Genomic DNA, 72,089 nt, shown 5'->3' with positions numbered 1-72,089 from the left:
ATCAAAATAATGTGAAGGGTATATTAACTCTAATTATTATTCTTGCATGATATAATCACATGAATGATATAATATACTATCCATTTTAATACCTTCTCGTAAGGAATATATCCTAGTGGGTATTAACTTTAGTGATCTTTTTGGAATATAGCCTTAAAACAATAAGTTTCCCTATAGATGAGTCAATAATAATTCCATCATTGCATGTTTCAAAATGTAATCAATTTGCATGGTACTTCAATATGGACTAGGTTCCATCACTAGAGAGGATACTCCCTGTAAAAATTTTCTCCTAGTAAACCAATCTATCGTTTTTCTACTTGCATTCAAGGTGCCCACTACAATCCCCAAAATTAAGTAGCTCTCCTATGCTATCTTGATTTTTACTTTAGATATTAGTACTTAACAAGTACTATAGTGAATCACATATAAGCTAAATACAAAGATGGGTAGTTGAGCTTGAGTAACTGTGAGGGAACCTTATTGATTCATGTGATTTCTTACTTAGCTCTAGTGCTTCTTCTGAGAGCCATTTCAAACACACAAACTCTTCTAAATTGCACTCCTCACTTAGCTCCTTACTTGATCCATGTTTGTAGAGCTCACAAACTTGTATGATCTTCAAAGTGAGCTTCAATAGGGCCAAGAAAAGTAATGGGCTAGGTAAAGGGAACTTGGTGGATGGGTATGAGTGGGGTAAAAATTAAGATATCACTTCTTGTTAAAGGTATGAATTCTTTTATGTAGGAACTTGCTGGATGGGTACAAGTGGGGTAAAAATCAAGATAACACTTCTTGTTAAAGGTTTGAATTCTTTGATGTAGGATATTTTAGGGCTTATGGATTGTGCGATGAATTTGATCTTTCTTCAATTTTCTGTATGTGGAAGTTCTCATTGAATCTTTGAACAATAGGGTGAGGGTGGAAGCTTTGTAGAATTAGAGACCAAAAGTGGGTTATAGAGAGATACTATATTGGGAAAAAGTATGTGCAGTAGAGAGATGATGGATTGACTAGGAAGATTTGCAAGGGTGATTGAGATGAGGATGAGATAGGGTTTGATAAAGCTTTCCAATCCTTGCAAATTGTTGATGATCTCTCGCCCATCAATCCCTTCTCTAGCTCCTCTCTCTCTCTCTCTCTCTCAACATAATCCTTAAAAAAGATGAAAGAACAAACATCAAGCATGATGCTTTTCAAAACATTATATTAGGTAGCCCTTTCTTACAACTTAGTCTTTTAAGTTTTAATTTAAGCATTCTACCTCATGGTGTCTTCCTTGACTTGAAGGAACTCTCCCTCTTTATACCATCTCAACTTATCAAGCTCCTACTCCCACTTGATCAATCTCTCTCTCAATATATATATATATATATATATATATATATATATATATATATATATATATATATATATATATATATATATATATATATATATATATATATAATGTCCCCCCCCGTGACCCCTATGCTCCCTCGGGCCTCCTCCATAGGAACTTCCCCCCCTTAAATTCAAAAAAAAAAGTTATTATGAGTTCAAAATTTTTTAACTCCCCCTCTCTCTCCTCGCCGATAGCACGTCAAGGATAGAGAGAGAGGGAGTGGTGGTGATGGGGGGGCATGCAGCCCCCAAGTGGGAGGGTTCGCTATGCCACCAACCTCCTCCCTCAAACTAGCAGGTGTCGTCCCCTGGTCGTGACAAACAAGCGCCCCCCCTCCTCGTCGCCAGGAAAGCTTCCCCCCCCCCCCCGCCCCCCCCGTGAATAGAGTGTAGAAAGAGAGAGAGAGAGAGGGAGAGAGAGCATGCAGAGGCGGCAAGTTAGGCAGCGCCTCCAGGAGCAGTTTGAGATGGTCGGTGCTACTTGTAATAATTACTGCGATAGTTGTCTTAATCGTAACATTATGAGAGAGAGAGAGAGAGAGAGAGAGAGAGAGAGAGAGAGAGAGAGAGAGAGAGAGAGAGAGACAGAAGGAGAAGAGGGAGAGAGAGAAGGAGAATAAGAGGAAGAGAAGAAGAGAAGGAGAGAAAGAAGGGAGAAGGAGAAGAAGACGAGGGAAAGGGAGAGAGGGATAGAGAGAAGGAGAAGAGGGAGAAGAGGAGGGAGAAGAGAAGAAGAGGAAGAAGGAGAAAGAAGGAGGAGAAGGGAAGAAGAAGAGGGAGAGGAAGAGGGAGACGGAGAGAGAGAAGGAGAAGAGGGAGAAGAGAAGGAGAAGAGGAGGGAGAAGAGAAAAAGAGAAAGGGAGAGGAAGAAGGAGGAGAAGAGAAGGAGAAGAGGGAGAAGAGGAGGGAGAAGAGAAGTAGAGGAAGGGAGAGAAAGAAGGAGGAGAAGAGAAGAAGAAGAGGAAGAGAGAGAGAGAGAAGCAGCAATTGTTACCTCAATCAGCAAGGGTGTGGTGCGTTAAGAAGTGGGGAAGAGAGAAGGAAAGGGGTGTCCCTCTTCCACTCTAGCACCTTGTACGCAACGGAGGAAGAGAGAGACAAGCCAAAGATGAAGGGTCGTGTTTAATAAAGTGTGTAAGGGACTCTGAAAAGGTTGTAAAAGTGTTTTGATACATCCAAGTTAAATTCTGGTTGTGCATGCAATGGGATTGCGATGCCTTGAAGCAAGTGGTTGTGCATTCCATTGTTTGTTAATGTGGTTTTGGATGTTAACCCAAGTGGGGTGTGATTGATGATTGCATGGCTGGGTCTAAGATGATTGATTGCCATGGAAACCAAAGGGATGTTTTCCCTAGTAATTGTTTTTAAGCTGGATGCTTCAGTTGTGGTTGATTTCCTAAAGGGATAATTAAGGAAGGATGGTGCTAGCTACCCCCCGTGATCCGCCAAACCCTAACCAAGGGGGTTGTGAATATGCGCCATGAAAGTGGACCGAACCCACCGTGAGAGGTCTCTCCGTGGAAATTACTTGGCGTAGGAGGACTCTTGGGTGCAAAGAATAGATCATCTTGTCTTCTTGCTATTTGTTTTGGCAAGGTGGTTGATGTCTTTGAAGGTGAAAATGACAAGGAGATGAGATGAGTTTGAAATATAATTTTATTAAATTCCTACATTTTCTTTTACACCTAATTATTTTTTTGTATTAATATCAAGATACTTGGAAAATCCTCCCTTCTCATGCACTAATTCTCATGCCTATACACACAATTGCACTTTCCTTTTTTTAAAAATCATGATGATAATTCCAAAGCACTAGAGAGATCTCCAATCGTAGGTGGCAAAAATATACTACATCTCATAGAAAATATGAGAAAGAAAAATGAACTTATTCTTTATTGAAATAATTATCTCTCTCTCTCTCTCTGTCTCTCTCTCTCTCTCTCTCTCTCTCTCTCTCCTTCCTCCTCCAAGAGTAAATATCATGCATCTCAGTGATGGCTAAGTTCATGCAATTCTTTGATGAGACTAATGTGGATTTTGTATGAGAATAGGTCTATAGAAGATAATTAGGTCCTTGTGAGTATTAGACTACATGTATGCTTTCTACTACAAGTACAATACGTGAAAGGGTCAGCAAGGGTCTCATTGAAGGAGACAGAATGGTTGTGCCATTCTATTTATGTCCTCCATGTTATTTGTCTATGATACCTCCATCTTCTTAACCAATGCTTCCACCACAATCAACTTTTCCTCTTCTTAGTAACCCTACCTTGCTAGTGCCACCTACTAATTCTTCCACCTCACTCCTTGGTTGATACTTCCACTACACTTTACTCTCTTTCTACTCAATCAACCTATCCTATTGCTTCCACCTATTAATGTTGCAATCTTTCTTGCCTAAACTTGCCTATGTGCAAAGAAGAATATTAAGGAAGAAGTCATATATTTTCTCTAATTCCTCCTATGCTCATCTCACCTCAAACTTGATTCAAGGAAAACTGCATTTTTGAGGGCGAGGGGGGGGGGTGGTTGTTCCCTTGAGTTTTTGTTTAGAACACATAGCTAAAGTAGGGTGGTGCTACGAGGGGCCAAAAGGGAGGTCACTAGCATACTCCTAGCATAGTAGGAGGTAATGAAAAGAGCCTAGTATTAGTGCATTCCTACTTGGTTGTTAATTTCAGAGCCTGAATCCCGATAGTACTTGATGGTGTTTGAGCACTTAGCTAGGTTAAAGAAGGCATCTAGAGCTTCACAATGCAAGTGCACATGAAGTTGCAAGAATAGATGCTGACAAATACTTATAGATGTTGTTTTGGAAGATCCTTTTTGAATGTGAGGCTGATCCATTATATTTTAATGCAGCACTCATAATTAGCTAAGGATCTTACCTTCCAAGTATTACCACTGAAGGCAGGAAGATTCTTAAGACTCATTGTATATTCACTAGATTGTAATGTGGGACTTTAGCTTTTGAATAACTCATGAAAATACTTCATTGGTTATATTTATAGTTTTAAATGAAGTGACTAAGGCTTTTCATTATAACAATATTATGAGATCAGCCATCTTTTTTTATTTAATTGATTTTGTAAGGTCAAGGCCAATGATGTCATAATATGGTCTGCATATTTGCTTATAAGGATTTACAAACATTTAGGAGAAATGTCAATAAATCCAATGGTGTACGAAAAATAATGGCTATTAATGAAAATGTGTGTAACTCTCTAAAAATTGATCAATTCACTGCAAAATGTAATATAGGATACAGAGATGGTAGTTCTACCATTGCCATTAAAAGGAGGGGTGGCATATGCACAAACACCAATACACACATACATGTGCATACTCACATAACTATAGGCGTATACATATACATGTATACCCAAATTTACACATATGTATACATAAGACACACATATGTGCACACACACAAACACATTGGTGCTTCCCTCAAATCACAAGTATACAAACCTATATACACATATACACACAAAACACACATGTATACACACTCAAACACATATACTAATATATTCACAAATATGCACATATATATGTGCACAAACTAGTATAAGTGTGTGTGTGCACATCCATAAGTATTAAATTGAAATAGATGAGACAACACACTAATAAGTGTTTACAAATTGAACTAGGTGGGATAATGAATTTTATGCTACGTATTAAATTTATATAGATGAGACAACACACTAATAAGTGCATGGCAAATTGAAGTAGATACGATAATGAATTTTATGCTTATCACCACTCCCATAGGTATCATAGATTGTTGTTCTGTGGGGTGGGAGTTGCATAGATGGGCACTATATGGTGGGTGGGGAGGTTACATTTTTCATGGATCTAACCAATCTCCATTCTAGTTTTGACATGGATATCAAATTCCTATGGGGCTCAAAAAGAACAATAAATACTTTTATTTCTAAGACCAATCTTAGATTGTGTTAGTTTGCTTTCTATGGGGCTAAAAAAGAACAATCATTATTGTTATTTATAAGACCAATCTTACATTGTGTTAGTTTTCTTTCTATTTAGGGGGGGCAGAAGGGCCAACAAGTACCCTTCTCAAAAACTTTGAAAATAATCATGGAAGACTAGTAATCCAAACATAAAGAAATTCCAACATAATCACATCCATCCATGAGCGTGCATACTCACTCACACATACACGAATACACAAAAAGAGAAACCAACACAATCACAACCACACATGAGCAATCACACACACACACACACACACACACAAACCAAGAAAAGTTATCCACACATTGAATTCTACATCCTCATGTAGTCTCCATAGCGCATGATCTTAAGAGTATGCACTTACAAGTATATAGAATATGTAAGTTTTGATTTATTTAGGGTGCTAGACAGTAATGAGTCTTTTAAATCTAGCAACACCCTTCTCTTTAAAAAAATGATATGCATGCATATATACATACATATATATACATAAGCACACATACACAAATACAAAGGTAGTTGAAAAGTGGCATGTTGATTCAATTGTTTGATACACAGACCAAAAGTTTGAATTTGGTTATATATAAGGAGAGGAAAATAGGGTTTGTGAGTTGATGAAATGGGTGGAATGGTTGGTCTCATTAGTTAGTAGGGAAAGTATAGCAGCTAGTAGACTAGTATGAGGTATTATTATAGGGGTGGAAAGGATCAATGTGTAGTCTCACGAAATTATGAATTTGAGTATGCATGAGGAAAATTAGTCTTGGAGCATGGAGAAAATCCATATGAAGAAGATTGTGATCAGTGGAATGATAGTCTAAGAAACATGGCAACACAAATTAACTATAATAGATGCAAAGATATGGATTTGATCGTCTTATTGATTAATGGAGGGAATGAATGTCTCTATGGTCAATTTAGGAGTGATAGAGTGTATGATAATGAAGGGACACCATGAATTATGTAGGCTAATAAGGAGAAGTATGGCATGTAATATTCTTGGAATGGTAAGGCTACTTAAAATGGGTTGATCAAATATTGCAGATCGCTCATCAATTGAAACCTAGATTGAGATTCTTAAATTTTTTATGTGACAAGAAGATGATACATATAGTAACTTGGGATGCAACATTAGTATGTTGTCAGTGATTTGTGAGATTTCTCAGCATTAATGGTGGTGATGCTTTCACTAGCCAATTGAACCTGTTAGTCCACCAAGAGCATTACGAATCGAAGTTTGTTCATTTTATGGATCTATGCTATTGACATAGTTGCATAAATTGTGTCATGATAACACCATATCTACATGGGTGTGCTACACAAGGTAGTAATTGGACTAATTGAGACATTGGATTTGAGCACAGTGCTTGGAGGCCATAGCAAGAACTTGCACCATTAGTATTTGGATGAGTAAAGGGGTAAGATTTGTCACCATGATATCATGACTTGCGTAGAAAGAGTCCTAAATGGGCAAAATTATTGCAGGCTATTATGTCGAACTAATGCTAATGCCAAATTGATCCAACTTGTGTAGAAATAGCTTTAATGGCCAAAACTATTGTAGGCTATTATATCGGACTAATGCTAGTGCCAAACTGATCTGAAATGCAAACCAATGGTGTGGTACTAGATTGTTGTAAATTATATTATACACACACACGTGTGCATGCACAGAGAGAGAGAGAGAGAGAGAGAGAGAGAGAGAGAGAGAGATTTATGTAATGGGCCGAGAGAAAAGAAGACTAAGTACATCTTGCCTCATACACATATACACACCATGAGAGAGAGAGAGAGAGAGAGAAGGGAATAAAGATTTTTGTGGTAGAAACTATCCCAAGCTACCTCTTGAAGAGGCATATCCCACAATCAAGTGTTTTAATCCACAAAATTTGAAAATAGTTGCACAACTATTCCACCACCATAAAGGCAATAAAAATTGTAGTGCAAGGGTTTCTTTTTATTTAGACTACCTATTCCACCACCATAAAGACGAGCTGAATAGTAGTGCAACGATTCCTTTGTATTTAGACCACCCATGCTGCTGAACATTGATATATTAATTCAAATACCTGATTGTTTTTATGTACATGTTTCTCTTAGTGATGATTTGATCTCATGGGAATTGTATATTTGTTATTTTCATGAGAGAGAGTGAGTGAGACTGATTGGCTATATAAGCTTGGAAGTAATTCATTGCTTGTGGAACTAATTAATAATGTACATCCTACAGAGATCAACAGCATAATGGAGGCCTATGTTATATGATACGAAGATTTCTACTCTATACAATAGCGCATGACCATCACTGATCAAGCTTAGGAAATTACAACTTGATGTGATCTAAGTTGCTTGGGCCTTCCCAATTCTGAAGAGATTGTTAGGCTATAGGGCCTTCCCATATTGAATAGAGTACTTGGAAGTGCTGGCTTGGACAACTTTCCCATACATCATGGGGAAGTTGGACATTGTTCTCTTAATTTTAAGAGGAAGGTCCTAGTTATGATTTTGCTAATTTCCTAATGAGTAGTAAATAAAATTGAGAGAGAGAGGTCGTAATGTTGACTTGGTTGTATTAGTCACATCAAGTTTCTTGAGCAACTGTGGAGCAAAAACTTGCCATCATTTGTGGGGCAATCGCCCTTCATCACCTTGAAGAGGGAAGCAACAACTTCATTCTCTTAGTTAGCTAGTCTTGAACAACCTCATGCAAACATCAACCAAAGAGATCTCATTCACGAGCTTGATGAGTCTCTACACCAGCCCTTCTCAATCAAAAGGATCCATCATCTCATGATTAGTCTATTAGTGGAGTCATATGGCAACACTGGGAGGATAAGGGATGCCACTTGTGGCTCAGATAAGGTATACATTGCTTCATGTTTGGAACGAGGACATCCATGGGAGGTGATTTGCTTGTCCACTAATGGCATCTATGTATGATTATAATTGAGAGATCCACCCAAGCTAAAACCATTCCTACATATAAAATATTTTTATCTTTAAAAACAACCAATCTTTACTACTTTATAATGGAAATATAATACATTTAAACCTTTTGATTTTGTTTCCCAAAGGAAAGGTAAGTACCTAAGTTCCTTGAGGAGGGGGGAGGGGAGGAGGGGAAGAGAAAAGGCACACACATGCTATTTGGATTGGAAAGTGTGTGAATGATCACATCTCATCATACTAGCCACATGAAACTTGGGAGGAGTGGAGTGACAGTTGCATACTATGATGCGTGACAATTGACACTTCACATTCCCAACCATATCAATAGCAATCTTTCCATATCCTCCCAATCTTTTGTGGCCTATAGAATACAATGCAGTAATATAACAAAATAAAATAAGACTAGGGCTCAAACACATCACCAGAAAGAAGTCAAAATATGAGGACATCAACACACATCTCCAAAGGCTTGACTAATTGGTGTCCTATGAAAGGATAAATACATAAGGCTACATGCATCACTAGCTTGCTTAGTACTCAAGAGCATGCATAGCCTTGAGGAATTAGTGACTTGCGGAAGGGAAAAATACATAAGGCCACATGCATCATCGGCCTACTTAGTGCTCAAGGGTGTATGTGTGCATGCGCGGGGGAGAGAGAGAGAGAGAGAGAGAGAGAGAGAGAGAGAGAGAGAGAGAGAGAGAGAGGAAATGCTTGGACATAAGAAATTATTTTTTGACAAGAGCTTGCATAGGAAACCATGTTCCAGAAGTACCAATTCCTTTCATGGAGCACTTGCCCTATTAACACCTGCTAGAAAATGAGGATTTAGTAATGGATCATTACTAGGATGATTAGAGACAACATATGGTAGAACTATGGTATGAGACATAGATAGTTAGATTTCTCATACACAACAATGTCATATGCTCAAATGAGTAATTCAATGAAGTACTTAATCGGAGAGAGTAATGCAAGAGGAGACAAAAAGAGGCTTGTTGTAGTTGTGTGTGATTAGTACTCTTCTTTATCATTGTCTTTTGAAGCTTTTTGCAAATAGTTGTGCCTTCTTGAGACTTCCAAGAACTCATTCAAGAGCTTATTATTGTTCTCCATCTTCTTCTTATGCGACTACGACATGCAAGGCATAAGGGCTTAGTGGAGGACTAGTCCGGCATGCTGCTTTGTCTTCTTTAGCTATGGTGGAGGAGCTTAGCATCATGATGTGCTATTGCTACTACTATACTGCTTCTTCTTCATCATCTTCTTCTTTGTCTTCTTCTTTCACTTTTAATATTCTTCTTCTTCTTCTTTGGCTATGGAAATGGTGAAGAGTTTGGCATGCTGCTTTGTTTTCTTTAACTTCTTCAGCTATGGTGGACTCATAGAGCCTCAGAGCCAAGGCAATCCTTGCGATATGCAATTTGAATATTGCAAAGAACATATCATCAGTGTCAACATTGACGATGGCCTGCATAGAATCTAAGAACTTCAATTCTTAAATAGAAAGCTAGCCCACCCATTTTCCCATGGTCACTGAAAGATAGAAGGAAATGTTGTATTTTTGTGGACATGCTTCACCACTTATGACCTGAACCATCTCTTCACCATCTTGTGGATGGCACTATGCTAATTCTCTAAGATGCCATTATATACTAACACCCAATCATCCTTCTTCATAGCTCTAGGCCATAGACGATGCCTGCTATCAAGTCTGTCTTTATTCCTCAGTCTAGCTGCCTTCAATATCTTCAGTGCACAATTGCATAGCTTTTATCTTCATTCTAGCTGTGTGATGTAAAGAGCTAGAAGTTCCCCTCGAGACAAATCCTCTTGCCAAGGTAACATACTCTAGGTCAAGATATAAGTCTCAATGGGCATAATTGGTTTCTATTGTCCATACATCAGTTTTGTTGGCATAAATCTTGTAGTCACATTTTGAGTCATATGATCAACCCACAATGCAAAAGGTAGCAACCTTGGCCAATATCCCGTCCACCGCAAGCTCTAGCTAATGCCTTCACTATAGGCCAATGTCCTCTCTCACTCTTCCCATTTCCTTTTAGATTATGAGCAATGGTCACAAAGCTAGTTTGATACAAAGTTTAGAGAAGAATTCTCTAGCTTCTTCCACATCTAGTCATTGTGATGAATAGTAATTTTCCCAGCACATCCATACTTGCAAAAAATCTCTTCAAGGAGAAACTTGAATATAACACTAGTAGTCTTAGTCCTTAATTCTCTATCCCCTACCTGATTTGTAAGACCTTCTCTAGCTAAAACTCTATATTGCATCTACCAAAGAGTGACTAGCATAGTGATTAGGTCAACTACCCGCCTATAATGCATACTAGTGAGTATGTAGGATATAGCTTGTCCCTATGCCATATTGAAGAATAAATTTGGCCATTTGTGCAAGTCTTCAATGAAATAAGAGATGTCTTTGTGCATGCCCTTCCACAAATACCTCTCCTTGATCTTTTCATATGTTGCCCATACAACCTTGTGTCCTACCCAAAGGGGCTATCATGAAACTCTCTCATAATTTGGGTAGCCTTGTCACAGACTATGCACAAGGGTATACCAGCTCTCTTCTTAGGGATAACTTCTTGGACATTAGCCCAATCAACCTTTAATCTATTTTCCATTGAATTTTCATCTAAGAATCTCTCAAGCTATGCTTAGAGTAGAGGACCTTCTACTTGTATGAAGAGTAGGACTTTCTAAGGAAGTAAAAGCATCTATTAAATTGCACTAAGCTGACCATATTTTTGCTTAAATTCTCTTTGCATCCAATAAAAAATAGACATTTTTTTATTTTCATAACCCATTCCAAGAAAGAGTATTTTATTACACGCGATTCAAATCTTCTAAGAAAAGTTCATCTTTTAAAGCTTTCTTGAAACTTGCCCATGTCTTGCCATGGATTCCATGTAAAGTATGAATTCAATTACGAAGTTCATAAGTAACTACTTTTCTAAAGTGTCATGACATCTCATTTACTACTACTTTTGCAAATTATAATTTCTCCTACATAGACTTGAAGAGAATTTGTAATATCTTTTCCATCAAACCTCTTTATTTTGGTAATAATAACTTGAAGTGCCCTTGAAACAACTTCAGCACATGTTATGTTTCATATGTACACATAACGTTGTGGATTTCATGAGTCATATGAATGTCTATGGTGTTGAACATGTTTTCTCTACTCCTGATAGGTTTTGCTTCATGCTCGCTACTATCACCCATCTTGTTGAATTTTTGCAATCTTTTGCATCAGATTCACCAAAGATGTTAAGGGGAAACGTGTTTGGCTAGATCCCACTTGGGATCCTATGGATGAACAAGATGGAATACAAGATGAAGCAAAGTCAATTTAGACAACATATCTTCGATATATTGTGGAATTGAGAGAACGATATAATCCAAAATAACTCATGTACAGGATTTTGATACAATGTCATTATCCCTCTATCAAAAATTTAAGTCATGAATCCTTCAAGATCTTATCTTGAACAATAAGAGACCCCTTCAATGAATGCTCAAAGCACTGAGCTCTAATTTTCTAAGAAGAACTCCAATATCATACTTTTTAAAGCTACGATTTACAAGAAAATCCATTTTTTTCCTATTTTTAGTGGGTTTTCTCTATTTTCTTTGTATTTTTTGCAATATTAAATAATTGAAAATACAAAATAAGTTGTGGGCTGTGGCCCTTAGGTTCATTTGCAACAAAAACACAAATTTAGTTGGTGTGTCTTATCATATTTTCTATTTATATCTCAAAAACACCCAATTTTTCCATATTTCACGTGTTTAACGGGTTTTGCACTATTAATTTCATCCACAACACTTATGATTTTCTGATTTTCTGATTTCAAATAGTTGGAAGACATTGCAAACAACATTATAATGCATAATGATCCCATGGGAACAAGTATCCATGAAGCAAATTGCATAAAACATTAATTTCCTTTATAAAAATGAGATTACCGTTCTTTGCAGGTTGCGGGTTTTTATTTGTCATATCTCGGGACTGATTTCCAACCACCATTAATGCTCATGATAGTCAACAATCAACAATCTTCCTTCCTCTTGAACCACGGAGCAATCCGGTCTTCATTGGACAAGCATCCATCATCCATTCTTCTTCTTCTTCTTCACCACATGAATCTGCCTTTAGAAGAGAGAGAGGGAGGAGAGAGAAAGACTGAAATCAGAATTCTTCATAGGGACCGCCATTGGAGGAGCAAAGCACGGCGATAGAGTCAGCATCCAGGGGGGAATGAGGGGCAATGATCATTGGCATGGATTGTTTGCAGCAAGCATGTTGCCTCCTCCAAGATTGGGCACAAAAATCGGGCGCATCCTGACATCTCCCTCCCCACGTTTTTTGCTTACTCTCTCTCTCCACATTTTGATGTTTCATAAAATGTTAGGGGGTCCCAAAAGTCATGCCCACTTTGGCCACTCTAATGTCCACCTCTTCGCATCTTGACCGGTTTCTTGGCCATTTTCCCGTTCGGACTCTGAATTGAGCTTTGAAAAATCCTGGGCATCCGGCTCCACATCTCGCATTGGCCAGTAACTGTTGTCAACCTGCACGACAACCTGAAAATTTATGAAAAATCAACAAGTGTCGCTCAGGCGTCTTTAAAGCACTTTGACACTTAAAATCGTCCTAGATCGAGCCGCGGCCTTCGACGTTGAATATTTTTCCCTTGATATTCGTAATTTTTAGCTATTTTTAAGCACTTCTTGACACCAAAATTTCGCTCTCGCACTGGCTCATGCACTAGCCGAACCTCTATCATGCGCTCAACAAGCCCACGGCCTCGCGGCCAGGAGCGTGGATGACACATACATCATCTTCCTAAATATCTTGCGTTTGTATCACGTCTCGTAGTCCAACTCTAACCCAATTAACTCCTCAGAGGGAGTCCCAGCACATTGCCAAAATAGCACAAAGTACAGACATAGGAGGTCCTCCCCCGACTGACTGCCGCTACCTCACTACGACTCTCCTACACCTTCGGGATTGGCCCCTTGATGCGTCGCTAAACATATACAACACATACAAACACAAACTTCTCTCTTTTATGATTCGCATATTTCCAAGAGATATACCATGCTTCCTCACTTTACTTTCCCTTAGACCCAACGCCTAGCCTACAGCTTGGGCAACCTTACTCACTCAACGTTGGTCATATTCCTCTAGAAAGCAATTGCCATGCATCCAGGAGGTATTGTCTGATACCTTTTATCATTTCATGCTTCATGAAAATTGTGAATGTCCATGTGCTCAAACAATTAAGAAAATCCGCATTTATGAATATGTGGAAAACATTTCTTTCAATGATTTTGACTATTACTCGTATGCGGCGTTACATGAACCTAGCACCGACAATCCCTCGTGCTACTAGATCCTTAACTTTTAATTATCGACCAACCTAAATGGTATTCATAAAACCAACAATCTTTTCATCATTTCATTGAGCATTTGAACACCTTTTATACACTCTATCCCCTCACCCGTTTAGGTTGTGCATTATTGATCGGTTTAGGGTAATATTTCCATGTTTTTATTGTATGAGAAGCAATAAAAACTCACTAAAACATAAAGGTAGAGCTGAACTGAGGCAAAACCTCATACTTCAGACCCCCCATACATCCACAAACATGAATCTTATTTTTCCTCAATTTTCGGCACTCAAAATCCATTTTTTCCCTATTTTTAGTGGGTTTTCTCTATTTTCTTTGTATTTTTTGCAATATTAAATAACTGAAAATACAAAATAAGTTGTAGGTTGTGGCCCTTAGGCTCGTTTGCAGCAAAAACACAAATTTAATTGGTGTGTCTTATCATATTTTCTATTTATATCTCAAAAACACCCAATTTTCCCATATTTCACGTGTTTTAGGGGTTTTGCACTATTAATTTCATCCACAACACTTATGATTTTTTGATTTTCTGATTTCAAACAGTTGGAAGACATTGCAAACAACATTATAATGCATAATCATCCCATGGGAACAAGTATCCATGAAGCAAATTGCATAAAACATCAAATTCCTTTGTAAAAATGAGATTATCGTTCTTTGCGAGTTGTGGGTTTTTATTTGTCATATCTCGGGACTGATGTCCAGCCACCATTAATGCTCATGACAGTCCACAATCAGCAATCTTCCTTCCTCTTGAACCACGGAGCAATCCGGTCTTCATTGGACAAGCATCCATCATCCATTCTTTTTCTTCTTCTTCACCACAAGAATCTGCCTTTAGAAGAGAGAGAGGGAGGAGAGAGAAAGACTGAAATCAGAATTCTTCATAGAGACCGCCATTGGAGGAGTGAAGCACGGCGATAGAGTCAGCATCCAGGGGGGAATGAGGGGCAATGATCATTGGCATGGGTTGTTTGCAGTAGGCATGTTGCCTCCTCCAAGATTGGGCGCAAAAATCGGGTGCATCCTAACATCTCCCTCCCCACGTTTTTTGCTTACTCTCTCTCTCCACGTTTTGATGTTTCATAAAATGTTCGGGGCTCTCAAAAGTCATGGCCACTTTGGCGACTCTAATGTCCACCTCTTCGCACCTTGACCGGTTTCTTGGCCATTTCCCCGTCCGAACTCTGAATTGAGCTATGAAAAATCCTGGGCGTCCGGCTCGACATCCCGCATTGGCCAGTAACTCTTGTCAATCAGCATGACAGTCAGAAAAATTATGAAAAATCAACAAGTGTCGCTCAGGCGTCTTTAAAGCACTTTGACGTTTAAAATCTTCCTAGATCGAGCCGCCACCTTCGATGTTGAATATTTTTCCCTTGATATTCGTAATTTTTAGCTATTTTCAAGCACTTCTTGGCACCAAAATTCCGCTCTCGCACTGGCTCATGCACTAGCCGGACCTCTATCATGTGCTCAACAACCCCACGGGCTGGCGGCCAAGAGCGCGGATGACACATACATCATCTTCCTAAGTATCTTGCGTTTGTATCACGTCTCGTAGTCCAACTCTAACCCAATTAACACTCCTCAGAGGGAGTCCCAACACATTTTATTCTTGACATCTCCCTCCCCATGTTTTTTGCTTACTCTCTCTCTCCAATTTTTGATGTTTCATAAAATGTTGGGGCTCCCAAAAGTCATGTCCACTTTGGTGACTCTAATGTCCACCTCTTCGCATCTTGACCTGTTTCTTGGCTATTTCCCCGTCGGACTCTGAATTGAGCTCTGAAAAATCGTGGGCGTCCGGCTCGACATCCCAAATTGGCTAGTAGCTCTTGTCAACCCGCACAACAGTCTTAAAAATTATGAAAAATCAACAAGTGTCGCTTAGGAGCCTTTAAAGCTTTTTTATGCTTAAAATCGTCCTAGATCGAGCTGCCGCCTTCGATGTTGAATATTTTTCCCTTGATATTCGTAATTTTTAGCTATTTTCAAGCACTTCTTGGCACCAAAATTCCGCTCTCATTCGATGATACCTTAGTCTATTCCAAACAGGAAGAAGATCATGGACCCCAGCTTCGCATTGTCCTTGAAACAATGAGGGCACACAAGCTTTATGCCAAGATGAAGAAGTGTGCATTCTTCAAACGTCAGATTGAATATTTGGGATTCATCGTCAGCAGAAGGAATCTCAGTGGATTCGGCCAAAGTCAGAGATGTTTTGGAGTGGCCAATAGCAACAACTGTCAAAGAAATATGCAGTTTTGTTGGATTGATAGGATGGTACAGGGTCTTTATAAAAAACTATGCTTTGATTGTAGTGCCTCCTCTGACGGATCTATTGAAGAAGCAAACATCGATTGTATTGTCAATTGCTGAAGAATCTAGCTTTGATAGACTAAAGTAAAGCTTGGTATCAGCATCTATCCTGAAACTTCTAGACCTTAGCAAGAGGTTCGAAGTAATAACTGATGCTAGCACAATTGCCTTAGGATGCGTGCTTACGCAAGAGGGTCATCCTGTAGCATACTCTTCAAGAAAGCTGAAGAGCCATGAGAAGAATTATGCTACCCACGATTTGGAGTTGTTAGCTGTCATCCATGCTCTCAAGCTTTGGAGACACTACTTACTAGATAACAAGTTTACCCTAATGACGGATCATAAAAGTCTCAAGTGGATCTTTATCCAGAATGAGCTCAACATGAGGCAACGTCAATGGATTGAAGTGCTGGAGGAATATGACTTTGAAATCAAATATCGGCCTAGAAAGGAGAATATAGTCGCCGATGTACTCAGTCGCAAGGCATTCCTAAATTCTCTAATCTTGCAAGATCCATCAACAGCTAGATCTCTAGCCACAAAGGGTATCCATGCCAAACAACCCAATACTTGAGCTAGCTAGAGAAGAAGCATGCCATGATATTATGTATACTGGCAAGCCAGTCGTTCAAGCAAAATATACTTTTGGAAGCTCGTGATTCCCTTTCTCAGGACATCTTGGCTATGCTAGGACCCTCAATTGATAGAACTATATTATGTATACTGGCAAGCCAGTTGTTCAAGCAAAATATACTTTTGGAAGCTCGTGATTCCCTTTCTCAGGACATCTTGGCTATGCCAGGACCCTCAATACTGTCAGAAAAGAGCTACTATTGGGAGAGGCTTAAAGGTGATGTTCTCAAATATGTCACTGAGTGTTTGTCTTGTCAACGTATTAAGGCTGAACATGTTAAAATGCCAAGAAAGTTGCAAGCACTTGACATTACCCAAATGAAATGGGAATTCATCAGTATGGACTTTGTTGTTGGCCTACCCCAAGTTCAAGGAGGATACAACTCCATTATGGTTGTGGTTGATATCCTCACCGAGGTTGCACATCTTATTCATGTTAAGACAAACTATAAAGCCTCAGACTTTGCAAGGTTGTTCATCAAGGAGATATCATTAGTGATCGTGATTCTCTCTTCACATCACACTTTTGGAGAGCTATCTTTGAAGCCATTGGGACTCAACTCTATTTTAGTATAGCTTACCATCCCCAACCAATGGCCAAACGGAGTGAGTCAACCAAGTCATTGAGGACATGCTAAGGGCACACTACTGCCGTGAACCAAAAATCTGGATTCAATACTTGCCACTGGTTGAGTTTGCCTACAATGTCTCCTACCAACAAAGCATTTAGATGATCCATTTTCAAGCATTGTATGGGCATGATCGTCGAAGTCCTTTAAACTTCTGGGATCCAACCCTAAGGGTTGAAGCTTCAAGGCAGATGCTAGAAGATATGGATGACCAAATGAAGTCAATAAGACAGGACATCTAAGCCGCCAAGGATAGACAGAAGGCATATGCGGATTTGAAACGTCAAGATAGAACCTTCGTTGAAGGAGACACGGTCTTCATTCACGTATGCCCAAAGAAGAGTTCCCTATCCTTAGGTGAATACAAGAAGCTAAGTCTAAGGTATTGTGGACCCTACAAGATTCTCAAGTGCTTAGGGCCTAGTGCTTACAAACTTCAACTCCCTGAGAACCTAAAGGTTCATAATGTATTCCATATCAGCCTACTAAAGTAGTATGTACCTAATCCTAGTCACGTACTTGATGATCAACAAGTTGTAATGCCTAGCCAAGGAGTCCTTGAGCTACGGCCTGTTAGATGTTAGGGAGAGACAATTGAGATCCAGAACCTTGAGAGGATTTCTCGTCCAGTGGAAATATTATCCTGAGGAGGATGCCACTTGGATGGATGAAAGTGCTCTCAACCAACAATACCCCAGTTCTTCTCGAGATGAGGACATCTTGATTCTTCTAAGGGGGAGAGAATGTAATATTTCCGCTCAAAATATTAAAGGGCTTTGATCACCGCACACCCGTGTAAAAGCTGTGCAAAGTCATCTCCCACGTCGGCTAATGACGATGGCTAAGTGGTTACCCCGCGCAAGTGATAAAAATCCCCATCCGCGATGTGCAATGAAGGCCAGGGCACGAAGACCGCAAGCCCCGAAAGAGCACCCCTCTTGGATAAAGGAAAAATGGATAATGATGAAAATTTAGGCAAATTTTTTTACTAATTATCCCTTTCCCTAGCCGATGCATGACTAGAGAAGAGGGTGTGTGGAGGTGGGAGTTAAAGGTAGTGTGGTGTGTGGGAAGCATGAGGAGGGAGAGGCATGCATTAGCCAGGTGGTGGCTACCATCTCCCCCCCTTAGGCTATATGACCCCCCCCTGTGGCACAAGGAAAAGGAGGATCAGAGAGAAGAAACAAGAGGCCATCGTGCTGCCTGGAAATGCCGCCGCCTTGAGGACACTGCCACCATACGCTGCCAATTGCCACCGATTGTAGCGCTGCTGCCGCCTCTCCTTTACCATCACCATCATCATTATCACCTCTCTCTTCGTCATCGACATCTCTTCCACTAAAAGACTTCTTCTCTCTCCACGTAGCTTCTGCCTAGAAGCATAGAAGCTTCTAGAAAGAGGGCTTCTATAAGCCTTGGTCACCCTCACCACTATGGGTTTAGTCAAAAATCACATTCTACAAGGGTCATGTCCCGCACAGAATCGAAAAACCAGGGCAGGAAGGAAGTCGATACGCGGAAGAGTCAAAGAAGAGTTGCTAGACCAGAATTCTATGACTCCCAAGAAGATGCAAGGCACACCCACCCAAGGTTCTTCCCTGAACATATACGTGGACATCCCCATGAGCCCTCAAGCCCAGGTTCCACGATTTTAATTTCACATAAACAAATGCTTTAAGCATGCTTAACTCCATAGGAAGAATGCATTTATGCTTGTCGTTAATTCATGTAGTAAAGATAAAAAGTTCATTTGAGAAATTATCTCCTTGAACGATGGACAAGGGGTGGTGCATATCATGCAATTGGATTGTTTGCATTTCCAAAGTTGTGAACATAAATTACTTGTTCGTCTTACGAGCTAGTTGCATGTTGCCTTTTCATGCATTTCGAAAGTAACAAGCCTAAACGCATATTGCTTAGGGTTAATCGATGAAATTGTTAAGTCCATCTTTTGGCCGTGGAAAGAATAAGCATATGTTGCATTTAGGCAATAGCTTCCCTTTTGTGATTCGCATGTGGAAAAATCGTTAACATCTGTAAGACGTTGTCTGAAAAATTGCATAGCATGGAAATGGAACCATGGACTTGCAAGAAGATGCCTGTGGAATGGATTAAGTCAACACTAGTCTTAGTCATGCATGAACTTCATTAACGATGTTGTATCTAAGGGTTGCATATTACATATTCGTCATGCGTAAATTTCATTTCATTGAAGTTGCATGTGGAAAAGGTTGCATGTCATATCAAAGCATGAAATTCAATTGCATTAAACTAAAGGTTGTAGGCATAGTTCCTTTATGTAAATCCTTGTAGGTTTATGCAAGTTATTCTCCAAATTGTCATTTGTCATGACTTTATTAAGAAAAGATAGGGTTATTGCAAATCTTATGGTGTATAGAGGTAATGAATCATGTAATGTGATGTATTGCAACTATTTACACCTTTAGAACAAGTTTATCATCTCTAGGAAAGGATCGTTCTTGTCACAAGACAAGTAGATCGATTTAGCTAAATCACCTATAATGTTATAACCCTCAAGGGATTCATATAGGCATAACTAGCCGATACGATGAACACCTCAAGTGCTAGCTAGGCTTAGCACGTTAGAAATTCTGCCTAATATCGTACTTGGATGCCAAGTTGAGACCCTCAAACCCAAAGGTCCTACCCACATTCACGGAATGATTGGGTTAATTGGACGCCCGTGCAATAATGATCTAGGGTTTTTACCCTAAGGATCGAATGACATTTGATTGAGTTTGGAAACCCTAGCCCCAAACATTATTGGCCTAGCAAGGTCAGCGTCGGGTTGGGTAAGAAGACACCCCAAACCCTACATCTTGACTAAACATACTCGTTGACAAGAAATGCCGTTGATGGGTGAAATGATCCCATGACTTAGATGCGATGCTTGTGCAATAAGTTGCAACATCAAATGGCTTTGTGGTTTAACCACAAGATAAAATTGCCACTCCTTGGAATAAGGTTGGCAGGTTCTAGCGCAAGTCTAACTTGCAAGAGGATGACTAGACATCTTGTTACATCACCTTTCTTGGGCTGACTTGCCAAGCTAAGGGAATTTATGTATTGCTTAGTTAGCAAAGGATCAATCAAGTTAGAGCGACATGGCCACCAGGATTTACTCTCTTAACTTAAGAAACCTAAGGTGTTGGTTAATTTGGGTTGAAAGGGTATGACCCTAACCCAAGGACAAAAGGGTAAACAAACAGACCCTTGGGGATCTTGCCAAGTCGCAATTGATCCCGGATCGAATGCTGGATGCATTCCGAGAGAAGGATTCACTCCTTAGCAGTTGGCCAAATAAACGACCACTGGATTGATTGTGTTTGTAACACTTTGGGAGCACTATTTGCATTGTTTGCTCAAGGAACTAAAGGATTGACAGATAATTAATGCTTCAGGTTGAAGGCCTAAAGGGAGAGGCAGCATTAGTTACCCCTGACTATCTGCCTGACCCTATCCAAGGGGGTTGTTAGCCGTGCCGGGAACGTGGACCGAACCCGCCACAAGAGGTCTCTTCGTTGGGCGCTGCTTGGAGCAGGAGGACGCTTGGTGCCAGGGGGGCTCTGGTCGTAAATCCCTTGCCTTCTAGGCCCTGAACAAGAGGCCAATGCGATTCGGGATTGGATCTCGAGACCCACATACTAGTCTACGGGCAGAATCTTGGATTAGTAATCCCTGTGGATTGCTGGATTGCCTTCGGGCGGATTATGGATTGCCTTCGGGCAGATTATGGATTAGCCTATGGGTTGGATTATATGATGTATTCCAAAGATAAATAAGATTAATTGTTGAAAAGGAACTTGTTTGACACTATTTTTCTATGTCAATGCTAAGATTACGTGAAGGAACCAGTGACTAAAAGGGTAATTAAGTAAGCTATTTTAGGCATGTCCAACTAAATGTGGTAGGTAATTAGACAACTAAAGCAACCCTGAGGAAAGTGCGATGGATGTGGCCATCGGTCCTGTCCTACAGAAGGGTGGTCCCGATTGGCCGGGAACTTTTCTCAAATGAAATCAACAACAGGGAACTCTTCTCGAAGGAAATGAACAGCAATGAACGTTGACCTAGAGTCTAGGATACTTGAACCCTGATTTATGCTGTTTTAGGGGAACGGAATGGGACTATGTCTTATGGGCAGAGAGGTTGAGGTTTGCATCCCTCTCGTTTCCCATTCTCCTTGAACCAAGTGCAGCATGAATCCGCTTCGACCCTAACGTTTTTGCGTAAAGTAGTTTGCCTGGGGTTTGAGGCCAGCTATTCTCTAGGAACTTGACTATTAGGGAAACCCTGATTCAGGTCGGTCCTAAGTGGGAATGGCTGGAATACTTCTGCTATGTGGCAGACTCAGAAAGACCTAGATCACAAACCCCGTAACATTCCATGGGAGTGCCACGCAAAGCTTTCTAGACCCTCTTTCCGATGGGCTGCTAAGACGTATCCTACGAGCGAACAGGTGGACATGTTACAGCTTTTCTGTGGATGGATGCACTTTACCCTTGTCTTGATGCTGATATTTATGATCCTATTCATGACGGGCCTTATAGTATTGCGCATTTTCAGATGCATGACAAGTTCTTATATGCACTAAGAGGAGAGGCCTATTGCGGTTCTTCTTTTGTGATTATTTTTTGTTTGCAATATCATTCACCATTTGGTTGTAGACAGTGTTAGTGGCATCTTTTCATGTATGTGCAGCTTCTGTGTTGGCATTGTCGTACTTACTTTTGACGCTATGGAACCACTATCATGCAGGATGCTATAGGCTACATTTATCAACGCCACGATTATGATAGTGTATTCTCACCTGAGTGTCATGTTAGTCAGTCAAGGGTGGTTAGAGAGCAACATGAATTTTCCTGATATATCAAGCTATTGTTTACCATTTTAATCCATCATATCCTGATGATCAAGTAAATGTTAGTTGCCCCTATTGGGATTATATCTGTTGGTATATGGAAGTAAATGTTAGCTGCCCCTATTGGGATTATATCTGTTGGTATATGGATGCGACCAAGGGCTACTCTTTAGGATGTTTACTAATGGCACCTATGCCCTATTCTGACGATGCAGCTTGCTGCCTCGCTCCATGATGTGATGGAGGTTTTTAGCGATGCACCTGATACCGGTCTATGACATCTTATGTGTCTACGCTGTGGAGGCTATTCATGAGCATCCTATATCTAATGGTTTAGTTAATAGGCTTGACTTAGATAGTGTGGATGATTTTGGGTTAGGGTAATTGTTTGCAATAGAAGATCTTAGAGAGTTTGAAGATTTTAGTTTAGAACTTATGTTTTCTTAGAGTCTTTTGGGGTTTTTACTTTATTCTACATATTTTTTAATTAAAAAATTACAAAATAGATCATCCTTAAATAGAACTTTTGGTTTCGTGATACCTTTACATTTAAGGTTTTAGCACACTTTAGTTTAGTCAGTCTTCACATGGTTAGGTAGTTAGTTGCATGCACAATTGGGATACTCCTTTAGTGCTAGGAGCTCACTACAAGGAAGTTTGATTAGATGGTCGGTTTATACAAGAATTTCACTCTTAATTGATCTAGCATATTAATGCTTTAGTGGTTAGTGGTTGAGTTCTGTATAGGTTTGATGATTGTTGCAATTTGCGAACTACTACATGTTTATCTTCGCATTATTTTGGAGTTGCAATATCCACATACATAACATGTTGTTCCATATCTAATTTATCTATTTATCTTCATTTGCAATAAGGAAAAGTTCAAAATATCACTTGATTGAAATCATTTAGAGTTTTCCAAACCTAAATACCTACAACAGAAACTCAATTTTTACTACACATAAACCGAGAGATGTATAAACACTTTAGTCTATATGAGAGTCTAATCACATGGGAGGGGACTTAGCACCAAGGAGTGATTGAAAGGGGGTGATGTGTGTGAACGACATGCTGAATTTCATTGTATAGAAGTATGATTAGGAATCGAATAGAGTTTTTCCTATCTTGTTGTCGATTTGCTAGCAATATTTGGGGGTAGCTGAATAACAAGGTTCTCTCCATGAATTTTTGACTAGGAGTAGCGTGGACGAGAGATGCTGAGTTGACAAGTATCTTTGCTTATCATTTGCCCAAAGTGACTAGTATTATGTGCTAGATTAGATTCCTCCAGCGAAGTTGTTGAGCTGAAATATTTGACCGTTCGATTAAGTGATGCAATCTTAACCTTCTAGTTGATCCTTTAAAAAAACACAACTTAAAATCCAATACAAATATTAATAAAAGTTCAGAAGAGTCTGCATACTTATTCTTAGAAAAGCAAGAAAGAAATAAAGAAGAAGAAGAAAAAAACCACCCTAAGTTTGCAAGGTTAACAAAAAAACCACCAAAAGAAGATAATCATTGTCTCTGAGGTCCTAGTAGGTTGTAGGGATTTCCTTGATGGGTGCCATGCGTCCGATGCCTTGCACCTCTTTAGGGTGGGACCTTTTGGAAAGGAGAATAAATGTATATACTCTTTTGGCATTGAACGAAATCCACTAAATTTTTTTCTCTAAAAAACAAACACTCTGGAGAGTTGGAAGTTAGGGACCATTGACTGGTTGTTCTAGTAGAACATGGAGGGTTAGCAACTAAACCATAGGAGTCCTATTTAGTATCGTAATATTAGCTTGCTTTGTTTGGGTTATTTGTTAGGCATGGACCTTATCAATGATGCTATTTCAAAAGCAATATTCCTAGTGGGATAGTAGTGTGGCATCTTCTTGCCTAGAGGGATTATTGTTATTTAGCGGCCCTAGAAAGCTTCCTAGTTGGTCTATTCTATGCACGAGATGAAGCTATGTTATGCACTTAAGTGGGGAGAGTGAGTTAGAGAAATGTTAGTATGCACAAGTTTTTCAATAACGTAATTGAAACATCTGTCTTGATTGCTTAATACTATGACACCAGTACATATTTTCCTATCTTTTCAGTGTCTACTAGTTTTCTATGTGTGGTTTTGCAGTTCTTGTAGCTGTGCTTGTGAGGACACTTTACAATTTAGTATAGGAGAGCATATTTTTCTATTGAGGTTGTGTAACAGTGCTCCTGGTAGATGCGTTCATGATGCTGGATGTTCGTGATGCAATTGTGCTTGTGAGAACACTTCGCAATTAAGTGGGGGAGAATGACAACACCTAGAACCAATGCCTAATATTGCAAATTTTTTTACAAAATTGTACACAATTAGCTCATCGTTATCAACTTTTTACATTAATTTAATGCAGATGCGGTGGTCATTGTTGCTGTTTTTGGAGGACATGTCTCTACAGTCTGGCCGGCAAATGTTGATGCAAGGAAGCTTTTGTATGGGAGAAAGGTGGTGCTATAGGTAAAATCTGATACATTTCCTTAGTGGATCCCAACTATGACCAATCTTAAATTTTTCCATAGGGAATTATTATCACTTAGAGAAGATAAGATCTTGTCTTCTCTCCCATGATTCCTCTATTTCTAATACCAAAATTTATTTTGCTTTAGTGAAAGATGCAGATCTAGGAGCTTTGTGGTGGTTCGACACATCACCTAAGTAGCACTTGCATGCCCTTGTAACCTACAATATAAAGCATAGCTCGTTTTGGGTCAGTTTCAATGTCAATAGATTGCAATGTGCTAGCAATCTTTGAAGCTCTCTAGAGAAGTATGGAGCCACTTGAAGATGTGATGTTACTTGCACTTGTTATGCTATTTTTCTATTCACTGATTGGACTTTAGTTCTTTGGGTCAGAAACTATTCTAGCGAGCATTCTGTAAGATGTAGTACTTGAGAACTTGGACAAGAAATTGACATGGAGGGAAAGATTTAAAATCAAATATGAATAAATGACGATGAACTATCAATCTAAGGTTAATACTATATTTTATGCAGAAAAGATTGTGGGCAATGTTGTATCATTCGATATAAGAACCATAATAATGGTTTTATTAAGGTTTGGAAAGGGGGAGAGGAAAGGGAAATATCAACTTATAATGTTGGAATTATTCATTCCCCAAGTTGTAATGTTACCGGTGAGTATTATCCTTGTTTGACTCAGATGGATCAAAGAAAAATGGATTCAGATGGTGCAAAGGGAGTTCTAGACATGATTGATTGGTCATCTTATGGTATTAAAGATGGACCCGGTGCAAAAGGAGCGTTGAGTCCGTATGTTGGATTTTTCCAAGGATTACTTATTTGGTATAGTTGCAAAGGAAAAGACCTAGAAGACAAGGAATTTGGATTCCTGAATGAGAATAAAATTCTCTAGATTTTTCAACAACCAGAAAACAAAATTGATGAAAACTATTTAGTGCAAATATTTTGGAGCTTGATAAAAGGAAAGGGGAAAGGAAATAAATTACAATAAAATTTGAAAATTAGAAAGAAGGGAGGCCGTTGGTGGACATTGGAAAAAAAGGAGGGGGTCGTGAGCAAGAAAGAGAGGCGTCGATTGATGGAGAAGATGAAGGAGATGCTGCAAGGGATGGCGAGTTGTCTATTTGTTTGAAAATTTTAACAGGAGAATGGGGTCATAAAGATGAAGAGGAGGGCATCATGAAGAACAATAGAGAGAGAGAGAGAGAGAGAGATTCTGATACCCATATCAATTTCCTCATAATTTCTAATCGCCTACTTGAGTGAATTGGAACACCCGGGGTTTCCTTAAAGAAGAGAGCTCCATATACAACCATACCCGCTTCCGCCTTTGAAGCCCGAAGAGGCAATACTATGTCTATTTTGCAAATTCAAAGGCCTGCCACACAACGAGTCATGTCTTGCATGCTTTGATGCAAAACCATTTAGAGGTATAAACCGATATACCTTCATCACTTCAAGACCATGTGTTGTCGCTATTTGAAAGAGCTAAATAGGGCCGGAGATCAAGAATGGTAGAGAGAGGGAGTTATCTGATCATTATCGGGAGAAAGGGTGTTTAGTACGTGTCAGTTAGATGGTTTGATGGATCCTCTCGCTTTTGCATTATTGGTGCTCCCTAAAGGTGTTTAGTACGTGACTCTGAGAGAGAGAGAGAGGCCAGAGAGATCCGAGAGGAGAAACAACGTTTACTTCGTAGCATCGTCTCTCACATTCTGATTTAGCCTCATCGACATGTTGATCCAGGCTTGTAAAGCCTGCAACGCAGACTTCCCTGATGAGGCTGCACAGAAGTCCCATTAGGAGCCAGACGTGTTGAATGAGGTATGAGAAAATCCTACTGTAGGGAATTCTGAGAAAGAGGGAGAGAACGCGAGGACCAGCAGAGTTCGTGTCTCCCTAGACGCTGAGCAGAGTCCAATTAGATCTCTACGGGTCTCTGGAGTGATGCGGTTGGTTGTCGAGAATGCGGATGTCAATCAACGAAGCGAGCCACAGATCCTCATAGCTTTTGTCGATGGCTCAAAAGTCCATATGCACCAAAGGTGATGAAGCATTCAATATAGCGGAGCTTCACATGAAGTAAAGAAATGTACAAATGCTAGCAAAGGAGTAAACCAAATGACATGCATGTTCTTTGGATCTACAGAGGCTTTCAGCACTATTGCATAATGCCTTTTGGTCCAAAGTGAATCACGGCTAATGGATAAAGGAGCTTATTTCCAAAATCAAATAAATGGGGCCTTCAAGCGTGTCTTTCCTTGGCTCACTATCCTTAGTGCCTGAGTCCCACACAAAAGAAGAAGATGGAGATAGAGGAAGTAGAAGAGAAGAAAAAGGAGCAAGGGGAGCTTTGCAAGGCTATAGCATTGTTAACCATGAAAACATTGCTTATCAATTTGAAATTCTTAGGTTGTTGGGAAAACGAAGTTTTGGACAAGTGGTCAAGTGTCACAATCACAAATTCAGGGTAATCCGAACCATAAAATTTGTTCGAAGAAAAAGTTTCATCAACAAGCCCTTATTGAAGTTAAGATACTACGATATCTACGTAACAAGAGTCTTTGAAGTAATATGGAAATCAAATTACAAACTATGAATGTGTGTTGGGATGGGAAGAGTTGATAGATTGATTTCTTTTGCTAGACTGCAGAGACATTGACTTCTAAAGTGCGATTTCGATTCGTATTGTCCAGTAAACCTCTTATCTCATTTAACAAAAATAAATGGTGTGACATGAATATTTTCTCAATTTAGAATTTTTTAAAAATATCTTTAAACTTGATTTTTAACTTTGAATGATTGTTTGTATTTATGTAAGTTTGACTTTATATTTTAAAAATAGAAAAACAGTTAAAAATGCTTTAAATTGGCTTTAAAAGGAAAAATATGAATTTTTAGTTATATAATTATGAGTTATAATATTTTTTCCATGAATTTTATAATGTAAAAGTTTAGTAAAAATTTAGTGATAATATTTGGATATCATTTAACATGTTAGAAATTTAAAAAATTATTAAATTTTAGTAAAAATTCCAATTTTTATTTAAACATTTTACTTTACATAAATAAAAATTATGATCTTTTCATAGAAAAGCTAGAAGTTAAATTTTTTATGCTTTAGTAAATTTTCTAAATAAAAAACCAATTTAATGTTATTTTTAAATGAAAATATCCATATAAACATGGTGTTTTTTATTTGACATAATTAAGAGTATACGTGGTGTGTCAATTTACGACATCGAAAAAAGAGACGTAAGGGTATTTTATGATAGTTATTGAGTTAGAAAATAACTACAATTCTTAACCAAATTATAAACAATATAAGATTAATAGTTTATTTATATGATAGTTTGAGGGGACGTCTTAGTGTCGATATTAATTTTTTACAAGTTATTCATTTTAAAAAAAATACTTAGATGATTGTTAAGATAAAGACTGGAGGGACACTAGGATATTTAATAATTAAGGGAAGAAATGGGATTTAAAATGAACAATGTATGTGTACACATAAGAGTGCGAAAAGAACTTATTTTTATCATGATTGATGTTTAGTAATGAAGAGGAAAGAAGAATGCAAGCTTATTGAATTCTCGATATTAGATTAGTTGGACTACTACAAATGAGTGTCATAATTATTGAGGAAGGCTAGAGTAAGTCATAAAAATTAGTTACCAATATCACTTATTCAATGTAACAACTCGCAAGAGTTGGCTTGACAACCTGGCTAATAGTGGCTTGGAGTCAATTCTGTAATCACATCCATCAACTCCTTCTTGATGTTTGAGACTGAATTGGACAGGCAGTTCTTGAAATTTTCTCATCATGGAGTACTTGTAGTAGAGTCTTCGAGAGCTTCTATAATCACTGTATAGACTGGTTGGGTTTATCCAAAGGGTCCTTTATTCTTATTCTAATTCATAGCTCCGATTGATACTGGGGGTTGTTGGTTTCAGTTGGTAGGGTTCCACTGTTGTTCTTGAGTCGCCATTGAGATAAGTGTTTAAGGCCACACTTATTGTGGTTGAACCATCATTTGAGGTACTATTGTCTCTGTAGTCACTGTGGATTTAGTGCACTGTATTGTGGCACTATTTGCATCTGAGGATAGGGATAGGGAATAGTCCATTGGACTGCATTCGGTGGATATACCATTCCTAGCATGGGAGGAGGTAAGACTCCTCTTCTTGAGAGCATTGATAGCCTTGCTTCAACTTCATCATACAGTCTCGCACGTTCCACACTATAGCTTGTAGATTGACTAATCTTCTTAATTCCACAAACTTACGAACTTCTGGTTGTAGGCCTCTAAGAAAAAATTCCTTTTGGATACCTTCATCCAAGTGATGGTTGGTCCATCTATTCAGTATGGATTCTATTTTAGAGACATATGCTTCCACCCGTTCACCAGAGGACTAACTTAGGTTCATAAACTCCTCTCGCATCCGCTCTTCAAAATCTTCATGTTTGAATTTAGTGAGGAAGGCCAACTTCAAGTTGTACCATGTGCCAAAAGTTCCTATTGCACTTTTCTCGCATACCACAGAAACGCCACGCCTTTGAAAGTGGCGAGTAGCACGGAATATCACCAACCTATGCTCGGGGGCCTTGGCATTGTTAGCTACATACGCTACCATAAACTTTGCTACATGAAGATCAAGTTCTTCATTGTTCTCTCCCTTAAAGATGGGCAACGAGACTACATTCGTTGGCCTGTTAATATTTCCAAGGTGGATCTGACTAGGAAGGGAAACTTGAGTTGCCATCAAGACTTCTATAAAGAGTGCCACTAGCTAGGTCGCCAAAGGAGGCTTCTACTAGTAGCTCATTCTCGGATTGATTTTTACATTTTCTCTTCTCACGTACCTCTAGACTCGTTCTAGTACTTGTCTCTTGATTAATCCAAAACACTCTCAAATATTTTGAAACTAACTAATCAACATACAAATCATATAAAATCACCCAAAAATCCAACAAAAAACATAGTCACATCAATCCTCAACACAAGCAGACTAGGAATTCACATAAAAAGTCTGGTATTCCACACATGGGTGAGCCTTTAGGTCTTGTGCATTCAAATGTATGTGGACCCATGTATTTCTAGTCATTAGGAAGTGAGAAGTACTTTGCCACATTTATTAACAATTATTCACGTAAGGTTTGGGATTATCCCATAAAGCAAAAATATGATGTCTTGGTTGCCTTTTGATGTTGCCTTACTCTCGCAGAGAATCAGCTTGGGCATACTGAAATGCCTAAGGACAGATAATGGGGGTGAGTACATCTCTCACATGCCTTTGAGAAGTTTTGTTACGAGTGGGGTATTAAGTGTCAAATGACTGCCCCTTCCACACCTTCCCATAATTGTATGACTAGCTAAGCGCATGAATATGACTACCTAGGAGAGAGTCCATAGTATGCTTAGCTAGGCAAGCTTATTGTAGAATTTTTGGGCTGTGGCAGTCTCTACTGCCATGTATCTCATTAATAAGTCACCTTGTAGTGGTGTTGACTTCCAGGTTATTGCAAAGGAGATTTGGATAGGAAAACCTCCCTCATATGCTCATTTGTGTGCCTTTGGATGTGATGACTTCTACCATGTGCCCAAGGACTAGTGCAATAAGCTGGATCCAAAAAGTGTCAAATACATTTTCCTTGGCTATAGAGATGTAGGTGAGATGGATTATCATATTTGGGATCTAAAGGCACAAAAAGTCATCCCGTAGCCCCATGATGTAGTTTTTCATGAAGACAAGATGCATAGGCAACCTAAGAAAGTGATTGAGATATGCAGGGTTATCTTTCAGGAGGATCCCCCTTCTTCCACACATCAAGCTAGATAGCCTGCACTAGTAGCAGCACAACCGATGCTCATGGCTAGGATGTTGGATAGGTAGTAGAGCCTGCCTTGAGATGTTCTACTATTGATAGACAACCTCATGACTGTTATACACCCTCTATGGATTATGTCTTAGTTACAGATGTGGGAGAGCCTCTCACCTATAATGAGGCTATATGTATGGGTGATTGTCACTCTCAAGAGAGGGCTATGCAGTCTGAGATTGAATCATTGCATAAGAATCATACATGGAACCTAGTTTCCTTGCTTGGTGGCAAGAAGGCTTTGTCTTGCAAGTGGGTGTACAAGTTGAAAAGTACCCTTGGCAACCCCAAGCGGGCATACAAGGCCAGATTGGTTGCTAAGGGTTTTAAGCATGAACATGGTGTTGACTTTGATGAAGTATTTTCTCATGTGGTCAAGATGAATACCTTATGCTTAGTCTTGGCTTTGGTTGCCTAGATTGACTTGGATCTTTATCAATTGAATGTCAAGACATCTTTCTTACATGGGGACTTTCATGATGAGATATACTTGGAGTAGTAGCCTAAGGGTTTTACAGAGCCTGGTAGGAACAATCAATGTGCAGACTGAGAAAGAGTCTTTATGGTCTAAAGTAGGAACCTAGGAAATGGTACCGCAAGTTTGATGCTTTTATGCTGTCACATGGCTACAGTCATAATGTTATGGATCTATGCTTGTACGCAAAGAAAGCCCATGATGGTTAATTATTGATTTTAGTACTCTATGTGGATGACATGCTTTTGGTAGGGAAAGCTCATGATGAGCTAGATGCTCTTAAGGCTCAGATCAAAAAGAGCTTTGAGATGAAGGATTTGGGAAAGACCTCTCATATACTTGGTATGTCCATTATGCGTGACAGGTCTCAAAGATTATTCTATCTATCATCATAGATTGAGTATGTCCATAAAGTCCTTGAGCGCATCCACATGTAGGATGTGAAGCCTATTAATTGTCCATTACCTTCTCATGTGAAGGTATAACAAGCTAATTTTCCACAAGCAGATAATGAAGATTATCCATCCGCAATGGGCGGTCTTATGTACACCATGATAGCCACTCATCCAGATATTTCTTTCGCAGTTGGTGTTGTGGCACATTATATAGCTACACTTGGAAACAAGCATTAGGATGCCATGAAAGGTATCATGAGGTATTTGAAGGGCACTTCTACTAATATGTGCACTTGTTATCGCAGCCAAGATATAGAAGTCATGGGGTATCCTGACTCTAACTATGTAGAACATGCAGGCATTAGGAAGTCCACATTTAGCTATGTGTTTACTTTTGTTGGAGGTGCTATTTCATGGATGTCTAGGGTGCAAAAATGAACAGCCCTCTCCACTACAAAGGCCGAGTATGTTGCAGCCTGGCATTGAGGCTTGCAAGGGGGCCATCTGGTTAGGTTTTTGGTTGCTGCATGTAGTATGACAGCAGATGCTATCCCTACATTGCATTTGGATTCTTTGAGTACTATCTAGTTAGCCAAGATTCTCTGGTCTTCCATGCAAAGATGAAACACATTGAGGTGAGATGTCACTTCATTCATGAGGTCATTGAGGACAAGACTATTGATCTTGTCAAGATCTTGACTGACCAGAATACTGCACACTTGCTTATGAAAATTCTCTCAGTGGAGCATTTTTCCTTCCTTAGGAAGATGATAGGCATAGGATGAGATGACATCTTTCTTCATCTTGTTGTACCTACGTACACTTGAACTTTTTTTGTACCTTTTTTCCTCCTCCACTGAGTAGGTTTTCTTCAAGTGTAATCCATCAAAATAATGTGAAGGGTATATTAACTCTAATTATTATTTTTACATGATATAATCACATGAATGCAGATAATATACTATCCATTTTAATAGCTTCTCTTAAGGAATATAGCCTAGTGGGTATTAACTCTAGTGATCTTTTTGGAATATAGCCTTAAAACAATGAGTTTCCCTATAGATGACTTAATAATCATTACATTGTTGCATGTTTCAAAATATAATCAATTTGCTTGGTACTTCAATATGGACTAGGTTCCATCACTAGAGAGGATACTCCTCCCTATAAAAATTTCCTCCTAGTATACCAATCTATTGTTTTTCTACTTGCATTCAAGGTACCCACTACAATCCCCAAAATTAAGTAGCTCTTCTATCCTATCTTGATTTTTACATTAGAAATTATTACTTTAACAAGTACTATAGTGAATCACATATAAGCTAAATACAAAGAGGGGCAGCTGAGCTTGACTTAGTGTGAGGGAACCTCATTGATTCATGTGATGTCTTACTTAGCTCTAGTGCTTCTTCTCTTGAGAGCCATTACAAACACACAAACTCTTCTAAATTGCACTCCTCACTTAGCTCCTTACTTGATCCTTGTAGAGCTCACAAACTTGTATGATCTTCAAAGTGAGCTTAAATAGGGCCAAGAAGAGTAATGGGCTAGGTAAAGGGAACTTGGTGGATGGGTATGAGGGGGTAAAAATCAAGATATCACTTCTTGTTAAAGGTATGAATTCTTTTATGTAGGAACTTGCTGGATGGGTACAAGTGGGGTAAAGATCAAGATAACACTTCTTGTTAAAGGTTTGAATTCTTTGATGTAGGATATTTTAGGGCTTATGGATTGTGCAATGAATTTGATCTTTCTTCAATTTGCTATATGTGGAAGTTCTCATTGGATCTTTGAACAATAGGGTGATGGTGGAAGCTTTGTAGAATTAGAGACCAAAAATGGATTATAGAGAGATATTATATTGGGAAAAAGTATGTGGAGTATAGAGATGATGGATTGACTACGAAGATTTGCAAGGGTGATTGAGATGAGGATGAGATAGGGTTTGATATAGTTTTTTGATCCTTGCAAATTGTTGATGATCTCTCACCCATCAATCCCTTCTCTCTCTCTCTCTCTCTCTCTCTCTTTCTCAACATAATCCTTGCAAAAGATGAAAGAACAAACATCCAAGCATGATGCTTTTCAAAACATTATATTAGGTAGCCTTTTCTTAAGACTTAATCTTTTAAGTTTTAGTTTAAGCATTCTACCTCATGGTGTCTTCCTTGACTTGAATGAACTCTCCCTCTTTATACCATCTCAACTTATCAAGCTCCTACTCCCAGTTGATCCATCTCTCTCTCTCTCTCTCTCTCTCTCTCTCTCTCTCTCTCTCTCTCTCTCTCTCTCTCTCTCTCTCAACACGGTGAAAAGGTCTAGTTTTCCTTTCTCTTCTTCTCATCCGTTTTGGTTTGGTTGAGTGGGGTTGAGTTCACTTCACCTTGGCATGGAGATTGATCAATTCTCGTCCTCTTGCTCTCTTCATGAGAAGATGGGGTTAGATAATGGTAAAGAACAGATCATCTTGTCTTCTTACTATTTGTTTTGGCATGGTGGTTGATGTCTTTGAAGGCAAAAATGACAAGGAGATGAGATGAGTTTGAAATAAACTTTTATTAAATTCCTACCTTTTCTTTTACATCTAATTATTTTTTTGTATTAATATCAAGATGCTTGGAAAATCCCCCCTTCTCATGCACTGATTCTCATGCCTATACATAGAATTGCACTTTCTTTTTTAAGAAAATCATGATGATAATTCCAAAGCACTAGAGAGATCTCCAATCGTAGGTTGCAAAAATAAACTACATCTCATAGAAAATATGAGAAAGAAAAATGAAGTTATTCTTTATTGAAATAATTCTCTCTCTCTCTTCCCCCTTCCTCCTCTAAGGCTAAATACCATGCATATAAGTGATGGCTAAGTTCATGCAATTCTTTGATGAGACTAATGTGGAGTTTGTATGAGAATAGGTCTATAGAAGATAATTAGGTCCTTGTGAGTATTACACTACATGTATGCTTTCTACTACAAGTACAATAAGTGAAAAGGTTGGCAAGGGTCTCATTGAAGGAGACAGAATGGTTGTGCCGTTTTATTTATGTCCTCCATGTTATTTGTCAATGATACCTCCATCTTCTTGACTTCCACCACAATCAACTTTCCCTCTTCTTAGTAACCCTACCTTGCTACTGCCACCTAGTGATTCTTCCACCTCACTCCTTGGTTGATGCTTCCACTACACTTTACTCTCTTTCTACTCAACCAACCTATCCTATTGCCTCCACCTACTAATGCTGCAATCTTTCTTGTCTAAACTTGCCTATGTGCAAAGAAGAATATTAAGAAAGAAGTCATATATTTTCTCTAATTCCTCCTATGCTCGTCTCACCTCAAACTTGATTCAAGGAAAACTACCTGGGGGGGGGGTGTTCTCTTGAGTTTTTGTTTAGAACACATAGCTAAAGTAGGGTGGTGGTATGAGGGGCCAAAAGGGAGGTCACTAGCATAGTAGGAGGTAATGAAAAGAGCCTAGTATTAGTGCATTCCTACTTGGTGGTTAACTTCATAGCCTGAATCCCAATAGTACTTGATGGTGAGCACTTAGCCAGGTTAAAGAAGGCATCTAGAGCTTCACAATGCAAGTGCACATGAAGTTGCAAGAATAGATGCTAACAAATATTGATAGATGTTTTTTTAGAAGATCCTTTGTGAATGTGAGGTTGATCCATCATATTTTAATGTAGCACTCATAATTAGCTAAGGATCCTACCTTCCAAGTATTACCACTCAAGGCAAGAAGATTCTTAAGACTCATTGTATATTCACCAGATGTAATGTGGGACTTTAGCTTTTGAATAACTCATGAAAATACTTCATTGGTTGTATTTATAGTTATAAATGAAGTGCCTAAGGCTTTTCATTATAACAATATTATGAGATCAGCCATCTTTTTTTATTCTATTGATTTTGTAAGTTCAAGGCCAATGATGTCATAATGCCATGGTCCGCATATTTGATTATAAGGATTTACAAACATTTAGGAGAAATGTCAATAAAGCCAATGGTGTACGAAAAATAATGGCTATTAATGAAAATGCGTGTAACTCTCTAAAAATTTATCAATTCATTGCAAAATGTAATATAGGATACGGAGATGGTAGTTCTACCATTTCCATTAAAAGGAGGGGTGGTGCATGCACAAACACCAATACACATATGCATGTGCATACTCATTTTACTATAGGCATATACATATACATGTATCCCAAATTTACACATATGTATACATAAGACACACATATGTGCACACACACAAATACATTGGTGCTTCCCTCAAATCACAAGTATACAAACCTATATACACATATACACACAAAACACACATGTATACACACTCAAACACATATACTAATATATTCACAAATGTGCACATATATATGTGTGCAAACCAGTATAAGTGTGTGAGTGTGTGTGTATGTGCGCACGCGTAGACACACACACACACACACACACACACACACACACACACAGATGTCAGGAGGCATATTCCACGGTGGATTCCGTGAGGTTTTACGGTGGATTCCGTAAACTTAGATGACCGGGGCTCATACGCAAAGAGAATTCTTTGTGCGAGAAGTTGATGGGGACGCCTGTCCTTTTCGGGCGTTTCATTAATTTAGTGTGTACATGGGTGATTCCATAGCGGGTGATTCCGCAAAATGCATATTAAATTAATAAACGTTTATGAGTTTAGAGTGCGCACTCGTAATAAATTAAGGTTAGGATTTATTTCTAACCAGTTGATTTATTTATGTAGCTGAAGACTGCTAGGTATTCACTTTTGTCGGTTTAATTGTGTTATTTTACTAACGATTGTGAATGCTTCAGTTGATGTGTAGAGATAGCAGCAGTGGCGGAGGAAAGCATTGGAGTCTAGCGAGTTTTCGACCTTTGGATTATATTTTGATAGGCGCCACGCCTATATTTTGTTATGTCTATAGAGACATTGATTATTTATTATTATTTTGTATGCGCTTATGCGCCTGGATATGTTATTTCTATTTGGACATTGAGATTGGGCGTGCCAGACTCTATGGGCACCGTCCATTAGCTTTATTTTCTTATTTTTGGTAGAAAGTAAACTCAAAAGCTAAAAGCTTGTCATATTTTTGTAATTGGGCTATTTTTGAGCATGAAGATTGGAAATATACATTAAATACATGCTTTGTGAAGCGCTCACACAAGGCATGGGGGAGATTGAACCCAATTTGTCTCTTGCCTCATGTCGTGCTTGCTTTTACATGGGTTTTTGTGCTAAAAAGTAGAGTACTTTGTTCTTGGGGACCTTCCGGGATTCACCACGTGAGCTATCTGCGACCGATCTGCGCACCACACACACACACACACACACAACACACACACACACACATCCACAAGTATTAAAATGAAATAGATGAGACAACACACTAAAATTGAACTAGGTAGGATAATGAAGTTTATGCTTATTACCACTTACATAAGTATTAAATTGAAATAGATGAGATGACACACTAGTAAGTGCATAGCAAATTGAAGTAGATACGATAATGAAGTTTATGCTTATCACCACTCCCATAGGTATCATAGATTGGTGTTCTATGGTGGGGTGGGAAGTTGCATAGATGGGCACTATGTGGTGGGTGGATATGTATCATAGATGGGCACTATGTGGTGGGTGGGGAGGTTGCATTTTTCATGGATCTAACCAATCTCCATTCTAGTTGTGACATGGATATCAAATTTCTATGGGGCTCAAAAAGAACAATAAATATTGTTATTTCTAAGACCAATCTTAGATTGTGTTAGTTTACTTTCTATGGGGCTCAAAAAGAACAATAAATATTGTTATTTATAAGACCAATCTTAGATTGTGTTAGTTTGCTTTCTATTTAGGGGGGGTAGAAGAGCCAACAAGTACCCTTTTCAAAAGCTTTGAAAATAATCATGGGAAGACTAGTAATTCATACATAAAGAAATTCCAACATAATCACATCCATACATGAGCGTGCATACTCACTCACACGTACACGTATATACAAAAAGAGAAACCAACACAATCACAACCACACATGAGCAATCACACACACACACACACAAACCAAGGCAAGTTATGCACACATTAAAATCTACATCCTCATGTAGTCTCTATAGCGCATGATCTTACGAGTATGCACTTACAAGTATATAGAATATGTAAGTTTTGATTTATTTAGGGTGCTAGACAATAATGACTCTTTTAAATCTAGCAACACCCTTCTCTTTAAAAAAAAGATATGCATGCATATATACATACATATATATACATAAGCACACATACACAAATACAAAGGTAGTTGAAAAGTGGCATGTTGATTCAATTGTTTGATATACAGACCAAAAGTTTGAATTTGGTTATATATAAGGAGAGGAAAATAGGGTTTGTGAGTTGATGAAATGGGTGGAATGGTTGGTCTCATTAGTTAGCAGGGAAAGTATAGCAGCTAGTAGACTAGTATCAGGTATTATTATAGGGGTGGAAAGGATCAATGTGTAGTCTAGCTAAATTATGAATTTGAGTATGCATGAGGAAAATTAGTCTTGGAGCATGGAGAAAATCCATATGAAGAAGATTGTGATTGGTGGAATGATAGTCTAAGAAACATGGCAACAGAAATTAACTATAATAGATGCAAAGATATGTATTTGATCATCTTATTGATTAATGGAGGGAATGAATGTCTCTATGGTCAGTTTAGGAGTGATAGATTGTTTGATAATGAAGGGACACCATGAATTATGTAGGCTAATAAGGAGAAGTATGGCATGTAATATTCTTGGAATGGTAAGGCTACTTAAAATGGGTTGATCAAATATTGTAGATCACTCATCAATAAATTGAAACCTAGATTGAGATTCTTAAATTTTTTATGTGACAAGAAGATGATACATATAGTAACTTGGGATGCAACATTAGTATGTTGTCAGTGATTGGTGAGATTTCTCAACATTAATGGTGGTGATGCTTTCACTAGCCAATTGAACCTGTCAGTCCACCAAGAGCATTACGAATCGAATTTTTGTTCAATTTATGGATCTATGCTATTGGCATAGTGCATAAATTGTGTCATGATAACACCATATCTACATGGGTGTGCTACACAAGGTAGTAATTGGACTAATTGAGACATTGGATTTGAGCACAGTGCTTGAAGGCCATTGCAAGAATTTGCACCATTAGTATTTGGATGAGTAAAGGGGTAAGATTTGTCACCACAATATCATGACTTGCGTAGAAAGAGCCCTAATGGGCAAAATTATTGTAGGCTATTATGTCGGACTAATGCTAGTGCCAAATTGATCCAACTTGTGTAGAAATAGCTTTAATGGGTAAAATTATTGTAGGCTATTATACCGGACTAATGCTAGTGCCAAACTGATCCGAAATGCAAACCAATGGTGTGATACTAGATTGTTGTAAATTATATTGTACATACACACACATGTGCATGCACACAAAGAGAGAGAGAGAGAGAGAGAGAGAGACACACACACACACATTTATGTAATGGGCCAAGATAAAAGAAGACCAAGTACATCTTGCCTCATACAAAACACACACATACACACCATGAGAGAGAGAGAGAAAGAAGGGAATAAAGATTCTTGTGGTAGAAACTATCCCAAGCTACCTCTTGAAGAGGCATATCCCACAATTCAAGTGTTTTAGTCCACAAATTTTGAAAATAGTTGCACGAACTATTCCACCACCATAAAGGCAAGAAAAATTGTAGTGCAAGGGTTTCTTTTTATTTAGACTACCTACTCCACCACCATAAAGACGAGCTGAATAGTAGTGCAAGGATTCCTTTGTATTTAGACCACCCATGCTGCTGAACATTGATATATTAATTCAAATACCTGATTGTTTTTATGTACTTGTTTCTCTTGGTGATGATTTGATCTCGTGGGAATTGTATATTTGTTATTTTCATGAGAGAGAGTGAGTGAGACTGATTGACTATATAAGCTTGGAAGTAATTCATTGCTTGTGGAACTAATTAATAATGTACATCCTACAGAGATCAACAGCATAATGGAGGCCTATGTTATATGATACGAAGACTTCTATTCTATACAATAGCGCATGACCATCACTGATCAAGCTTAGGCAATTATAACTTGATGTGATCTGAGTAACTGTAATGCGATCTACGATCAATGATGCCGGGCACCGGCCGCCGGCGGCACAGCGTGCTTAGCTTGCTTCTTGGCTTCTTTGCGTTCGTGCTTCTCGTGCACGGCCACAGCCTTGACGCCAATGGCCACCGCCTCTGCCACGTGCTCGTGCAGCTTGTGCGCGTGGCGCTCCTCCGGATGCTTCTTCGCCTCCTTCCTTTCGTGCTGCACGGCCATTCCAACACAAGCAGTACACATTTTGAATCAGAAGTCAGTAATTACAATTAGAATTCTGGATTATTCTAGGTCGATCCACGCAACAGTACAAATCAGTTATCTGAAACTGGTCTAATGAAATCAGATCAATCACTACGGCTGATCAGTACCAGAGCAAGTGCGCCTGCGGCAAGGGCAATGCCATTGGCAGCGTGCTGGTGGTGTTTGTGCTTCTTCTCCTCCTTATGATAATCGCTTGCGGTAGCGATCTTCTTGTCCTGCATCTCCGGATGATGAAGATGGTGATCAGCGGGTGCCATAGCTCTCTAGTGTATACGCGTCGGCAGTCGCACAATGTATAATCTACTTATGATTCAAACAACTTATGTATGTAATATTACTGAGATTAACTTGCGGGGCTCAACTAATCAAGCAAGGAGAGGCCAAAGGATATCGACGGACTTGACGCAGAGACCGAGCGATTATATACTAGCCTGCGGCAGATCGCACACGGCCTCACGCGCAGGTCACAGGTGTGTTTGAGAGAGAGAGAGAGAGAGAGCCCGCGCACCGCTTCACGCGCTCACGGCACGGACGGACGATAATCATCGGCGGCTTCCTCGAAAGAAAAAGAAATCATACACTGTTTTGGGTCTAGGTGCGCGTCCTACTACTTACTACTAGTAAGGCCGTGTGCCTTACGTGTCGTTTTGGGAATACACTGTACGCGTCCTACTACTTACTAGTAAGGCGATGCCATGTATTTATTCATGATCAAAAAGCTTAGACCATCAAAGCTAATCATAGTACTTCTTCATAGTTTTCAAACTACCTAAAAGGCACTACATTGTGTCCAGGCTAATGAAGACTTAAACGTCTTGGTTGTAGGTGAGACATTTTAAAAACTCTTCTATAGCATGAGAAAATTAGAGAGAGAGAGAGAGCCTCTTATCCACAAAAGTCTCATAAAAGTAAATTCCTTTTGTAAGTAAGAATGATAAGGTGCATGTCTTCTCCTTTAGCTCAACATCACAATTCCCACTAAGCTAATTGGATCTGCATAATTGATGCTCAAGGTCACCCTCAAAAATAACAATTCTTTATTAGGCTTAATGGCTATCTAGAGCTTAGTGCCATGCAAGTGTCTCTCTCTTTCGATTTATCTAGACTTCCAAACCTCAAAATGCCTCTTCAAATCTTGAGCTACAACATGCAAATTTGTGGGATCATCTTAATATACTGATTGGGAGCATTGGGATACTCAAATCTATTTTCGTTGAGGTGGTTCTCATGTGCAAATAATATATAGAAAACTCAATTACTTCTATAGAAATATAAATCTTCACATTATCAATAAACATGTGATCTTAAGCATTTGGCAGAGGGAGCATGAAATTTGCTATCTTATGTGTGCATGTGCGCTTGTGTGTGTGTGTGTGTGTGTGGGATAGTTTCTCTCTCTTGTAGGTCACTATATTGAACCATCCAAGCCTTAAGGCATCAATTTGCTTGGGCCTTCCCAATTCTGAAGAGATTGTTAGGCTATAGGGCCTTCCCATATTGAATAGAGTACTTGGAAGTGCTTGCTTGGACAACTTTCCCAAACATCATGGGGAAGTTGGACATTATTCTGTTAATTTTAAGAGCAAGGTCCTGGTTATCATTTTGCTAATTTCCTAATGAGTAGTAAATAAACTTGAGAGAGAGGGGTCGTAATGTTGACTTGGTTGTATTTGTCACATCAAGTTTCTTGAGCAACTGTGGAGCAAAAACTTGCCATCATTTGTGGGGCAATTGCCCTTCACCGCCTTGAAGAAGGGAGCAACAACTTCATTCTCTTAGTTAGCCAGTCTTGAACAACCTCATGCAAACATCAACCAAAGAGATCTCATTCATGAGCTTGATGAGTCTCTACACCAGCCCTTCTCAATCAAAAGGATCCACCATCTCATGATTAGTCTATTAGTGGAGTCGTATGGCAACACTTGGAGGATAAGGGATGTCACTTGTGGCTCAGATAAGGTATACATTGCTTCATGTTTGGAACGAGGACATCCATGGAAGGTGATTTCCTTGTCCACTAATGGCATCTATGTATGATTATAATTGAGAGATCCACCTAAGCTAAAACCATTCCTACATATAAAATATTTTTATCTTTAAAAACAACCAATCTAGACTACTTTAGAATGGAAATATAGTACATTTAAACCTTTTGATTTTGTTTCCCAAACGAAAGATAAGTACCTAAGTTCCTTGAGGTTCTTTTGGTTGGCTCCATACCATATGAAATATCAATTTGGTTGTTGATTTTTGCATCCATTGTTGGTTGCAAGAGAGTTTGGATTGCCACCTTTGCATTTCGTGTGACACCACTGCACTGCTACATTGCTTGAACCGGGTTGTTATTCATGTACTTTGTTTTTTAAGTTCTATAATTCAAATGGATCATTAACATTAGAACATATGGATAGATAGAGGATAAGAGTTAGAAGCAATATTTGCATACATAAAATCAAGAAGATAATAGAGGTTTAGAGGACTTTGCATACATGTGTGTCTGCGCCTCCTCTATCTCTCTCTTCCTACACTCTGCAAGAATTCAAACCTCTCTCTCCATCTCCTCTTTGACTATGTCTACTAGCTCTCTCCCTACCTCCTCTACGACTATCCACCTACAATTATAGTGCACATTATGAAGTTTTGATCAAGATTCAATTATAGTTGGAGTTGGAGCAATCCTCAAACTTTGATATGCCCTACCAACATTTCAGTGATAAAGAGAATAGCTCTATGGTGTCCCTAAATGTTGGTTGATCAAGGACATCCAAAACACTAAATGAAGATTCACAATAAAAACTGTGTAACATCCCTGAATGTTTGTTGAGAGGAGCCAAATTAGGTTGCGCAAAGAAGAGAAAGAGACGACGGATAGAGAGAAATATGCTATGTAGGCCTACTCAGACATAGAGAGGAACTCTAGAGAGTACCGATAGAGAGAAGCAGCTACTTGCATAGTGAGCTTTACGCCACCAGACTAATATGAACTCCTTGGTATTCTTGAATGTTTGCAGACCTCCTCGATATCCCTAAATGTTGGCAAGAAGGCTCTAATGTTGCAAAGAGCTTAAAAGCTTTGTTGCTTCAGGCCTTCACTCATGAATCAGGTTGCATACTATCCTAGAATGTTGGTGGAGAGGAACTGGATGATTAGGCTATGCAAAGAAGAGCTAGATAGAGAGCACGTGGAGAGAAGCAAGCTGTGAAGGTCTATGCAGCCATAGAGAGAAGCCGAAGAGAGAGAAGGTATGCAACCTGCTTTTTAGGCCTTTGCTTATGAATCTTTGATACTCTGTAGACACAAGAAAGAGCTAGAGAGAGAGTAGGTGGAGAGAAGTCAATTGCATGTGCAGCCTCATTTGTTGCAAGAGATGCAAGGATGAGGCAAGAGTACTAGGAGAAGCAGGCCATGCAGAAGGGGGGAGGGGAGGAGGGATGGAAGGATGAAAGAGATGAGTAGAAGAGTAGGAGGAAACTTGGGAGTGAGTGGAGTGACAATTGCATACTATGATGCGTGACAATTCACACTTCACATTCCCAACCATATCAATAGCAATCTTTCCATATCCTCCCAATATTTTGTAGCCTATATAATACGATGCAATAATATAACAAAATAAAATAAGACTAGGGCTCAAACACATCACCAGAAAGAAGTCAAAATATGAGGACATCAACACACATCTCCAAAGCCTTGATGAATCGGTGCCCTACGAAAGGACAGATACATAAGGCCACATGCATCACTAGCTTGCTTAGTACTCAAGGGTGTGCATAGCCTTGAGGAATTAGTGACTTGAGGAAGGGAAAAATACATAAGGCCACATGCATCAGTGGCCTATTTAGTGCTCAAGGGTGTATGTGTGCATGCGTGGGGGGAGAGAGAGAGAGAGAGAGAGAGAGAGAGAGAGGAAATACTTGGCCATAAGAAATTATTGTTTGACAAGAGCTTGCATAGGGAACCATGTTCCAGAAGTGCCAATTCCTTTCATGGAGCACTTACCCTATTAACACCTACTCGAATGAGGATTTAGTAATGGATCATTACTAGGATGATTAGAGACAACATATGGTAGAACTATGGTATGAGACATAAATAGTTAGCTTTCTCATACACAACAATGTCATATGCTCAAATGAGTAATTCAATCAAGTACTTAATCAGAGAGAGTCATGCAAGAGGAGACAAAAAGGGGCTTGTTGTAGTTGTGTGTGATTAGCACTCTTCTTTATCATTGTCTTTCGAAGCTATTTGCAAATACTTATGCCTTTTTGAAACTTCCAAGAAGTCATTCAAGAGCTTAGTATTGTTCTCCATCTTCTTCTTATGCCGCTATGATATGCAAGGCATAAGGGCTTAGTGGAGGACTGGTCTGGCATGCTGCTTTGTCTTCTTTAGCTATGGTGGAGGAGCTTAGCATCATGAGATGTGCTATTACTGCTACTATACTACTTCTTCTTCATCATCTTCTTCTTTGGCTTCTTCTTTCGCTTTTAATATTTTTCTTCGTCTTCTTTGGCTATGGAAATGGTGGAGATTTTCTCTTGCTGCTTTGTCTTCTTTAACTTCTTTAGCTACGGTGGACTCACAGAGCCTCAGAGCCAAGGCAATCCTTATGATATGCAATTTGAATATTGCAAAGAACATACCATCAGTGTCAACATTGACGATGGCCCTGCATAGAATCTAAGAAATGCAATTATTAAATAGAAAGCTAGCCCACCCATTCCCACATGGTCACTGAAAGATAGAAGGAAAGGTTGTATTTTGTAGACATGCTTCACCACTTACGACCCAAACCATCTCTTCACCATCTTGTGGATGGCACTATGCTAATTCTCTAAGATGCTATTATATAATAACACCCAATCATCCTTCTCCATATCTCTAGGCCATAGATGATTCCTCCTATCAAGCCTATCTTTATTCCTCAGTCTACCTGCCTTCAATATCTTCAGTGCACAATTGCATAGCTTTTGTCTTCATTCTACCTGTCTGATGTAAAGAGCTAGAAGTGCCCCTCGAGACAAATCCTCTTGCCAAGGTAACACACTCTAGGTTAAGATATAAGTCTCAATGGGCATAATTGGTTTCTATTGTCCATACATCAGTTTTATTGGCATAAATCTTGTAGTCACACTGTGAGTCATATGATCAACCCACAATGCAAAAGGTAGCAACCTTGGCTAATCTCCCGTCCATCACAAGATCTAGCTAATGCCTTCACTATAGGCCGATGTTCTCTTTCACTCTTCCCATTTCCTTTTAGATTATGAGAAATGGTCACAAAGCCACTTTGATACCAAGTGTGCGAGCTTTCGCTCAACCACCAAGACCCACGGACCGCTTATTGTTTCAAGCGTTCCAAGCGAGCTCTAATGGCTATCTCTCACCTAGCCGACGCGCCGTCGATCCTACGAGTGTTGTGAGCTTACCTTGATGCTCGATAGAGTACCCTCCTCTCTCTTGCACTCCGGTAGCTCCATGATTCTTGATGCTAGCTCAAGCATCCTCAAGTCTCCTCCATCTCCAAGCTCCATCCTCCATAGCCACGTGCGCAAGAGAAGAGAAGGGAAGAAGAGAAGAGGGGATGGTGAAGAGCTTCACCCTCTTGATCCCTCACTCTCACACACACTCACACTCTCACACTCCCTCTCTCAAGAGCACACACAAGCAAGAAGGAGAGAAGAGGAGAGGAAGAAGAAGACTCTTTTTGCCACACCAAAGAATGAGCTTCTCATTCTCTTTTCAACTTTATATACAAAGCCCTAAATTCTTTTTGGGCAATCGTTCCTCTTTTACATGGCCGGCCATAGGCTAGGCCCTTTTTCCCATTTCCCACCATTCTAATTTATCCTATTCCCAACTAATGCCTACACTTTGCATAGGAGCGAGCCTGGCACTCTTTTACACAGATTCGAGGGCGCTTCTGCCTTTTAATGGTGTGCCTTTTTCCTCTTTTGTTGCCTTAGCCCGACACCGAAGCTTCTTGCGGGTTGTGTCCGAACATTTGAATTTTTCAGGGATTGGTTGCCAATAAAGGTGCCTTTTTCTGTTTTTATCTTTTTCTACTTTTATCATGTGTCTTTTTTGCTATTTTCTCTTCTTTCCATTTTTCGCTCCTTTGTGCTGCGGAAACACGGTAACATTACCCCCTTCCTAGCCAAGTGCCCGTCCTATGGCACTGCAGTGGGACATAGTGGCAAGTTAGGTCGGCTGTTAGGCGGAACAGGTAGGTGGGTGGTTAGGGATGATGACGATGAGAGATTCCGACGTGTTTTAGGATCGATAGAGATACTCGGCATCTGTCACATGGCTGTGGCACTAGTTATGTAGTTGGTCGTCTTTTGAGTATGAGAAACGCTTGAAGCAATAAGCAATCCCTTAGGATGATGGTATTGGAGGGATTTATTCTGGAGAAACCCCTCGAATGTTGTTTGTCTTGAAAACCCGTGGCTTTGATTGAAGATCCTTGTCATTGATTTGAAGGTTTTCAGTTTTGAGTTGAAGGTCTTCAAGCGGGTGGAATCAATAAGCGATCCATAGATCTTGGGGCATTGGGCATGGATCATTGGACGATGAGGTTCCAAGATCTATGCCAATGGCAGCTCTACCTTGACTTGATTCAATCAGGGTGGCCATCAGCAGGCAGATGGCCGGATGCCGATACATGAAAAAGAAGTGTTGATCATTAAGGGAAGCCGTGGGCGATCCTCTTCCATGGGTAGCCATGTCTTGAAGTGCAAACATAACTTGCAAGAAAAGTTGTGCACTCCTTAAGGGGTGTGTCTGTCTCGTTGTGTAGTGTGTGGTGTGCGTGGCAATTGAACTGGGAGATGGGTCTGCCCTTGGTAACGTCCCACACTTGAGAAGCCAGTTCGTGCTTTGTTGGAGGTGCAGTGCAAGTCTTAGGGTGACAGGTCTGAAAGTCCTGCCCTTGATGTGCCCTAAGTGTGAAGGGGGGGGGGGGGGGGGGGGGCTAGGGAGAATCCTAGGTGCAGTGATTGTGGTGCGTCTTTCTTCTTCTTCTTCTTTTCTTTTCTTTATTTCTTTCTTTTTTTTTGGTTTTTTTTCATAAAATATAATAGCATAAGGAGGCGTATACATGGAGACAAGCGATACAAGGGCATGACAGGAGTTTACTCCTCGTCATCTGAATGGCGCGTAGGGGATGGCGGAGGGTGGGGGGCCCTTGTTAAGGAATCTTCGACTCAACAAGTAGCCTTTGAGATTGAGGCGGGTTTTGAGGGTGGTGGTAGAAAGGAAGGGGTGGTTGCACTAGGTGAATTTGCTATTGCTCATATCTTCGAGTAGTGCAACACAGAAAGATGGCAAAAGAGAAGCATGCATCATGAGGCGAGTCATGGTGCCACTGTCTATGGCGTTGGGGTCAAAATAGAGGGGTGGGAGGTGGCGTTCTTGGGGTGCGAGCTCTTGGTGGACTAGGATCCTAACTAGCCTAAGATAATTACAAGTGGTGATGAATGCGGGCTCGGGACAAGAGGTGAACTCGCTAAGAAATCTATTTATAGACCTATACAAATCAGGGAGGGTGAAGAAAAGGGCGTCCCTATGGGAGGTGGTATTGGTATTATAGATAATGGGGAAATCGAACCTACTGTGGATGGACGGATTGAAGTCTACCCCTACCCTTCGAGGAAACGGCATAAAAGTAGGGTCGTTTCTCTCCAAAGGAAAGGTGTTGCAAAATGCTATCCACGCGTCAAGGTTGACGTCAAAAATGCGTCTCCTCTAGGTGGGTTGGCAATTATAGCCTTCTAGTGATCTAGGCACTTGGAGGACTTTATCTTGCCAAAATTTGTGGTCCTCGGCTCCCCAAGCAGTTGGGTGAGCCTCACGCTCCGCTAACCACTTGGCTTTGAGCCTTGGCCCCATAGCAATGACGTCCTCTACAAGTTGAATGGGTAGTATCCTATTCAAGGTAGTGGGAAACTCAAAGCGCAAGTCGAAGGGGTTGCGATTATACTCCTGCTATTCCCAGATAATCAATTTGGCACGGAATTTAGCAAAGGGATCTTGAGTGCGCGGCAGGAGAGGGGTAGGCTATCTTGGAATGGGTCTAGTATTCAGCTTTCTCCTTGCCTTCTCCACCATCTCTTTTGTGCCATTGGTTTGGGCCGCTCTTCTCTCGGCAGATGTATCAGAGGGCTGCACTTCCGCTTGTTGTGGCTGAGGGGGTGGTGGGACGTATTCCTCCTCCTGAGGTCCCAGATCGAACTCGAGTTCACCCCCTTCTGCTTGCTCGTCTTCTTGTGCTTTTGCCTTTGTGAAACCGAGGTCATATATTTCCTGTGCTGTCAAGCCTACCTGTGCAAGATATCTTCTCTCCCTTAAAGATGGGCAACGGGATTACATTCGCTGGCCTGTTAATATTTCCAAGGTGGATCTGACTAGGAAGGAGAACTTGAGTTGCCATCAAGACTTCTATAAAGAGTGCCACTATCTAGGTTCCCAAAGGAGGCTTCTACTAGTAGCTCATTCTCGGCTTTGATTTTTGCATTTTCTCTTCTCACGTACCTCTAGACTCGTTCTAGTACTTGTCTCTTGATTGCATCATTCATTAAGAAGCTAGTTCCATCCAGTCTATCTGTATTCAAAAAAGCAGAATCTAAGGGGCTTCAGTCTTTGGAGGACTCTCTTGCCAACATTTCTTCTACTTCCTTCTTTTCAACGTCTTTGAATTCAGCTTTCATTCCACTATAGAGGGGAAGATATTCAATTCTGAAGGTATCAAAACTCATTCTTTTGAGCATCATTGTGGTCTGTCATCATAGTAATGCCAGCTTCTAATGGTTTCAACAATGTGTATGTTGTGAAGAACACTCGATCTACCAACTTGCAATGGGTTGCCAATTGGACAAACCAAAGGTTGCTAGTGCTTCATTCCACGTATCTTGCCATTGAGCATCCATGAATAGATTGCAACTCTTTTCCTTCTTGTTCTTGTGAACTTCAACTAACCATGACTCCTAAAAGCTTGTTCACAATCTCCAACTTGATAATGTTTGGAAACTCTTCAATAAAAACCAAATCTCCCATGAATGGTCATTCTCTCAGTTTGTGCTCTTTAGTTTGTTCCCAAACAAATTGGCACCAAGAAGCACATCTCTCTTGCTTCAGCAAAAGGAGAGAAAATAGTCCACCACATAGAGCCAGCATCAAGATGGTTATATGTTTCTGCCATTGTGGAATAGATTTCTTGGGCTTTGGAAAGGATAATTTCCAATTCCTCAGTGGTTGGAGGAACTTTGCAAGCATCCATCGAAATCTTCTTCTCTTAGCAATACCATTTTCTATATTTTTAGCCCCTCTTCTGATGTATGTTGATGGCAGTTTTCCCCTGCTCTGCGCACAAAAAACATGGAGCCCCAAGAGGAATACTAAGAAAATAGAAAATCTACTACAATAAAATATATATTGTATCATCAATAAGCATATTTTTTCTATTTTATATGACCACAACAAGAAAAACAACACCAATTTTCTCAAATCTTCATGTAGCTTCATATATAACAATTCTCCCACTGACTTATCACAACAAAACTTCAACACATCCTTCATATTCTTCATCAAAAGAACAAGATAACACAAAGGAATGCTCCACTTTGAATGAAAATTATCACATAATATTTATCTTCTCATCAATAGTTTCATAGTCTCTTACAATCTCTCACTCATAGATATATTGTTTTGCATAAAAAATTGGCTATCTCTCACTCACTCACTCACTCACTCTCTCATACATACTCTCTCTCAATAGTACATTGGAATAATCAAGAATAATCATCCATAAAGCTTATTCGATCGTGTATATCCCTTCCAAGAGGTATGTCTACTATGGAAGATCACCAGAGCCACTATAGTGTCCTTTTATAGCTCAACAGTGTCACAATCACTGAAGTCTTTGCTTGAGTCTTCAACAGCTACTTTTCCACTTCTTTGAGCTATTTTGAAATTTTATTCATCTATCCCATGTAAAACTTATAGAGGCATACAAAATAGAAATACAACAAAGATAGAGCATCTATAGAACCATATACAAGGTCATCAAAAAGCATTTAGCTCAACTAAAACCATTCAAAACCATTAAGAATCAATCAATAAGCTTCCAAACACTCTCAAAATCCATCAATAATCATTCCATCCTCTCATACAAAAAGAAAACAGAGCAAAACAAAAGCTCAATAGAACCAATTAAACATTAACAAGGACATCAACATACCATCATATCTCAATTGAAAAATATCATGAGCTTCTCAAACATATTCAACCTTATCCAAAACACTCTCAAACATTTTGAAACTAACTAATCAACATACAAATCATATAAAATCACCCAAAAATCCAAAAAAAAACACAGTCACATCAACCCTTAACACAAGCAAACTAGGAATTCACATAAAATATCTAGTATTCCACGCATGGGTGAGCCTTTGGCTCTTGTGCATTCAAATGTATGTGGATCCATGCATTGTTAGTCATTAGGGAGTGAGAAATACTTTGCCACATTTATTAACAATTATTCACGTAAGGTTTGGGATTATCCCATAAAGCAAAAATATGATGTCTTAGTTGTCTTTTAATGTTGCCTTACTCTCGTAGAGAATCAGCTTGCGCATACTGAAATGCCTAAGGATAGATAATGGGTTGAGTACATCTCTCACATGCCTTTGAGAATTTTTGTTATGAGTGGGGTATTAAGTGTCAAATGACTGCCCCTTCCACACCTCCCCAAAATTGTATGACTAGCTAAGCGCATGAATAGGACTACCTAGGAGAGGGTCCATAGTATGCTTAACCACGCAAGCTTATTGTAGCATTTTTTGGCTGTGGCAGTCTCTACTGCCATGTATCTCATTAACAAGTCAAATTGTAGTGGTGTTGACTTCCAGGTTGTTGTAAAGGAGGTTTGGATAGGAAAATCTCCCTCATATGCTCATTTGTGTGCCTTTGGATGTGAGGACTTCTGCCATGTGCCCAAGGACCAATGCAATAAGCTGGATCCAAATACATTTTCCTTGGCTATGGAGATGTAGGTGAGATGGATTATCATATTTGGGATCTAAAGGCACGAAAAGTCATCCCGTAGCCTGATGATGTAGTTTTTCATGAAGATAAGATGCATAGGCAACCGATGCTCATGGCCAGGATGTTGGATAGGTAGCACAGCCTGCCTTGAGATGTTCTACTATTGATAGACAACCTCTGACTGTTATACACCCTCTATGGATTATGTCTTAGTTACAGATGTGGGAGAGCCTCTCACCTATAATGAGGCTATATGTATGGGTGATTGTCACTCTCAAGAGAGGGCTATGCAGTCTGAGATTGACTAATTGCATAAGAATCATGCATGGGAACTTGTTTCCTTGCCTAGTAGCAAGAAGGCTTTGCCTTGCAAGTGGGTGTACAAGTTGAAAAGTACCCTTGGCAACCCCAAGAGGGCATACAAGGCCAGATTGATTGCCAAGGGTTTTAAGCAGGAAGATGGTGTTGACTTTGATGAAGTATTTTCTCATGTGGTCAAGATGAATACCCTATGCTTAGTCTTGGCTTTGGTTGCCTAGCTTGACTTGGATCTTTATCAATTGAATGTCAAGACATCTTTCTTACATGGGAACTTTCATGATGAGATATACATGGAGTAGTAGCCTAAGGGTTTTGCAGAGCCTGGTAGGAACAATCAATGTGCAAACTGAGAAAGAGTCTTTATGGTCTAAAGTAGGCACCTAGGAAATGGTATCGCAAGTTTGATGCTTTTATGCTGTCACTTGGCTACAGTCATAGTGCTATGGATCTGTACTTGTACACGAAGAAAGCCCATGATGGTTAATTATTGATTTTGGTACTCTATGTGGATGACATGCTTTTGGTAGGAAAAGCTCATGATGAGTTAGATGCTCTTAAGACTCAGATCAAAAAGAGCTTTGAGATGAAAGATTTGGGAAAGACCTCTCATATACTTGGTATGTCCATTATGCGTGACAGGTCTCAAAGATTATTCTATCTATCATCATAGATTGAGTATGTCCATAAAGTCCTTGAGCACTTCCATATGTAGGATGTGAAGCCTATTAATTGTCCATTACCTTCTCACATGAAGGTATCACAAGGTGATTTTCCACAAGGAGATAAGGAAGATTATGCATCCGCAATGGGCGGTCTTATGTACGCCATGATAGCCACTCATCCAGATATTGATTTTGCAGTTGGTGTTGTGGCACATTATATAGCTACACTTGGCAACAAAAATTAAGATTCCGTGAAATGTATCATGAGGTATTTGAAGGGCACTTCTACTAATATGTGCACTTGTTATCGCAGCCAAGATATAGAAGTCATGGGGTACCCTGACTCTGACTATGTAGGACATGCAGGCATTAGGAAGTCTACTTCTAGCTATATGTTTACTTTTGTTGGAGATGCTATTTCATGGATGTCAAGGGTGCAAAAATGAACAGCCCTCTCCACTACAAAGGCCGAGTATATTGCAGCTTGGCATTGAGGCTTGCAAGGGGGCCATCTACTTAGGTTTTTGGTTGCTGCCTATAGTATGATAGCAGATGCTATCCTAACATTGCATTCGGATTCTTTGAGTACTATCTAGTTAGCCAAGATTCTGGTCTTCCATGCAAAGATGAAACACATTGAGGTGAGATGTCACTTCATTCGTGAGGTCATTGAGGACAAGACTATTGATGTTGTCAAGATCTTGACTGACCAGAATACTGCACACTTGCTCATGAAAATTCTCTCAGTGGAGAATTTTTTCTTCCTTAGGAAGATGATAGGCGTAGGATGAGATGACATCTTTCTTCATCCTATTGTACCTATGTACACTTGTACTTTTTATTCCTTTTTTTCCTCCTGACTGAGTAGGTTTTCTTCAATTGTAATCCATCAAAATAATGTGAAGGGTATACTAACTCTAGTTATTATTATTACATGATATAATCACATGAATGCAGATAATATACTATCCATTTTAATAGCTTCTCTTAAGGAATATAGCCTAGTGGGTATTAACTCTAGTGATCTTTTTGGAATATAGCCTTAAAACAATGAGTTTCCCTATAGATGACTCAATAATCTTTCCATTGTTGCATGTTTCAAAATATAATAAATTTGCATGGTACTTCAATATGGACTAGGTTCCATCACTAGAGAGGATACTCCCTATAAAAATTTCCTCCTAGTAAACCAATCTATTGTTTTTCTACTTGCATTCAAGGTACCCACTACAATCCCCAAAATTAAGTAGCTCTCCCATGCTATCTTGATTTTTACATTAGAAATTAGTACTTTAACAAGTACTATAGTGAAGCACATATAAGCTAAATACAAAGAGGGGTAGCTGAGCTTGAGTTAGTGTGACGAAACCTCATTGATTCATGTGATCTCTTGCTTAGCTCTAGCGCTTCTTCTCTGGAGAGCCATTACAAACACACAAACTCTTCTAAATTGCACTCCTCACTTAGCTCCTTACTTGATCCTTGTAGAGCTCACAAACTTGTATGATCTTCAAAGTGAGCTTCAATAGGGCCAAGAAGAGTAATGGGATAGGTAAAGGGAACTTGGTGGATGGGTATGAGGGGGTTAAAATCAAGATATCACTTCTTGTTAAAGGTATGAATTCTTTTATGTAGGAACTTGCTAGATGGGTACAAGTGGGGTAAAGATCAAGATAACATTTCTTGTTAAAGGTTTGAATTATTTGATGTAGGATATTTTAGGGCTTATGGATTGTGCGATGAATTTGATCTTTCTTCAATTTGCTATATGTGGAAGTTCTCATTGAATCTTTGAACAATAGGGTGAGGGTGGAAGCTTTGTAGAATTAGAGACCAAAAATGGGTTATAGAGAGATACTATATTGGGAAAAAGTATGTGGAGTATAGATATGATCGATTGACTAGGAAGATTTGCAAGGGTGATTGAGATGAGGATGAGATAGGGTTTGATATAGTTTTTCGATCCTTGCAAATTGTTGATGATCTCTCACTCATCAATCCCTTGTGTAGCTCCTCTCTCTCTCTCTCTCTCTCTCTCTCTCAACATAATCCTTGAAAAAGAGGAAAGAACAAACATCAAGCATGATGCTTTTCAAAACATTATATTAGGTAGCCTTTTCTTAAGACTTAATCTTTTAAGCTTTAGTTTAAGCATTCTACCTCATGGTGTCTTCCTTGACTTGAATGAACTCTCCCTCTTTATACCATCTCAACTTATCAAGATCCTACTCCCACTTGATCCATCTCTCTCTCTCTCTCTCTCTCTCTCTCTCTCTCTCTCTCTCTCTCTCATCATGGTGAAAAGGTCTAGTTTTCCTTTCTCTTCTTCTCATCCCTTTTGGTTTGGTTGAGTGGGATTGAGTTCACTTCACCTTGGCATGGAGATTGATCAATTCTCGTCCTCTTGCTCTCTTCATGAGAAGATGGGGTTAGATAATGGTAAAGAATAGATCATCTTGTCTTCTTGATGTTTGTTTTGGCATGGTGGTTGATGTCTTTGAAGGCGAAAATGACAAGGAGATGAGATGAGTTTGAAATAAAGTTTTATTAAATTCGTAGCTTTTCTTTTACATCTAATTATTTTTTTGTATTAATATCAAGATACTTGGAAAATCCCCCCTTCCCATGCACTAATTCTCATGCCTATACATAGAATTGCACTTTCTTTTTAAAGAAAATCATGATGATAATTCCAAAGCACTAGAGAGATCTCCAATCGTAGGTGGCAAAAATATACTACATCTCATAGAAAATATGATAAAGAAAAATGAAGTTATTCTTTATTGAAATAATTCTCTCTCTCTCTCTCTCTCTCTCTCTCTCTCTTTCCCCCCTTCCTCCTCCAAGACTAAATATCATGCATCTAAGTGATGGCTAAGTTCATACAATTCTTTGATGAGACTAATGTGGAGTTTGTATGAGAATAGGTCTATAGAAGATAATTAGGTCCTTGTGAGTATTACACTACAAGTATGCTTTCTACAAGTACAATAAGTGGAAAGGTCGGCAAGGGTCTCATTGAAGGAGACAGAATGGTTGTGCCATTCTATTTATGTCCTCCATGTTCTTGAGTTTTTGTTTAGAACACATGAAGTTGCAAGAATAGATGCTGACAAATATTGATAGATGTTGTTTTGGAAGATCCTTTGTCAATGTGAAGTTGATCCATTATATTTTAATGTAGCACTCATAATTAGCTAAGGATCCTACCTTCCAAGTATTACCACTCAAGGCAAGAAGATTCTTAAGACTCATTGTATATTCACTAGATGTAATGTTGGAATTTAGCTTTTGAATAACTCATGAAAATACTTCATTGGTTATATTTATAATTATCAATGAAGTGCCTAAGGCTTTTCATTATAACAATATTATGAGATTAGCCATCTTTTTTTATTCTATTGACTTTGTAAGGTCAAGGCCAATGATGTCCTAATGCCATGGTCCACATATTTGATTATAAGGATTTACAAATGTTTAGGAGAAATTTCAAGAAATCCAATGGTGTACAAAAAATAATGGTTATTAATGAAAATGTGTGTAACTCTCTAAAAATTGATCAATTCACTGCAAAATGTAATAGAGGATACGGAGATGGTAGTTCTACCATTTCCATTAAAAGGAGGGGTGGTGCATGCACAAACAACAATACACATATGCATGTGCATACTCACATAACTATAGGCATATACATACATGTATACCCAAATTTACACATATGTATACATAAGACACACATATGTGCACACACACAAATACATTGGTGCTTCCCTCAAATCACAAGTATACAAACCTATATACACATATACACACAAAACACACATGCGTACACACTCAAACACATATACTAATATATTCACAAATGTGCACATATCTATGTGCACAAACCGGTATAAGTGTGTGTGTGTATGTGCGCACGCACACACACACACACACACACATCCATAAGTATTAAAATGAAATAGATGAGACAACACACTAAAATTGAACTCGGTGGGATAATGAAGTTTATGCTTATTACCACTTACATAAGTATTAAATTGAAATAGATGAGACGACAGACTAATAAGTGCATAGCAAATTGAAGTAGATACGATAATGAAGTGCTTATCACCACTCCCATAGGTATCATAGATGGGCACTATGTGGTGGGGGGGGAGGTTGCATTTTTCATGGATCTAACCAATCTCCATTCTAGTTGTGACATGGATATCAAATTTCTATGGGGCTCAAAACGAACAACAAATATTGTTATTTCTAAGACCAAACTTAGATTGTGTTAGTTTACTTTCTATGGGGCTCAAAAAGAACAATAAATATTGTTATTTATAAGACCAATCTTAGATTGTGTTAGTTTACTTTCTATTTAGGGGGGGTAGAAGAGCCAACAAGTACCCTTCTCAAAAACTTTGAAAATAATCATGGGAAGACTAGTAATTCATACATAAAGAAATTCCAACATAATCACATCCATACATGAGTGTGCATACTCACTCACACATACACGTATATACAAAAAGAGAAACCAACACAATCACAACCAGACATGAGCAATCACTCACACACACACACACACACACAAACCAAGGCAAGTTATGCACACATTAAAATCTACATCCTCATGTAGTCTCCATAGTGCATGATCTTATGAGTATGCACTTACAAGTATATAGAATATGTAAGTTTTGATTTATTTAGGGTGTAGACAATAATGACTCTTTTAAATCTAGCAACACCCTTCTCTTTAAAAAAATGATATGCATGCATATATACATACATATATATATACATAAGCACACATACACACATACCAAGGTAGTTGAAAAGTGATATGATAATTCAATTGTTTGATATACAGACCAAAAGTTTGAATTTGGTTATATATAAGGAGAGGAAAATAGGGTTTGTGAGTTGATGAAATGGGTGGAATGGCAGGTCTCATCAGTTAGTAGGGAAAGTATAGCAGCTAGTAGACTAGTATCAGGTATTATTATAGGGGTGGAAAGGATCAATGTGTAGTCTCGCTAAATTATGAATTTGAGTATGCATGAGGAAAATTAGTCTTGGAGCATGGAGAAAATCCATATGAAGAAGATTGTGATTGGTGGAATGATAGTCTAAGAAACATGGCAACAGAAATTAACTATAATAGATGCAAAGATATGGATTTGATCGTCTTATTGATTAATGGAGGGAATGAATGTCTCTATGGTCAGTTTAGGAGTGATAGATTGTTTGATAATGAAGGGACACCATGAATTATGTAGGCTAATAAGGAGAAGTATGGCATGTAATATTCTCGGAATGGTAAGGCTACTTAAAATGGGTTGATCAAATATTGCAGATCACTCATCAATAAATTGAAACCTAGATTGAGATTCTTAATTTTTTTATGTGACAAGAAGATGATACATATAGTTACTTGGGATGCAACATTAGTATGTTGTTAGTGATTGGTGAGATTTCTCAACATTAATGGTGGTGATGCTTTCACTAGCCAATTGAACCTCTCAGTCCACCAAGAGCATTACAAATCGAAGTTTTTTTCATTTTATGGATCTATGCTATTGGCATAGTTGCATAAATTGTGTCATGATAACACCATATCTACATGGGTGTGCTACACAAGGTAGTAATTGGACTAATTGATCAGACATTGGATTTGAGCACAGTGCTTGGAGGCCATTGCAAGAATTTGCACCATTAGTATTTGGATGAGTAAAGGGGTAAGATTTGTCACCAACATATCATGACTTGTGTAGAAAGAGCCCTAATGGGCAAAATTATTGTAGGCTATTATGTCGGACTAATGCTAGTGCCAAATCGATCCAACTTGTGTAGAAATAGCTTTAATGGGTAAAATTATTGTAGGCTATTAAATCGGACTAATGCTAGTGCCAAACTGATCCGAAATGCAAACCAATGGCGTGGGACTAGATTGTTGTAAATTATATTGTACATACACACACATGTGCATGCACAGAGAGAGAGAGAGAGAGAGAGAGATTTATGTAATGGGCCAAGATAAAAGAAGACCAAGTACATCTTGCCTCATACAAAACACACACATACACACCATGAGAGAGAGAGAGAGAGAAGGGAATAAAGATTCTTGTGGTAGAAACTATCCCAAGCTACCTCTTGAAGAGGCATATCCCACAATTCAAGTGTTTTAGTCCACAAAATTTGAAAATAGTTGCACTAACTCTTCCACCACCATAAAGGCAAGAAAAATTGTAGTGCAAGGGTTTCTTTTTATTTAGACTACCTACTCCACCACCATAAAGACGAGCTGAATAGTAGTGCAAGGATTCCTTTGTATTTAGACCACCCATGCTGCTGAACATTGATATATTAATTCAAATACCTGATTGTTTTTATGTACTTGTTTCTCTTGGTGATGATTTGATCTCGTGGGAATTGTATATTTGTTATTTTCATGAGAGAGAGTGAGTGAGACTGATTGACTATATAAGCTTGGAAGTAATTCATTGCTTGTGGAACTAATTAATAATGTACATCCTACAGAGATCAACAGCATAATGGAGGCCTATGTTATATGATACGAAGACTTCTATTCTATACAATAGCGCATGACCATCACTGATCAAGCTTAGGCAATTATAACTTGATGTGATCTGAGTAACTGTAATGCGATCTACGATCAATGATGCCGGGCACCGGCCGCCGGCGGCACAGCGTGCTTAGCTTGCTTCTTGGCTTCTTTGCGTTCGTGCTTCTCGTGCACGGCCACAGCCTTGACGCCAATGGCCACCGCCTCTGCCACGTGCTCGTGCAGCTTGTGCGCGTGGCGCTCCTCCGGATGCTTCTTCGCCTCCTTCCTTTCGTGCTGCACGGCCATTCCAACACAAGCAGTACACATTTTGAATCAGAAGTCAGTAATTACAATTAGAATTCTGGATTATTCTAGGTCGATCCACGCAACAGTACAAATCAGTTATCTGAAACTGGTCTAATGAAATCAGATCAATCACTACGGCTGATCAGTACCAGAGCAAGTGCGCCTGCGGCAAGGGCAATGCCATTGGCAGCGTGCTGGTGGTGTTTGTGCTTCTTCTCCTCCTTATGATAATCGCTTGCGGTAGCGATCTTCTTGTCCTGCATCTCCGGATGATGAAGATGGTGATCAGCGGGTGCCATAGCTCTCTAGTGTATACGCGTCGGCAGTCGCACAATGTATAATCTACTTATGATTCAAACAACTTATGTATGTAATATTACTGAGATTAACTTGCGGGGCTCAACTAATCAAGCAAGGAGAGGCCAAAGGATATCGACGGACTTGACGCAGAGACCGAGCGATTATATACTAGCCTGCGGCAGATCGCACACGGCCTCACGCGCAGGTCACAGGTGTGTTTGAGAGAGAGAGAGAGAGAGAGCCCGCGCACCGCTTCACGCGCTCACGGCACGGACGGACGATAATCATCGGCGGCTTCCTCGAAAGAAAAAGAAATCATACACTGTTTTGGGTCTAGGTGCGCGTCCTACTACTTACTACTAGTAAGGCCGTGTGCCTTACGTGTCGTTTTGGGAATACACTGTACGCGTCCTACTACTTACTAGTAAGGCGATGCCATGTATTTATTCATGATCAAAAAGCTTAGACCATCAAAGCTAATCATAGTACTTCTTCATAGTTTTCAAACTACCTAAAAGGCACTACATTGTGTCCAGGCTAATGAAGACTTAAACGTCTTGGTTGTAGGTGAGACATTTTAAAAACTCTTCTATAGCATGAGAAAATTAGAGAGAGAGAGAGAGCCTCTTATCCACAAAAGTCTCATAAAAGTAAATTCCTTTTGTAAGTAAGAATGATAAGGTGCATGTCTTCTCCTTTAGCTCAACATCACAATTCCCACTAAGCTAATTGGATCTGCATAATTGATGCTCAAGGTCACCCTCAAAAATAACAATTCTTTATTAGGCTTAATGGCTATCTAGAGCTTAGTGCCATGCAAGTGTCTCTCTCTTTCGATTTATCTAGACTTCCAAACCTCAAAGTGCCTCTTCAAATCTTGAGCTACAACATGCAAATTTGTGGGATCATCTTAATATACTGATTGGGAGCATTGGGATACTCAAATCTATTTTCGTTGAGGTGGTTCTCATGTGCAAATAATATATAGAAAACTCAATTACTTCTATAGAAATATAAATCTTCACATTATCAATAAACATGTGATCTTAAGCATTTGGCAGAGGGAGCATGAAATTTGCTATCCTATGTGTGCATGTGCGCTTGTGTGTGTGTGTGTGTGTGTGGGATAGTTTCTCTCTCTTGTAGGTCACTATATTGAACCATCCAAGCCTTAAGGCATCAATTTGCTTGGGCCTTCCCAATTCTGAAGAGATTGTTAGGCTATAGGGCCTTCCCATATTGAATAGAGTACTTGGAAGTGCTTGCTTGGACAACTTTCCCATACATCATGGGGAAGTTGGACATTATTCTGTTAATTTTAAGAGCAAGGTCCTGGTTATCATTTTGCTAATTTCCTAATGAGTAGTAAATAAACTTGAGAGAGAGGGGTCGTAATGTTGACTTGGTTGTATTTGTCACATCAAGTTTCTTGAGCAACTGTGGAGCAAAAACTTGCCATCATTTGTGGGGCAATTGCCCTTCACCGCCTTGAAGAAGGGAGCAACAACTTCATTCTCTTAGTTAGCCAGTCTTGAATAACCTCATGCAAACATCAACGAAAGAGATCTCATTCATGAGCTTGATGAGTCTCTACACCAGCCCTTCTCAATCAAAAGGATCCACCATCTCATGATTAGTCTATTAGTGGAGTCGTATGGCAACACTTGGAGGATAAGGGATGTCACTTGTGGCTCAGATAAGGTATACATTGCTTCATGTTTGGAACGAGGACATCCATGGAAGGTGATTTTCTTGTCCACTAATGGCATCTATGTATGATTATAATTGAGAGATCCACCTAAGCTAAAACCATTCCTACATATAAAATATTTTTATCTTTAAAAACAACCAATCTAGACTACTTTAGAATGGAAATATAGTACATTTAAACCTTTTGATTTTGTTTTCCAAACGAAAGGTAAGTACCTAAGTTCCTTGAGGTTCTTTTGGTTGGCTCCATACCCTATGAAATATCAATTTGGTTGTTGATTTTTGCATCCATTGTTGGTTGCAAGAGAGTTGTCCCTATGCCATATTGAAGAATAAATTTGGCCATTTGTGCAAGTCTTTAATGAAATAAAAGATATCTTTGTACATGCCCTTCCACAAATACCTCTCCTTGATCTTTTCATATGTTGCCCATACAACTTTGTGTCCTACCCAAAGGCTATCATGAAACTCTCTCATAATTTGGGTAGCCTTGTCACAGACTATGCGCAAGGGTAGAGCAGCTCTCTTCTTAGGGATAACTTTTTGGACATTAGCCCAATCAGCCTTTAATCTATTTTCCATTGAATTTTCTTCTAAGAATCTCTCAAGTTATGCTTGGAGTAGAGGATCTTCTACTTGTATGAAGAGTAGGACTTTCTCAGGAAGTAGAAGCATCTATTAGATTGCACTAAGCTGACCATATTTTTGCTTAAATTCTCTTTATAGCCAATAACAAATGGACACTTTTTGCTCTTCATAACCCATTCCAAGAATGAGTATTTTATTACACACGATTCAAATATTCTAAGAAAAATTCATATTTTAAAGCTTTCTTGAAACTTTCCCATGTCTTGCCATGGATTCCATGTAAAATATGAATTCAATTACGTAGTTTATAAGTAACTACTTTTCTAAAGTGTCATGAAAACTCATTTACTGCTACTTTTGCAAATTATAATTTCTCCTACATAGACTTGAAGAGAATTTGTAATATCTTTTCCATAAAACCTCTTTATTTTGGTAATAATAGCTTGAAGTGCCCTTGAAACAACTTCAGCACATTTTATGTTTCATACGTATGCATAAAATCGTGGATTTCATGAGTCATATAAATGCTCTTGTGTTGAACATGCTTTCTCTCTTCTTGATAGGTTTTGCTTCATGATCGCTACTATCACCCATCTTGTTGACTTTTTGCAATCTTTTGCATCGGATTCACCAAAGATGTCAAGGGGCAACGTGATTGGCTAGATCCCACTCTGGATCCTATGGATGAACAAGATGGAAGACAAGATGAAGCAAAGTCAATTTAGACAACACATCTTCTATATATTGTGGAATTGAGAGAACAATACAATCCAACTCGTGTACAAGATTTTGATACAATGTCATTATCCCTCTATCAAAAATTCAAGTCATGAAGCCTTCAAGATCTTGTCTTGAACAATAAGAGATCCCTTCAATGAATGCTCAAAGCAGTGAGCTCTAATTTTCTAAGAAGAACTCCAATATTATACTTTTTAAAGCTACGATTTACAAGAAAAGAGATTCTTAGACTAGGACCATATGTCCATCATAATCTCGACTTCATAATCATGACCAAAGGCAATGGAGAGGAATAGAGGGGTGGACCTATGGTCCTTCCAAGTGAAGGTCCTGATGTGCTTACCCAATGGATTAATAATGTTGAAACATTGTAACAGAGTCTTCCTTTAGCTTCAACTCCTTCCAAGAATTGGTAACACTCCCAAATATGTTGACCTTCCAAAGCTTTGGTGGTAGTAGTGTACATATATCTTGTCCTTCGAGCCTACCTTCCAACGATGACAAGAGTCCAAGACATTGACTCCATCTCTATTTTCCTCTAATCTTTGCTTTCCCTTTCTGTATTCTCTCTATCTCTCTCTATATTCCTTGCCTCCCCCCTCTCTATCCCTCTCTTTCTTCTCCTCTATCCTCTTCTCTTTCCCTTAAACTTTCTCTCCCTATCACTATCTCTCTTTTTCTCCCTTGTCTTCCTTCTCTCCCTACCCATCCCTTCTTCTTCTTTATCTTATTTCTCTCTCTTCTCTCCTTCTTCTTCCCTACCTTCTTCTTTCCTCTTGACCCATCCCTTCTCCTCTCTCCTTCTCTCCTTCTCTCTTTTCCTTCTTCTCCTCCCTCTTCTCACTACAATGATATAGGAGAATAGTGATGGCCATTTCCGATGCATACTAGCAGCGTCACTATTTGCATCGAAATGATGCAAATAGGGACGATACTCAAACAAAAAAAAGTGGGCCGAAACTCGAGCACAGTATTTTGTACGTAAGAGCGAAAGAGGGAGCAAAAGAGATAGCGAACTGCATCATGTGTTTGAGAGGGAGAGAAAGAGGGAGAAGGAGAGCTTCTCACCCCCACCGCCGCCATTTGCGAAGAAGAGAAGGAAGTGTACAAAGGGCGAAGAGGAGTGGTCGTGGCGAAGAGGAGCTGCCAAATCCATCCTCAAACCTTTGCGATGAGTGCATTACTCCCTCTTGGTTTGTTTTTGTTTTTTCTCCTTTTATTTTGCTCGTTTTTGTTAAAAATAATGTGTCCTAAGAGAGAAAGAGAGGAAATATGAGAGAGGGAGATGAAGAGAGAAAAATAAAGAATGAACAAGAGAGAGAGGAAATAAACATGAAACATTTTCTTGTTTTTTTTAGTAGTAGTAGTAGTAGTAGTAGTAGTAGGAGAGAGAGAGAGAGAGAGAGGTTTTGTTAAAGGTGCGCCTTTGCTATGTTTGAGAAGGCAAGTAGTAGTAGTAGTAGTAGTAGTAGTAGTGGTGGTGGTGGTGGTGGTGGTGGTGGTGGTGGTGGTGGTGGTGGTAGTAGTAGTAATAGTAGAGAGAGAGAGAGAGAGAGAGAGAGATGTTTTGTTAAAGATGCACCTTGGGTGTTCAATGCTTCGGGAAGGTGACTGTAGTAGTAGTGGTGGTGGTGATAGAGAGAGAGAGAGAGATTTGATTAAGTGTGCACTTTTGGTGTGTTCAAGAAGGCGAGTACTAGTAGTAGTTATGGTCCATAGAAATACCTTGGTGGGATGGGAAACACTCCAACATAGGGTAGCTACTTCCTCATCCCCATGCATAGCATATTAGACTTTACATACTGTAGGCCCGTCTCGTGGAGACTTTATATACATTAATTTTGTTGAGTTACAAGAGAAAAAATCCATTCTCAAACAATTTAAGAAAGAAAAAAATAATGATAACAAAACCAAATTGTTTGTCATATCGTAGACTAAATGGAAAATTATGAAGGCCCTGATATTCAAGATCGCGAGGCGTATCTTAATCAACATGTCCTATGTCCTTGCTCTCAGTGTACGTTTGCAATTAGACAAAAACGTCAACTATTTATGAAACACACTTCCACGAGTTTCAATCAAAGATCATTGATCATATGATCTCAAATTTTGAGAAAACGGTAAGAAAAGTGTATATCAAGCACGCATTCTATTCGTAAACTAATTGAATATCATATACAAAAACATTTGATGTAGCTACAAAATTTATTACAAGGAGGTGACGTCTCATCCCAAGGAGGAGTGTACCCTTTGCGGCCAATTAGAAGAGTTCACGGGCGTGCGATGGATGGAGTGCTTGCTTGAGCTAATCCACCACTTGGAAGGTACTACCCAATCTATACCATCAGTACCATAAGAGACAGGCAACCTTCCAGAAATTTCTACAATCTTGGAGCCTGATATGGAGGTAATGATTGATGCATTGATGACCATGGATGTTGAAACATCTGATCTACTTAGAGAGGAAGCATCCATACCATTATATGATGGGTACCGAGTATCTTGCCTAAAGATACTGCTTGCGCTCCTAAGTGTGCAAGCAAAATACGAGTGGAGTGATGCGAGTGTAACCGAGTTTTTCAAGTATCTTCTATGTACACATTTTTTATTTCTTTTCGGTACTATCATTTTAAAAAAATGTGATTTTTCAAGGTGTTTTATGCTTTTTTTCAGGTTAGTAAAGTATTACATATTACCATTTTATGAAAGCTTAGCATGGACTACAACAACATCCATGCATGTATCAACGATTGCGTATTGTTTCAAGGACAATACGAGATTATGGAGACATGTCCAAATTGTAGTGCTTACAGGTATCGATAGGACTTGCAAGGGTAAATCATCCTTGAAAATTTTCTTAGACACTTTCTGGTTATCCCCCATATACATCACATATTTCGTATGTCCAGCATGGCGAGATTAACAACGTGGCATATGTGTAAAATAGATCCACAGATGAAGTCCAATGAATATTAGTAGATTCACGCACATGGAGTCACATTGACTCTACCTTTCTTGGCTTTGCTTGAGAGCCAAGGAATCTTCAGCTTGGTCTTGCTATGGATGACATAAACCCATTCGGTCTGCACTCAACTTATTACAATATGTGGCATGTAGTCCTTGTTAACTACAACATCCCTCCATGGCTTTCTATGAAGAAAGGACACCTCATCCTTAGCTTGCTCATTCCTAGCTATTGCAAAGTCAAGAATATGGACATGTATCTTCATCCATTAGTTAATGAGCTTAAGATTTTGTGGGAGGAGGGAGTCGTGGTGGAAGACATGAGCAAGCGTGATGGTCAACGGTCCGCCAATATTCAAGCCATTCTCATGTGGACCATGCATGACTTTCCGGGATTCAAGGAGTGCTCAAGTAAGTAGGCTTTTGTTCTCGTTGGTAATATCTATCATAGGTTGTTCAAGTTTTTGTCCACTAGATAGAGGTGTTGGGACATGTCTGGTTAGGTCAAGTTATCATTTATGTCCATTGTGTGGGCCACAATTAGACTCCCCAAGGTCACAAACCATGAAGAAGATGGTATATATGGTGTGCAGATCGGGTGTTGTATGCTCGCGTAGTGAATGCCGGAAGGTCCCCAAGAACAATAGAACTCTACTTTTTGCACAAATTACAAGGTAAAAAGTATGAACGATAAGAGCAAGAGACCAATTGGGTGCAATCTCCCCCCATGCCTTGTGTGAGCGCTCCACAAAGCATGTATTTTATGTATTATTCATCTTCAAGCTCAAATAATAGCCCAAATTACAAAATAGCAAGCTTTTAGCTTTTGAGTTTGCTTTAACACAAAATAGGAATAAAGCTAATGGTCGGTGCCCAAAGAGTCTGGCATGCCCAATACAATGTCCAAATAGAAATAACATAATCGTGCGCCCATGCGCATACAAAATAATAATAAATATCCGACGCCTCAATAAATAGGCGTGACAAAATATAGACGTGGCGCCTATCAAAATATAATCCATAAATCGAATACTCGCTATTCTCCAATGCTTTCCTCCGCCACTGCTGCTATCTCTACACATCAACTGAAGCATTCACAATCGTTAGTAAAATAATACAATTAAACCGACAAAAGTGAATACCTAGCAGTCTTCACCTACATAAATAAATCAAGTGGTTAGAAATAAATCCTAACCTTAATTTATTACGAGTGCGCACTCTAAACTCATAAACATTTATTAATTTAATATGCATTTTACGGAATCACCCGCTATGAAATCACCCATGTACACACTAAATTAATGAAACACCCAAAAAGGATAGGCGTCCCCATCAACTTCTCGCACAAAGAATCCACTTTGTGTATGAGCCCCGGTCATCAAAGTTTACGGAATCCACCGTAAAACCTCACGGAATCCACCGTGGCACGGAATCCACCGTGAAATATGCCTCCTGGCATCATACCCCCGGGGTGGGATAGTAATTGACCTCAATTGCTATTAGCTCAATGTGGAGCTAACAGAGTGGGGAAAGCATTTAAGTCTCTAGTGTGCATCCATTGTGCTTCCTCTACAGGATGGTTCTTAAATTTAATTAGATATCTAGAATATCTTCGGCCAGTTCTAGTGGTCATAAAGTCAGTATCTATGATAGCTTCTGGTTCAAGTATTTCAGTCTCTTCCTCTAACAAAGGTGGGTTTTCATAAATAGGGTGTACAGGTAATTGGCCCTTAAAAGGTTTCAATAAACTAATGTGAAATGTGTTATGAATTTTCCAGTGAGGTAGTAATTCTAACTTGAATGCATTGTTGTTAATTTTATGAATGATCCTAAATGCTCCATAGAATCTAGGGGCTAATTTCACAACTGGGTGTCTATCTACACTTTGTAGTCTACGTTTTTCTATTCTCAACCAAACATAGTCATCAACTTTGAAATTCATTGCTTGTCTTTTCTTATTGGCTTATTTGGTATATGATTGCTGGGCTTTGGCAATCATGTCTTTAACCTCATCAAAAATAGTATTATGCATACTAGCAATTTCATCAGCACTCTGAATTCTATTTGACAAAGATGCAACATGTGTAGATAATCTATAACCATAAATCACTTCAAACGGTGCTTTCTTTGTAGATGTGTGTGGTGTATTGTTATATGCAAACTGTAATAAATGCAAATGTGTATCCCATGTCTGTGGTTTAGAAATAGTATAAGCACGTAAAAGATCTAGAACAGTGCTATTAGTGGCTTCTGTTTGTCCATTAGTTTCTAGATGAAATGCAGATGAGAAATCAATCTTTGTGCCTAGGTTAGCAAATGGGGTAATCCAAAAGTTTTTACAAAATCTAGAATCACGATCTGAAATAATAACTTTTGGCAATCCATGGTTAGTGAAAACAGTTTTAAAAAACAATTGTGCTGCCTGTGATGCTGTTAAAGTTTTCTACATGGAGTGAAATACGCTTGTTTACTAAATCTATCTACTACTGTCCAAATCATATCATGGTTAGATTTAGTATTAGGTAAACCAGTAATAAAATCCATAGAGATTTGTTCCCAAGGTTTAGATGGAATAGACAAAGGCATAAGTAATCCATATTGTTTACCATGATGTCTCTTAACTCTTTGACAAATCAAGCATTCAGAAACAATGTTAGATACATCAGTGTCCATATGCGGCCAATAAAAATCTTGAGTTAATGCATGTAAAGTAGATATGATACCTCTATGACCTTGGTATGGAGGACAATCAATTTCATTCAAAACAAAAGATCGGAATGGAATTGTAACACACAATCTCTTTTCATAAAACATAAATCCATCATTATATGACAATGAATCAATAGGAATCAAGTTATTTTGAACTAATTTATTCCAATCAACATGAAAAGTAATATCCTAATGATAAGTATCTTTCATAGCAATCAAAGAATCAAAATATATAACAGAAATATTATGAATGACAGGTCTTCTACTTAATGCATCAACCACTACATTTTCTTTGCTGGGTTGATATTGAACGATAGGATGAAAACTCTGAACAAAGGATGCCCATTTGATATGTTGGTCAGAGATTTGGGGTTGGCTAAGTAAATGTCTAATACTATGCTGATCGGTCTTAATCATAAATTCTGAACCCATTAAGTAGTATTTCCACTGTCTTAATGCTTGTACAACAGTTAATAGTTCTTTGTCATATGTGGAATATTTCAGTTCAGAAGGTTTCAGCTGACAACTAGAATAGGCTATAGGATGATTATTCTGCATTAGTACAACTCCTATTCCTGATCCACTAGCATCGGTCACTACTAGAAAGAATGGTCTATTAAAATCAGGCAACTGTAGGACAGGGGCATGGGTTAATGCATGTTTCAATAAGTCAAAGGATTTCTGTTGATTTTCGGACCAATGATAGACAATTCCTTTCTTTAGAAGTTTAGTCAGTGGTGGTAAAGAAAATAATGAAAAATTACGTATAAACTTCCTATAGAAACTTGCAAGACCAAGGAATGAGCGTAACTCATGTACGTTTTTAGGTACATGCTAATTCAATATTGCACCTATTTTCTAAAGATTAACTTTAATTCCATCAGATGATACAATATGACCTAAATACTCAATTTATGTTTTAAAGAATTCACTCTTTTCAGGATTTGCATACAGTTGATTATCTTTTAATAATTGGAAGACCAATGACAAATGCTCATAATATTCTTTCTCATTTTGACTAAACACTATAATATCATCAAAGAAGACAATTACACAATATTGATATTTCAAAAATATACGGTTCATCGTTCTACTAAATGTAGCAGGTGCATTAGTCAATCCAAATGGCATCACTAAAAATTCATAATGACCAAACTGTGTCCTAAATGCAGTTTTGAATATGTCTGACGTATCTAGTCTCACCTGATGATAACCAGTCTTAAGGTCTATTTTACTAAATATAGCAGATCCTTGTAGTTTGTCCATAAGGTCATCAACTCTAGGAATAGGATACCTATTCTTTACAGTGATCTTATTTAAATCTCGATAGTCAATGCACATACGATAGGTATTATTCTTTTTCTTGACTAATAGAACAGGTGCACCGAATGGAGAACTACTAGGTCTAATCAATCCTCTATTTAGTAATTCCTCCACTTGACTTTGAATTTCTTTTTGCTCTATCTGGTTATGCCTATATGGTGCTTTGCAAGGTGGTTGTGTGCCAGGAATCAAATCTATCTTATGGTCTTCTGGACGTGAAGGAGGTAAACCAGGTGGTAGGTCTTCGGCAAAACAGTCTTTAAAATGTGTAAGAAATTCTTTTGCCTAGGATGTATATGATTTTCTTTTACTTGCAGTTCATTTACCCAAATGAGATAAGATTTACTACTCTTGCGTAATGCACATTTAGCTTGAGTATGCGAAAGTAGTGGAAAAATATTAGATGCATGCATACCATATAATGTAATAGATTTTCCTTGAAAATTAATATTCATTGAATGTGTGGAATAGTCTATAACTGGGTTATGCTGATGACGCCAAGGCATACCTAAAATAATGTCACTCGACTGTAATGGAACAACTAGAAAATTTCTTCTTTTAGTGTATTGACCAATTTGAATCTCTAAGTCATGCACTTCCTGTGTACCATTATACCTAGTGCCTAAGAATGCTGCTTTAATGCGATAATGCGTAGGTATAGTCTGTAACTTCAATTCTTTTACTAACTTTGCTGAAATAAAATCATGAGTACTACCGTCATCATGCAAAATAATCTTTTCCTTTTCATGCACCAAACATTTCATAGTCAATAAAGAATATGGAGTTGGCATACCTGGTAAAGTATCCGAAGGAGTAATAGTGTCATCCTCATCTTCTGTGAAATTAGACATATCTTCATGTTCGTCTTCGTCCATTGCTCAAAGGTAGTTGATATGGGAAGGTGGCTTCTTTGAATGGCAATTTGCTGCTAGATGTCCAGGCTGGTGGCATTTATAGCATACTATTGGCTTGGCTTTGGTTACATTGTTTGCAATAGCAAGAAGTCTAGGGACATTAGGATTTGGCTGTGGAATAGGCTTGAAATTTTGATTGACATTGGTTGGTAATGTAGATGGTTTTGCTCAATTTTTACAGAAAGATGATGAAAAGAAATGACCTGGATTAAATCTTCTAAAATTGGAATTGAATTGCTTAGATCCATAGTTACCATTGGCTTGGAATTGCTGTGGATGTCTGTCTCTACCTCGCAACTTGTCTTCAGTGTCGTGAGCTAGTGAAATGGTGTCTTCAAGAGTAGCAGGCTTGAACATGTTAACTTCAGCGTAGTAATGCCCAAGGAGTCCAGGCATATACTTGTGCTTGTGTGTCTCTTCAGGCATGTCTTCAAGCATGCGTAACTGGAGTAGTGCATTCCAAAAATGCTCTGTATATTGAGGAATAGGCTCACGATCCCATTGTTGCTGAAGAAGATCCCATTGCTTTATGGCTTTCTCATGAAATTGTGGAGGAAGGAAATTTTGCATAAACTTCTTCTTGAAATTATCCCAGGTAGTGGGACAATCTATACTCTTGCGTACCACAGTCCACCAAAGAGATGCTCTATCCACTAAATGATTAGTGACACACTTGATTTTATCTTTTTCTACATAGGTTTCCTCATGAAAGTAGTCGTCAAACTAACTAATGAATGCAATAACAGTTTTTCCCTCTCGAGTGCCATTGAAAGTACGGAATTTAAAATTTCTTTTACTTATCTTTGATTCCTTGCGGATGGTTTGAGCTTCAAGAGTTGCGTCGATGGTACGTCGGATAAGATCTTCAGATTGAGGTTCTTCTTTGTCGGTAGACGCTCTTTGTAAATTTGCCAGTTGAACTTGCAATGCTTGCCTAGCCCTTCGTTCTTCATCCAGTTGCATCATAATTAAATCCAGCTTTTGCTCCATCGTAGGTTCAAGTAGGTCGCCTTCAGCCATAAGATCATCCATATGTGGTTTCGTCATCCTGCAAAACTCAAAAGACCTTTCTCACTCAAAATCAAGTTAGCGGGATGAGCGTAGCTCAAGTTCGGGAATACAAGACTTATGTGTTTTTTTTTTTTTTGTGTGGCTTTCACAATCTTCAAAAAATCTGTGTTTTATCCTTCTTTGTATGCTGAAAATGCTTCAGCAGACCTACGTATGGGTAGAGTACCTTCCAATGAACAACTTTGCAGTTCGGAGTTTCTGCGCAGGAACAGCTCTTCTATGAGTTTTAGACAGAAGTCAGTTTTGACTCCAGTTGACTTGTCTGACTTGCAGAGTTGCAGACTTATGTGACTTGCAGAGTTCCAAACTTGCAAAACTTAGTCGATTTATCTGACTTACAGGATTTAGACTTGAGAGACTTACTGAACTTGATTGGTTGTGTGTGACCTGAAGTTTGGGATGACTTGACTGATTAGTGCTTTGTGTGATTAAGCTTGGTAGCTTAATGCTATTGTCAATGACGAAATTCGTTGGGGGGGGGGGGAAGGGGGGCGTTTTTCTTTTCAGCGTTGAAAATTCCGCGACGTCTTCTGATATCTCACGAGAAAAAATTGGAAGCTTTAAGCTTCTTAAAGCTTAAGCTAAGCTTCTTAAGCTTTAAATTTTAAAGCTTGAAGATATGGAGGTTTATGACTTATCTCTGTGTAACCACGAATTGATGAAGAAGATGTAGGAGTGGTCCTCCGCCTCTGCAGACCGGTCCCTCTCAGTTTGATGATGGAAACAGAGGTTCTTGATCGCCAAGAATCTGCCTGTATCGACTGTTCATGACGAGATTGATCGTAGAGCCCGATCGTTCTAGAAGCTCCACCTTCGCACAAGGTGGGTAGCGATTGGAAGCTCTTGATCTCAGCTTCGTTGTGATACCATTGGTGCACAGATCGGGTGCTGTACGCTCGCGTAGTGAATGCCGGAAGGTCCCCAAGAACAATAGAACTCTACTTTTTGCACAAATTACAACGTAAAAAGCATGAA

General features: G+C 39.0%; 2 protein-coding genes across 2 annotated transcripts; both read right to left on the bottom strand.

Moving 5' to 3' along the window:
* Window positions 1-39,475: 39,475 nt before the first annotated feature.
* LOC148012467 (uncharacterized) lies at window positions 39,476-40,458 on the bottom strand. Its single transcript, XM_087668959.1, has 2 exons — window positions 40,013-40,458; window positions 39,476-39,851 (listed from the first exon to the last, which is right to left on the bottom strand). Exons 1-2 carry the CDS (start codon window positions 40,160-40,162, stop codon window positions 39,666-39,668), a joined length of 336 nt encoding a protein of 111 aa, XP_087525085.1. The 5' UTR covers window positions 40,163-40,458; the 3' UTR covers window positions 39,476-39,665.
* A 17,951-nt stretch (window positions 40,459-58,409) lies between these two features.
* Window positions 58,410-59,392, bottom strand: LOC148012466 (uncharacterized). Its single transcript, XM_087668958.1, has 2 exons — window positions 58,947-59,392; window positions 58,410-58,785 (listed from the first exon to the last, which is right to left on the bottom strand). The coding sequence occupies exons 1-2, from the start codon at window positions 59,094-59,096 to the stop codon at window positions 58,600-58,602; spliced, it is 336 nt and encodes a 111-aa protein (XP_087525084.1). The 5' UTR covers window positions 59,097-59,392; the 3' UTR covers window positions 58,410-58,599.
* Between the last annotated feature and the right edge of the window lie 12,697 nt (window positions 59,393-72,089).

Source organism: Lygodium microphyllum, chromosome 27 (genome assembly GCF_053477565.2).
Source record: "Lygodium microphyllum isolate KBCC chromosome 27, Lygodium_microphyllum_v1.1.10, whole genome shotgun sequence".
Taxonomy (NCBI): Eukaryota; Viridiplantae; Streptophyta; class Polypodiopsida; order Schizaeales; family Lygodiaceae; genus Lygodium; species Lygodium microphyllum.
This window is presented reverse-complemented; position numbering and strand designations above follow the sequence as displayed.

Bases quoted from the DNA above. Each gene is read 5' to 3' on its own strand.
- LOC148012467 (XM_087668959.1), bottom strand. From the start codon at position 40,162: ATGGCACCCGCTGATCACCATCTTCATCATCCGGAGATGCAGGACAAG. The intron at 39,852-40,012 runs GTACTGATCAGC...ATGGCCGTGCAG, and splicing joins CCGCAGGCGCACTTGCTCTG to CACGAAAGGAAGGAGGCGAA.
- LOC148012466 (XM_087668958.1), bottom strand. From the start codon at position 59,096: ATGGCACCCGCTGATCACCATCTTCATCATCCGGAGATGCAGGACAAG. The intron at 58,786-58,946 runs GTACTGATCAGC...ATGGCCGTGCAG, and splicing joins CCGCAGGCGCACTTGCTCTG to CACGAAAGGAAGGAGGCGAA.